Raw genomic sequence first — 72,089 nt, 5'->3', positions numbered from 1 at the left:
TTTTTAGTTGGTAGGGCATTAATTATTGCCTCAATTTCAGAGCCTGCTATTGTTCTATTCAGGGATTCAGCTTCTTCCTGGTTTAGTCTTGGGAGAGCATAAGTGTCCAGGAAATTATCCATTTCTTCTAGGTTTCCTAGTTTATTTGCATAGAGGTGTTTAGAGTATTCTCTGATGGTAGTTTGTGTTTCTGTGGGGTCAGTGGTGATATCCCCTTTATCATTTTTTATTGCATCTATTTGATTCTTCTCTCTTTTCTTCTTTATTAGTCTTGCTAGCGGTCTATCAATTTTGTTGATCTTTTCAAAAAACCAGCTCCTGGATTCATTGATTTTTTGGAGGGTTTTTTGTGGCTGTATCTCCCTCAGTTCTGCTCTGATCTTAGTTATTTCTTGCCTTCTGCTAGCTTTTGAATGTGTTTGCTCTTGCTTCTCTAGTTCTTTTAATTGTGATGTTAGGGTGTCAATTTTAGATCTTTCCAGCTTTCTCTTGTGGGCATTTAGTGCTATAAATTTCCCTCTATAGACTGCTTTAAATGTGTCCCAGAGATTCTGTTAAACATTATCCCATTATTATTGTATGGGAATCTAAGTCTCTTTGTAAGTCTCTAAGGACTTGCTTTATGAATCTGGGTGCTCCTGTATTCAGTGCATATATATTTAGGATAGTTAGCTCTTCCTGTTGAATTGATCCCTTTACCATTATGTAATGGCCTTCTTTGTCTCTTTTGATCTTTGATGGTTTAAAGTCTGTTTTATCAGAGACTAGGATTGCAACCCCTGCTTTTCTTCGTTCTCCATTTGCTTGGTAGATCTTCCTCCACCCTTTATTTTGAGCCTATGTGTGTCTCTGCACATGAGATGGGTTTCCTGAATACAGCAAACTGATGGGTCTTGACTCTTTATCCAATTTGCCAGTCTGTGCCTTTTAATTGGACCATTTAGTCCATTTACATTTAAGGTTAATATTGTTATGTGTGAACTTGATCCTGTCATTGTGATATTAGCTGGTTATTTTGCTTGTTAGTTGATGCAGTTTTTTCCTAGCATCGATGGTCTTTACATTTTGGCATGTTTTTGCAATGGCTGGTACCGGTTGTTCCTTTCTATGTTTAGTGCTTCCTTCATGGTCTCTTGTAGGGCAGGCCTGGTGGTGACAAAATCTCTCAGCATTTGCTTGTCTGTAAAGGATTTTATTTCTCCTTCACTTGTGAAACTTAGTTTGGCTGGATATGAAATTCTGGGTTGAAAATTCTTTAGGAATGTTGAATATTGGCCCCCACTCTCTTCTGGCTTGGAGAGTTTCTGCCAAGAGACCTGCTGTTAGTCTGATGGGCTTCCCTTTGTGGGTAACCCAACCTTTCTCTCTGGCTCCCCTTAACATTTTTTCCTTCATTTCAACTTTGGTGAATCTGACAATTATGTGTCTTGGAGTCGCTCTTCTCAAGGAGTATCTTTGTGGTGTTCTCTGTATTTCCTGAATTTGAATGTTGGCCTGCCTTACTAGGTTGGGGAAGTTCTCCTGGATGATATCCTGAAGAGTGTTTTCCAACTTGGTTCCATTTTCCCCCTCACTTTCAGGCACACTAGTCAGAAGTAGAATTGGTCTTTTCACATAATCCCATATTTCTTGGAGGCTTTGTTCATTTCTTTTTCCTCTTTTTTCTCTAGACTTCTCTTCTCACTTCATTTCAGTCATTTGATCTTCAATCATTGATACTCTTTCTTCCAGTTGATCGAGTTGGTTACTGAAGCTTGTGCATTTGTCACATATTTCTTGTGTCATGGTTTTTATTTCTGTCAGTTCGTTTATGGCCTTCTCTGCATTAATTATTCTAGTTATCCATTCTTCCATTATTTTTTCAAGATTTTTAGTTTCTTTGCACTGGTTACTTAGTTCCTCCTTTAGCTCTGAGAATTTTGATCGACTGAAGCCTTCTTCTCTCAACTCGTCAAAGTCATTCTCTGTCCAGCTTTGATCCGTTGCTGGCCATGAGCTGTGTTCCTTTGGAGGGGGAGATGTGCTCTGATTTTTTGAATTTCCAGCTTTTCTGCCCTGCTTTTTCCCCATCTTTGTGGTTTTATATGCCTTTGGTCTTTGATGATGGTGACGAACTGATGGGGTTTTGGTGTGGGTGTCCTTTCTGTTTGTTAGTTTTCCTTCTAACAGTCAGGATCCTCAGCTGTAGGTCTGTTGGAGATTGCTTGAGGTCCACTCCAGACCCTGTTTGCCTGGGTATCAGCAGCGGAGGCTGCAGAAGATAGAATGTTGCTGAACAGTGAGTGTTGCTGTCTGATTCTTGCTCTGGAAGCTTCGTCTCAGGGGTGTACCCTGCCACATTAGGTGTGAGCTGTCGGTCTGCACCTCGTGGGGGATGTCTCCCAGTTAGGCTACTCAGGGGTCAGGGACCCACTTGAGCAGGCAGTCTGTCCATTCTCAGATCTCAATCTCCATGTTGGGAGATCCACTGCTCTCTTCAAAGCTGTCAGACAGGGTCATTTACCTCTGCTGAGGTTTCTGCTGCTTTTTGTTTAGCTATGCCCTATCCCCAGAGATGGAGTCTACAGAGATAGGCAGGCCCCCTTGAGCTGCATTGGGCTCCACCTAGTTCAAGCTTCCAGGTGGCTTTGTTTACCTACTTAAGCCTCAGCAATGGCAAGCGCCCCTCCCCCAGCCTTGCTGCTGCCTTGCAGTTAGATCTCAGACTGCTGTGCTAGCAATGAGGGAGGCTCCGTGGGCATGGGACCCTCCCGTCCAGGTGTGGGATAAAATCTCCTGGTGTGCTGTTTGCTAAGACCCTTGGTAAAGCGCAGTATTAGGGTGGGAGTTACCTGATTTTCCAGGTGTTGTGTGTCTCAGTTTCCCTTGGCTAGGAAAAGGGATTCCCTTCTCCCTTGTGCTTCCCAAGTGAGGTGATAGCTTGCCCTGCTTCAGCTCTCGCTGGTTGGGCTGCACCAGCTGACCGGCACCGATTGTCTGGCACTCCTCAGTGAGATGAACCCGGTACCTCAGTTGAAAATGCAGAAATCACCCGTTCTCTGTGTTGCTCATGCTGGGAGCTGGAGGTTGGAGCTGCTCCTATTCGGCCATCTTGCTCCAGGATCACTCAATTTCATCTCTATTAAATATAGAGAAAGGAAAGAACATAAAATACATATCAAATCAACAGCATTTGATTCAAGCAGAACATTGATATGTTAATCCATTTTACTTGAAACACCATAGTAAGTATTTATACTAGTGGGAATAGTAATGAACATAATCACAGGACTTTGTTCCATGGTGTACGATGCATTAAAGAAATCCATAGCCTGGCCAACATGGCAAAACTCCATCTCTACTAAAAATACAAAAATAAGGCAGGCATAGTGGTACACACTTGTATTCCCAGGTACTCAAGAGGCTTAGGCAGGAGGATCACTTAAAAACCCAGGATGCAGAGGTTGCAGTAAGCTGAGATCATGCCACTGCACACAAGCATGGGTGACAGAGTGAGACTCCATCTCAAAAAATAATAATAATAATAATTCAAAAATTTTAAAGAAAGTCCTACTTCTGCCAGAGTCTTCGTTAAAGGAATATTAAGGCCCCAAAGCTCTATCTTCAGCATTTTGTGTTCCTCTTAATACAAAAAGCATAAGGCCCAAAGCAATTGATATTAGATCTCCTTATCTCATCAAATGTTTCCTTTGTTCTGCCTTCTCATTAAACTATTTGTAATTCTTCTATGGCTCTTATTACTTTCTGTTTTGTATTAGCTGTGTAACTAATACAAAAGAGCAAAAAGTGGACACTGGTAGACAGCTATAATTTTACTTCTCCTACTGAAGAGTAAGTAGTATAAGGACAAGTACAGTTCATATACCTGTACTATATTTTGTACAACACCAGGCACAGTTCTTTACACATGGTAGGTGCTCAGGAAATGTTTGCTAGTTTTTTTGGAAACATTTTATATTAGTACCTCATATTGTGTCAAGAATTAAGTTCCTGGAACCTGAAGTGAGATAAAATATAAATTCTTAGGCAACGATGTAAATTCTTATGCAGACAGAGTAACTGAATATAAATTTGAGGGTGTGGTAAGACTGATTTATTTTTTTCTCTCAAGATTGCAAGCTGATATAATTATATTGGAAAGCAATATAAAAATTTGTATCAAAAGGCTTGGCTGTAATAATTTTGTATTTGAGACTCCATTCTAATTAAGTTGTTTTTAGACTATTATATTGAGGTATGAATTGACATACAAAAAGTTGTATATATTTAACATACACAACTTGATGAGTTTGGAGAGAAGTATACACATGTGGAGTCATCACCACAATCAATGTCATAAACATATCATCTGCAACAGTTTCCTTCTACCCTCTTTATCATTATTACTTGTATGTGTGATAAGATCACTTAACATAAGATCTACCCTATTAGCAAGTTTTTAAGTATGCAATACAGTATTATTAACTATAGGCACTATGCTGTACCACAAATCTCTAGGGCTTATCTTGTATATTTATCCTGTACTTACATTTCCACCAACCAGTGTACCTGAAACTTTGTACCCTTGACTAATATACTTCCCCATGACCCCTAGCCCTTGGCAATTACCATTCTACCATATGCTTCTATGAGTTTGACTATTTTAGATTTCTCATATGAATGGTACCATGCAGTATTTGTCCTTCTGCATCTGGCTTATTTCAGTTAGCATAATGTCCTCCAGGTTCATCTATGTTGATGAAAATGACAGCATTTCTTTCTTTTTAAAGGCAGAATAATATGACATTGTTTGTATATGCCACATTTTATTTATCCATTGATCAGTCGAGGGACATTTTGGTTGCTTTCATGTCTTGGCTCTTGTGAATAATGCTGAAATGAATGTGGCAGTGCAGATATCCTTTCAAGATCTTGATTTTAATTCCTTTGGATATATATTCAGATGTGAGCTTGTTCGTTCATCGATAGTTCTACTTTGAATTTTTAAAGAAACCTCCATACTGTTTTCCACAGTGGCCATTTCAATTTACATTCCCACCAACAGTGTACAAGGGATCCCTTTTCTCCACATCATTGCCAACACTTGTTATCTTTTGGTTTTGTTTTAAAAATAGCCACCCTAGTAGGAATAAAGTGATATCTCATTGTGGTTTTGATTTTTGGTTCCCTGATGATCAGTAACGGAGAGCATCTTTTCATGTACCTGTTAGCTACTTGTGTGTCTTCTTTGGAAAAATGTCTATTCAGTTCCTTTGTCCATTTTAAATTGGGTTGTGTTTTTGCTATTAAGCTATAGGAGTTCCTTATGTATTGTGGATATTAACCATTTATCAGATATATAGTTTGCAAATATTTTCTTCCAATCCATCCATAGGCTGTATTTTCATTTTGTTGTTTCCTTTGCTGTGCACAAGCTTTTTCATTTGGTGTAGTCCTACTTGTTTATTTTTGCTTTTATTACCTGTTCCTTTGGTATCAAGTCCAAGTAATCATTGCTAAGACAAATTTCATGAAGGTTTTAGCCCAGTGTTTTCTTTTTCTTTTTCCCCAGTGTTTTTAAAGTTTCGGGTCTTGTATTTAAGTCTTCAATTCATTTTGAGTTGATTTTTGTGTATGATGTAAGGTAAGTATCCACCGATGAAATAATTTAAATACTAGGAAATATGTATACAGGATGTTCATCTCTGCCTTGTTTATAGCAGTGAAAAACTGGAAACAACTTAAACATTCAACAAGAATGGTTAATAAATCACTGACCAACTAGAAATAGACTATTATACAACTATTTTAGAAGAGGTTTTATTTAAGAATATTCACAATATAATATTAAGTTAAAAAAAATGAGAGAAAAACGTTGGGAGGAAATACAGCAGGAAATACTGAGTGGTTACTTTTGATGGTACAATTAGGATTGATTTTCTCCCTCAGCTTTTCCCTTTTTATTTTTCAAATTTGCTTAATGTCAATAATATGAAGCCCACATTAGTATGTAATATGTGATTTTGACACTAATTGATTCCTCTATTTAGATGTAATTCTAACTAGCAGAGACTCAGGGCAAAAATCAAACTTTTAGACAGCTAAGCACACCCAGATTAAAACATGTTTTGTTTTTCTTTTCTTTTTTTTCTTTTTTTTTTTTTTTTTTGAAACGGAGTCTCACTCTGTCACCCAGGCTGGAGTGCAGTGGCGCAATCTCGGCTCACTGCAAGCTCCGCCTCCCGAGTTCCCGCCATTTTCCTGCCTCAACCTCCCAAGTAGCTGGGACTACAGGCGCCCGCCACCACGCCCGGCTAATTTTTTGTATTTTTAGTAGAGACAGGGTTTCACCGTGTTAGCCAGAATGGTCTCGATCTGTTGACCTCGTGATCCGGCTGCCTCGGTCTCCCAAAGTGCTGGGATTACAGGCGTGAGCCACCGCACCCGACTGTTTTTCTTTTTGGTAGTGGGCATGGGAGGTAGCTGGCTTGCCACATGCCGATCCAACATCCTGATTTTCATCAAGAAGCTGAATAGTCAAGATTTTTGTGGCTGGATAAATGAGAATTGGTCAGGGATGAGTTCCAAACAAAATTATTAAAAATATTCACACAAAAATGTATCTTAATGTTTATACCATTAATTTTTAAGTTGATTTTGTAAAAGCATAAATATTAGCTCTCTTAGGAAAACTATAGTCAATGCAATAGGATTTATTTATAGCCTATAAATATGGCTATATTTTTATCATTATGTGAAAAATACTCCAGCATAAGTCATATATCTTCAGACCTCTCTATGACAAAACTTTGATTGCTTTTCTGTCCAATGGATTTAAAAAGTGGTCAGTATTTGTGTAGGACATAGGTGAAAAGAAAAAGAAAGTAGTGAGTGGAGAAAGGGAAGTTTGGGAAAGTCCAGATGTAGGTGATGTTGTAGCTCTCTGACAGTCTATTTGGGAATCAGAATTGGTGTGAATGCCAAGTTCACTACGCATAGCTTTGCACATAGTAGACAACTGATAAGCATTAAATGAATCAAAAGCATAGGGGGTTCATAGTTCACCTATTCAGAATATATTCTTTAGAGTTTTTGTTCAGATGGATTCTACTTTTTCTAAAAAGGGGCAATTGAAAAAGTAACCACCAAAAAGGAGCTAAATATAGTAGAAAAAGCTGAGAAAAGTATAAACACAGTCTTTTCCTGGAGGATTTGCCATTTAAAACCACAACTGTTTTTAATGCCAAGTATCCTTGGTGGCCAGTGCCTAGTGAAAGTGTAGAAACTAGAGAGAGCGGGATTCGAGTGCTCCCTGAGGGCATGGCTTGTAGCTTTCCACTCATTATGGAACCAAGCCTGGAGAGCCAGTCTCCTGTTTGAGCTCGTTGGTACTCCTCACCAGAGAGGGACAGAAGAGGTAAGAGGATCTGAAGAATATAAAATGGAAGATACATGAATGGTGATAAAATTTAAGGGATTTAGTAATTTACAAATCCATGCCTTATTTGGATATGAAGAAAAAAGCTAGAGAACATAATTTAGGCCAGTAACTAGGCTAAAGAAAGGAGTAGAAGATAAGGTTGAATGAAATTTCCTGCGCAGTACCCTGGGACTATGAGATATAGAGTAGTTTTCCAGTTCTCTCACAGTTGGTTTTAATAATCGCAAAAGGTTCTCTCTTTCTTTGCTTTCTCCTGATTTTTCCTGCACTCATCTCCTAGGTCCCTCAGGGAAATGCAATAGTTACTATAGTTATGTCTAACATTTCAAAATCATTTTAACTTAATCAAGCATGTTTGCACGGAAAAGTAAAGGCTTCGGTGCCAGAGAAATATGAGTCTGGTCCCTACTCCACTACTTCCCAATTGTGTGTTCTTGGGCAGCTCCTCAACCTCTCTGGCCCTCAGCTTCCTTAGGTGGATCAATGCTACCAACTTCTAAGGATTGTTATACACAGTAGCCTAGTACTTGGTGTGTAGTAACCACATAGTCAAGTTCAGTTGTTACCAAATGCTCTACAGATGTATGTTTTGTGCTCTTTATTTTCAACTTAGTATAGGTCCTTGCCTTCAAAATCAAGATGAGACCAAAAGGTATGCAAATGCAGTGTAACAAACAAGCCTAGACAATTAAAAAACAAACAAAAAACCTGAAACAATACGACTAACATTAATAGCAAAGCAATTTAGTGAAGAAAGAGGTTATGAGAGTGAGACACTCTCAAACCTCCTCTTTCTTTTTATGTTAAGTTCCGGGATACATGTGCAGGATGTGCAGGTTTGTTACACAGGTAAACGTGTGCCATGGTGGTTTGCTGCACCTATCAACCCATCCCCTAGGTATTACGCCAGCATGCATTAGCTCTTTTTCCTGATGCTCTCTCCCCATTGCCGCTCCTGCCCCCAAGCACCAGTGTGTGTTATTCCCCTCCCTGTGTCCAGGTATTCTCATTGTTCAGCTCCCACTTAAAAGTGAGAACATGCGGTCAAACTTTCTGTTTCATTTGGACCTCACTACAATTCTGTAATAGAGGCAGGGGAAGTGATCAAGGCATTCAATGAACTGGAAAAAGCAAAGCACAGATGGGTTTCAGCTCCATTACAGCTGCTATAAAATGAAATGATAGGATTAAGAAACTGTTAAAGTTTCTTTTAAGGCTGCAATTCTATTATTCTTTGGCTTTCCTAAAGTAAGCCTACTAGTTAATGTGAGATCTGATACCAGAACTCACGTTTCTTGATTCTCAGCTCAGGACTTTGTGCTAGACTGGGAAGTGTTGGGACATAAGAGAACCTCAAAATGAAAATCCCAGCTGGGCAGAAATGCCCTCCTTCCTTTTCTACTGGCAGTGTTTTAATACAAGCTTCAAATGTTAATAGAACAGCTTTGGCAATGTTTGCTCAAACATTCTCAGGCCTGAATAATGATTTCCATCTTCACAAATAAGTACTTTCATTGTTGAAACTGCACCCAGTTCCTGCATAATTACTGCTGCTTGATCAGTTGAAACTCTTCCATACTTAAGCCTTTCCTCGTGCCAGAAAAACCACAGCTTTCCACCTCTTAGACTTACTTCATTTCTTTTGAGTTGTTTCCTCCATTATTACAAAAAGCCAAACATGCTTTCCAAGATAAATATTTGCTCTCAGAGTTCCACTCTTCTTTCAAAAGACAAAATAGACACCTTAGCAGAAGAGCAAATGACACATGTAGAATACTAACCATGGAAGCCACATATTTCTATTTGTGGGCACATAAGTGCATATATGCCTCTGGTGTGCTTTATGGTTGACTTCTTCAGACTCTAATTTGATCTGAAGTCCAAAGTGGCCTCAGCTCCCTGAAGACACTGGGGCCTTATTTTGTTCCACGAGACAATGCCATGGCAATGTGGTGTTTGCCTGGTTACAAGGACTTCCACAGAGGCCACATATTCCTGGCAAGATGTTAGCAGGTGCTGAATTTGAAATAACTATAGCATCTCTACAATTTGATTCTGCATGCTTTTATTCTATGAATCTGGTTATATATAGTAAATCCCTATTATGTGAATAAGAGGGAACTATACTTGACTGTTTAGAATGTTAGATAAATTACATTCGCAATAACAGGTTGCTTTTATATGTGCCCAGTCATCTTTTTAACTCTTTTCCTGTTTAGAAAAAAAAACACTGCATCTTGCTGCTATGCTCATTTAATTTCACATAAACATGCTGTTTGAGGCTGAAGCAAATCTGACTGATTTTCAGTATGAAAATAAAATATAAAAACTGTTCTTGAAGTTATTTCTTTCTTTCTTTTTTTTTTTTTTTTTTTTTTGAGACAGAGTCTCGCTCTGTCACCTAGGCTGGAGTGCAGTGGCCGGATCTCAGCTCACTGCAAGCTCCGCCTCCTGGGTTTATGCCATTCTCCTGCCTCAGCCTCCCAAGTAGCTGGGACTACAGGCGCCCGCCACCTCACCCGGCTAGTTTTTTGTATTTTTTTAGTAGAGACGGGGTTTGACCATGTTAGCCAGGATGGTCTCGATCTCGTGATCCTCCCGTTTTGGCCTCCCAAAGTGCTGAAGTTATTTCTAAATAGAACTTGTCTCTAATCCTAATGCAACAGAAATGTAGATGTTATAAGGATTAGAGACAAGAGTATTCTCAGGGCAAATGGGAAATGGGTTAAAAATCTACAACTTCATCATATTTATTAGATTATAAGAACCTTGATGTGTGGAACTTGATCTTATTGCTCTCATCTGGCACCTAGACTAGAAATTGGTACAGAAGAGCTACTACATTGATATGTGATTCACATAGGTGTCGAGAGTACTATGACATACAACAGCAGATTCTGTGCCATGGAAATACTAGAGGCCTCCTAGGTAGTGTTCGGGATTCAGGTTCCTTTACTTACAAATTTTGCAACCTGACCAATTCATTAATTTCTTCCTCTCTAAAGTTGTGATATAATAACATCCTCAAAGTGTTACCGTGAAGAATTATTGTGAGGTTAAATGAAATTATGCGTAGATGTGTCTAGCATAGTACTTGACGCATAATAGGGGCTCAATTTGTTAAATCTGAACTTGTTGAATTAAAAAGAACATACTGAAGAATGGGCATGAGAAGTTTCATGAGGATGAAAGTGCAATTGAAAGAAGTAAAGGAGAATGTGATTTTGTAGTCTGCATGAAGGAGACTGGCAATATCTCGGAGGAAAATGAAGACTGAAAGAAAAAGAAAAGAAGAGGGCAACCTTGAGTTCCAATGAGGGGTTGCAGGAATTTTAAGAAGTCTAGGAATTTTCATGCTCGGTTAAACCATTTTCTGTAGGACAAATTAATAGACTAATACTTATGAAAGTATATGAATGCTATTTTGATTAATAAGCAGAATACATTTAGAAGTACTGTATTTCTGAATCTGTGTTAGCTTTTTGTCATTATATATTTTTTAATCAAAGGGCGCCAAAAAGTAAAACTACTATTTTACAAGGATTCAGGTTTTGATGTTCAAAATGAGTTGTAATACTGGGTTGGAAACCACTAGTTTAGACTGATAACAATTGAGGGACTGACCATAAAACCCAGTATAAGACCTGTCATGCTGGCCCAGGAAAATCCTTGGATCAAGTTATGAGAGTCAGTGTGCTTCCCAATAAATCCAATAATAATTTTATAATAACATGCACAAATTCTACGTTAACTTTACATATTTATATAGGAAATTTAAAAATTCTTCCATACCAGCAATGTGAAAACGGTGTCATATCAATTATTGTAACACATAGCAAACACACACAGAGCCACATGTGGAACTGAGACCAAAAATAGTTTTTAAGACAGAGAAAAAATGGAAACTTCAGGCAAACTGTGGTCTAAGAGCCAAATAATTAGAAAATAGAGATGTTGAAAAGTGCAGAATTCTGGGAAAAAAAAAATCTCTCTTCAAAGCGGATGATTCTCTGTGTCTCTGTCTTATACAGACATAGCTCAGCTAGTTCCTCTGAGCTAAAACATTGTTTATTTTGCACAGGTTCTAGTAAGTCACAGTGGGAGTTTCTGGTCTTATAGTTAGAGCAGACATTTGGGAGTCAAAAGCTATGGGCTCTATTATCATGTATAATGCTGTTACTGACACTCTTTTCTCCATTCCCTTAGTTTAATCCATTAGTTAGATATGGAAAAGAATTGCTGCCTCTCAAAATGTTAAGCTTCTTTAATGATGTATTTGTATGCTACCAGGGAGGGAGTAGTGCTCATAAATTATAGGGGAATGTTAACATTAATTTGTTTCCTGTTGTTCAGCTATATATTAATTTACTATTAAGTGTAGGGTTGGGAGTAAATGTCAGGAATATAGCGCTCTGCAAGGATGATTGATAGATAGCAGAGTCCACAATTATTCTGCTAGTCATAGGTGGTCCAAGAACTTCAGGGCCAAGAATAAATGGACATTTGTAGGAGGGTCACTTGAACTCCAAAGGAACTAGATGGGAGGCTAAGGAAAAGGAGATGAAGTCAAGGAGATGAAGTCAAAGACTGGCTGCATTTGCCATAAGAAAATACAAAACATACCCAATACGTAACTTAGGCAAAGTCAGCATTGAGACTGTCTTCATTACGTCTTCTTTCTTCGTTGCCTCAAATGCTTATTGAAATCTTACTATCTCTCAAGCTTTGTGCTGGGTTTTAGATTACAAGACTGAATAAGATAGACATGACCTCCTTCCTCCTGGACCTGACAATTGTTCCTTCAAATCACTCCCACACATTCATTGCCCGGGCACTGGAGACTAGATCCCATGGCCAGACCAAACCCCAAAGGTGGGTACTGGAGCGTCCTTAACTTGGGACAGATATTCACACTGCAAAGGTTTGAAGAAGCAGGAGCTCTCGAAAGGTAGGACTGATCTGTAGCTCTGTAAGACAAGGGACCAATGCTTTTAAATGGGATTTGCTCATGAGGGTACCTCTTGAGAATAAGTTGACTTTTTTCTTATTTTCTCTTGGACTATGGTTACCAGTATATTTAGCCAAGTGTTTTTGTTATTGTTTCTATTTTGTTTTCATTTTTAATTTCCCTCATACAATAGAGTATCTACCACCAACTCTTCAGAAAAATCTAATGCATCAGGATAGCTTTACCTGTTACCATTGCAAGTAATAAATGTATGAAATTTTTAAAAACAGTGTGGCCTGCCTCACATTCACTCCTCTGCTGAAACCCATGCAGGACTTTGAGGAGGCGGTACCCAGGTATTCTAGGAGGCAGCCAGCAGTAAGGGAGGCTTTTCCTTGATGGAGTTTGGAAAGAAGAGGAGACACAGGCAATGCATGAAAAACAACTTCCAGAAGCCTGAGAGGCAAAACCTTCCTTCTCCTAAAAGTCTAGAGAAATTAACCTTTAAGAGCATGTTTGTAGGAAGGCAGATGCTCGCCTTACATCTGCTAATTAAAAGGGGAAATCTATGGAGGCTCAGTGAAAGGTGTATTGAGAAGAAGGGTGGAAACTCGAGAAAAGCAAAAAAAGTGTGAAATAGATGAGGGGGAGGATGGGACAGAGGATTGAGGAAGAAACATATACTGTGTTCCAAGTTCAGTTAAGATGGTTTAGTGTCCATTTGGTTGTCTTATTTTCTCCAGCAGATTATCTGAAGATTTAGAAATGGGCAACAGTAAGGTTCATCTAGCTCTGGTATTTTGCCAGGCAGGTACAACAGAAAAGCAAGATAGGAAAGATAAGGGTATTGGAAAGAAGGAGGAAGGGATGGGCCATAGAATGTCAATCAGGAGAGGAAGAAATGAAGATAGTCAGGAACTGAGAGGAAGATACAAAGTAAAGAATCTTTGAATTGGAAGATCTCAATGAGGAAAAAGAGTGATAGGTTGAAAGTCATTTGATTAAAGGTTATGCTGAGAGAGTCTGACGTTTGAAAAAATGTTTTTGGAGCTGAAGCATTTCCAGAAAATGACATGTTCCAGGGTGTGTCTATGGGAATGACTGGCTGACGTGGAGGAGGTCCATGGAAGTTAGTAAGTCAAGGCAGTAAGTGACCAGAGTATCAAATAAGGATATGATGTCATCCTGAAAATGGGTGGATGTTGGACAGACAGGAAGACTCTGAGGGTGTCAAAAGCAGGGTTGAAGAGAGGTCAGTACCCAACAGCAAGCAGAAGGTGTTGAACGGCAGTATTGCTCAGTGGAACGATTTCCACAGAAGCTGGGAGACTTTATATGAGAGGGAAGATGAGAAATAATCTGAAACTGATGGAGTGGGAAAAGCATAAAGGTTTCATTTACTAATAGAAATCACAGAACTGGTAAGGCTGGATTGATATTTTTTAACCATTTCTTTTATTTTAAATGGAATTTAAATGAAATTTAAATTTTAAATGGAAAATCAACTATAATCTGGTAAATGGCATGTAGTTTGTTACCTTGCTTGCATATTTTGTCTTATTTTCTGTGCCTTGAGTTTGTGTTAGTCTTAGGCTCTACGTCATTCTTCTCTGTGCCCGGTAGAATGGTTTCTTTGTACCGCCCTGCAATATATTTAATATTATGATGGCACATATTATGTACCACGCCCAGATCCTATGACTCACGACAGGAAAGATTAAGAGACATGAATCATTCATTTATAGTTAAGTGACATGTTGTTTTATTTATTTTATTATAAGCCCATAAGATGATAGCTGTTATGTACACAATCCCTAGACCAAGACTGCTAATCAAAGGAAAGGGAACTAAACTAAATCTCTGTTCTTGGCAGTGTCACTCATTGTCCATTCATTCACAGGTATATTGACTCTATCTTATATGTCATGCACTGTATTAGTTGGTAGAGAGGTAATATGACCGTTCCTAATCTTTGTCCTTGAGAAGCCATGGTCTAGTGGCAAAAACAAATAATTATAGATCTTTGTTAAATGTTGTAATAGAATATTATTCAAGGTGTGTGGGAAGGTTACGGAAGACTTGCTGAAGCTGATAATAGTTAATCTGCATCCTGAAGTAAAATGAGTTAGGCGGGTATGTAAAGAAATCACATCTTAGGTAAAGGGCAAAGCAGCTGAGGTGGAAGGGCTGGAGCCTAGACAAGCAATGCACGTCACATTCTGGAAGCAGCAGGCAGACTGCCAGTTTGCACCCTCCACACATCATATCTGCTTATCTGGAAATTACACTGGACTTTGTGGATCCTTCCCATCAGAAAAGCCTTCACTAAGAAACACTGAAACATATTCAGATTTCAGCTGCTGAATTAAAACTACTGACATTTCTCAAAGAATCTGATTTGTCCATTAAGTACAAGCTGATATCATCACAGAAATTTTTTATCTTGGGAGCACCTTTTGGAAACTGAGACTCCAGTTACATATTTGAAATGGTGAAAACCTTCTTTGTCAAACAGCACTTCAATTAGAAGCAAAACCATTAGTGTTTTGTGCGCACATTGGGCACCTGTGATCCTTCAGGATTGGCTGCTCTTGAGAAAGAAAACTCCCAACGGGCTACCGCACCCTACTACTTTATCCATGGGGAAGCAGCAGTATCAAATGGCCAATGGTCCTAGTTCCTGGCACAAAGTAGAAGCATGATAAACATTAGTGATTAAACATATTAAACATAGAAAACATATAAAATTAGTGATTAAAAATTAGTCTAAATCTATGTCCTACCAGGTGGATTGTTATCTCCAGCAAACCCTGGGCCTTTAATTCACTTTTCATCAAGGAATTTTGTTAAGAAACATGAGTCAAATCTGAATATTTTTAAAAATATAAATTACAAGTTAATTGGCTTTGCAAAAGACAAATGTTGATGTACTTTGTTGCATTTTAGGTAGCATTTTGGTTAAGAAGAGCCCCTTCTTTAAGCCTTTTAAGAGGAAAAAGAAGACTCATAGTTTGCCTTATTTGCTAGGTATTTCTATCCCGGGGCAAAGAAGATTTTTCAACATGTACCTCTGTTCTCTGTTTTGACATATCCAGTTTTTTCAAAGTGCCTAACCAGATGCTAAATTCATATTGGCTGATAAAGGAGTCTCTGTTCTTAAGATGATAACAGAGAGCATTTCATGAAATGGTTAAGCAGTAACACATATACATAGTATATGTGTGTATATATATATAGTGACTTCTATTGAAAAAATGATGTGACTATTCATATTTATTTCCACTCTTTCTCAAAATGCCACTAAAATGACAATGTCATTTTAACTAAAATTAAAAATAATTTTTTAAAGGCATAAACACACAAAAAAACAAATGGCAGAGGAGATGCAGAAAGGTGTTTGAATTGTTACTGATTTAGTAGAACATAGAAAGCTAAAACCTTCCTGCCTATAGCCAGTCTGTTTATGCTACAGAACCCCAGAAAGGCTCAGAAATTAGAGGCACAAAGAACCTCTGGAGATGAGGAATTAAACTGAAAATAGGAGAATCAGCTGAAAGTCTATATAAAGTTGACAGACCTGAAGGACCCTTCTCATATGCAGAGCATTTAGGAGACTATTATCATGCTTTTACTTTGATCCAGGAACTAGGACCATTGGCCATTTGATACCACTGCTTCCCTTATGGATAAAGTAGTGGCGTGGGGTGTGGTGACCCACAGGGAGTTTTCTTTCTTGAGAGCAGCCAATCCTGAAGGATCACAGCTGCTCAATGTGTGTGCACAAAGCACTAATGGTTTTGCTTCTAATTGAAGTGCTGTCTGACAAAGAAGGTTTTCGCCACCATTTCTCCTACCCAGAGAGGAGGCAGGGGGCATTAAATGGAAAAATCAAAACCAGAGTAGTTCTCAACTCTAGGAAAACTGACAGTGAAAGAAGAAGGGTAGGAAAGGCAAACATTGAATGGTGAGACCTGTAACTCCCTGGTGAGACTAAGATCCCAGAATATTGGTAGCCAGGCTTAGACCTCTCTGTTCCACTCCAGGTGAGACTTCAGAGGATTTCTTTTTAGGGAAATGAATGAGTCTAAGAGAAAATATTTTCAGATGCTAACATATGGGGTTGTTTCCCACACTGTCAAGTTCCCAACCCAATAACCCTACACTGAACCCAACCAGGAAACACACAGTTTACAAGTAGCTTTTTGGAGTCTCATTGGTAAATATTGAAAGAAATGTCATTGGTCATAAGACGCTTGAGAGGCCTCCAACATGAAATACAGAGAACAAAACTAACGAACACAGACGAGAAGAAACTCGGAAGACAGACAATGCAAACAGAAGAAGAAAACAAACCACCATCAAAACAAAGTAAAATCCTGTATATTTAATATCATCACATATAAAAGAAGATACTGTATATGTTAAATGAGTAAATAATTCTGGTTAAAAATATTCAGAGAATAAGTAAGAACTCATGGAAATTACAAATATTATAGCAATAATAAAAGTTCAACAGAAGCACTGGATAAAAGTTGAGAAATTTTAAGAAAAATATAACAAGATGAGAAACAAAAATAGAAAAGATACAAGGTTTAGAGAACTAATAGGAGCTCTGGGATTAACAGTCTGACTAATAAGAGTTCTAAAAAGAGAATACTGAAAAAAAATTATCAAAAGAATAATATAAGAATAGTTTCCAAAATTGGATGACACAAATTTCTAGACTGAATGGACCAGCACAGTGAATGAAAACAGACTAACACAAGGCACATTGTGATTAAAATTTCGGAGTTCAAAGTTTACACAGACAAAACCATAACTTTCAATAGAATAAAAGTGGATCAATCATAAAGAATTAAGAATCAGAATGACATTAATATTCTGAGAGTAATTCTGAAATTAGATGTCAATGGAGAAATGCCTTCAAAATCCTAAGGAAAATGGTTTCAACTTAGATTTTAAGACTTAGACAAACTATCAATCAAGTTTATGGGCAGAATAAAGCCTTTTCAACATTTAAAAACTCTAAAAAAGAAAATTACCTCCCATGCCCCCTTTTTTTTGCAGGAAGCTATTGGAGAATACACATCTTCAAAATGAGGAGAAATACAAGAAAAGGAAGACAAGAATTCAAGAAGCCGGGCATCCAACAATAATAACTAAAGAGGCAGGGTAGTTCTCAGGATGATGTAACAGAAAGTCCAGATTGGTGAAAGACAATGAAGAACTACAAGAGGTTTGTACTCCGAAAAGAAGAAGGAAAAAAGTGGAATTCACAGTTTGTCTAAAGTTTTTGATCATGTTTCAAGGAAGTATATGGTTCTGTGCAAAGTTAGCAAAAGGTACATTTAAAAAAATGAGAAAAAAAACAAAATCAGGCAACTACCAACTAAAAGAAGTATAAGGAATTTGGTACAAAAAAGGAAATTAATTATGCACTACATGCTAACTTGTTAACAATTTTTACATAGTACCAATACGATAAATACAATGTTAATTTCAAACTGCAATTAATTATGCTGGAAGGATGTGGGAAGTGGGAGTGTTAAGAGAGTTAAATTATAATCTTCATAACAGGAAGTCAACAGATAATACTTACTGAATATTTCTACTTTTTGGAGGGATGTTGGGTTGGGGAGCTACTGTTTCATTTCCTTAAAATACTATTTGGCTTTTTAAATTGCCTGTGCACATGCATACACATACATAATCTAAAGTTAAATTTTTAAAACCACATATAAAAAGCCATGTGGGAAAAGAATTATTGTGAATGCTTAGTAGAAGAATGTATGCACAGCACATAATACAATGTTGATACGCAACAGAGTATTAATAAAGTCCCCAAGATTTGCCCGCTTGGGATAGTCTTAGTAACAAAAGTTAATCTTGTTAATAAAACAGTCAACAAATATATAAATCCTTACTCATCAGTCCCTAGTAAAGTTTTCCAAGTGTTGTGGAAGATATAAAGAAATATGAAACATAATCCTTACATTAAAATACCGTTAATAACAGTTATGGCAGTTAATATTTAATTGGTGTTAAATGTACAGTAGGTACTGTCCCAAGTTCTTTACATATTATCTCTTTTAATTCTATGAGATAGACACTATTATCTCCATTTTATCATATAAATGAGGAAACTGAGGCACACTAAAATGAAGTAACTTGTCCAGGTCATAGAGCTCATATAAAGAGGGAGGTAGGATTCCAATCCAAGCAGAAGGCTTGGGAGTCTCAAATTGCTTTATAATCTAATTGAGGGGGAGAAGAAACAGAGCTAAACAACCTCATATGATTTAAGGAGCAGTTCAACATAATCCTGGAAGAGATGTCACAAACAAACGCAAGCATATTTTAGGGGAAATTGCTGTATTACACTAGGAGCTCAGAAGAGAGCGCAAACGCTTCAGATTGATAGCCAAGGAAACATTTAATTGGATCAGCTGGGTGGTGAGGGCATTCCTTGTAAGTGAATCAACATGCAGAGGTGGTAACCATAGCATGCCAGGGATCGGCGAGGATAGCACATTTTGTTCATCCAGAAATAAAACCTGTGAGAGCAAAGCAGGAAAGGCCTAATATCAAATTATACATGGCCTTGAAAGTAGACTAAGCAGCTTGGACTTTATTTTGTGAAAACGGGAAGTGATTGCTGAGCACGTGAAGTTAATCTGGACATTGAACATATAATCAACTGACAGGAAGAGAATAAGTAATGGCTTATTGCGGCAGTCTGGATAAGATTTATCAAAATCTCAAACTAGCCTGGGGTGAGAGTAGAATTGGCTGGATCCTGGATGAGAAGTCCCACAAGGACTTACAGAAACAATTTGCATTTTATCTTTCTACCAAGGAGAAAAGTTTTTCAAACTACAAAGGCTAGATATAATTAAAAGGAAATCAAATTTCAAAAAGTTCAAGTAAGAGTATCTGCTTTGAAAAAATGAGTTTCTAAGTTTCAACAAGTTACAAAACAGCATAATCAAATACTTAACTATTATGATTATGAATCGGCTGGCAGGACTTCTTTTAAAATGAAAGTAAAGCTTTCTAGATGTAACAATAAAGCATGCTCAATGTGGAGAAATATATAAAGAAAAAAATCAGTAAACTTATTCCAATACCCTTAGTTTGGTTATTTTTTTTTTTTAATCTTTTCTATGAATAACTTTGTTTCCATGTTAATACAGTTACAACTGATCATCATAATATATATAGAATATATAATTTTCTTCTTGCTTAAACATTTTAATAAAACATTTTTCAGTTTTTTCTTTGAATAACTTTGTTTCCGTGTTAATACAAAGTTACAATTGAATTTTCTTCAGGCTTACACTTTTTTTTTTTTTTGAGATGGGTTCTCGCTCTATCACCCAGGCTAGACTGCAGTGGCGTGATCTTGGCTCACTGCAAACTCCGCCTCCCAGGTTCACACCATTCTCCTGCCTCAGCCTCCCCAGTAGCTGGGACTACAGGCGCCCACCACAACGCCCGGCTAATTTTTCTGTATTTTTAGTAGAGACAGGGTTTCACCGTGTTAGCCAGGATGGTCTCGATCTCCTGACCTCGTGATCCGCCCACCTCAGCCTTCCAAAGTGCTGGGATTACAGGCGTGAGCCACCGTGCCCGGCCTTGCTTAAACATTTTAATAAAGCATTTCATATTCCATTACAAATTTATATGTATACATAACTAATAATTGCATAATATTTAATAATGTATGTATATGTACTAAAAGGTTTTTAACCATTCCCGTGTAGTTGGATATTTAAGCACATTCTAAATTCTCTGTTTACATAAGCCTAGTATCTCTTTGCTCAAAATCAATTTTCTGTATTGTGGATTACCTCCTCAGGCCAGTTTTCTAGCTAGAAATCCTTAGAAAAACAATGGAGAATGAAAGAAGTAAACAGTTTAAACACAACTTCTATTTAAGAGGGCATAAAATGGTTAAATTGCAAAACCTTAGTGAGTCACCAGAGTGATTATTTTTAACCACACTGTCCCTGAAGGACAGCTGATAATAATATATGGGAAGTAACTATAGTGTAGAAAATATCTAAGCAGGCATAACTAGTGTTTAGTAATTAACATCAGAATGACATTATAGTTTTTTTTTTTTTTTTTTTTTTGAGACAGAGTCTCACTCTGTCACCCAGACTAAAGTGCACTGGCGCAATCTTGACTCACTGAAACCTCTGCCTCCCAGGTTAAAGCAATTCTCCTGCCTCAGCCACCTGAGTAGCTGGGACTACAGGCGCCCACCACCATGCCCAGCTAATTTTTGTATTTTTAGTAGAGACGGGGTTTCACCATATCGGCCAGGCTGGTCTCAAACTCCTGACCTTGTAATCTGCCCACCTTGGCCTCCCAAAGTGCTGGGATTACAGGCATGAGCCACTGCACCCGGCCATAGAATGACATTATAGTTACATCTACACTTGAATGCATTTTATATTGCATTTAAATTTATTTACATGTATTTTAACTTAACTAGTAAAATAGACTTAACTGGTAAAATTCTGAAGCATGGATATAATTATTCTCTTAATGCATCTTATTCTTTTAAATTTCTGAATTAATGGAATCTGTAGAATTATTACAAAGATATATCTGAGCCAGTTATATTACTGAAATCACCTTTGCAAAAATTGTAACAGTGAGAAAAATGTGACATAGGAAAATTATGACAGTGAAGGAAATCTGACCTAACCAACTCCATCTTGGTTCTAACCTCCAAGCTGTCCTTGTTCATTCCTGGGTGCAGGCTGAACTAACTTGGAGAGGAATTTAGCTTACGGTTTAACTTCGAAACAAAGATGATAACAGCCTTCCCCAAAACAAACCCCCTTGTTTGGGGGCCAGATTGCCTTTGTAAAACTAACAAAATTAGCCACAAGATTAGGAATTATGGAGTCATGTAACCAGAGATCACAAGATTCCTAACCTCCTCAATTGCTCTGATAGATAACATTACTATTGTAAAACCTAAGATTGGTGTTCGAAGCATTTTTCAGACCCTGCATTCTGATAGACCAGCTGGTGCCACCCAGACTGGTAAATTGGCTCATCTGGTTTTGTGGCCCCCACCCAGGAACTGACTTAATGCAAGAGGACAGCTTGGACTCCCTGTGATTCCATCCCTGACCCAACTTATCACCATTCCCCATTCCCTAGCCCCCTGCCCGCCAAACTGTCTTTTAAAAACCCTAGCCTCTGAACTTTTGGGGAGGCTGATTTGACTAACAATAAAACTCCAGTCTCCCATTTAGCCAACTCTGCATGTATTAAACTTTGTCTACTGTAATTCCCATCTGGATAAATCAGCTCCATCTGGACAGTGGGCAAGAAGAATCTGTTGGGCAGTTACATTACCCACTGACAAAGTAAAAATCAGTGGGTGAGCAGACCAAATACACAACACCCTTAAAAATATGGTGCTTGCAGGGATCTGCTTTTTATCTTGTAGTTTATTGTGAAGTGTGGGTGGTGTGATGGGCCAAGCACAAAACTTGCAGACAGCTGATGATGTGGGTTCATGCTTTACCCTGATTATTATTAAGTGTTTGACTTTGGACTTGTTAGAGAATCGCTGAAATTCATTTAGAAATTAATAATAACACCTATCTCACAGAGTGGATCTGAGGATTAAGTGAGATATTAGTGAAAAACACTCCAGAGATGATAAGTGCTACCTTCATCTAAATTGTTGCTGTCATTATTTCTGTCTGCCATGTTATCCTGGCACAAGATTTAGTGGGGATTCATTGACCAGGTGAGAGGTGATGTGGAAAAGATCCATAAAATTACCTCATTAGCTCTGAGAACCTATCACTAGCTCTTCAGATGGAGCAGTGAGAACAGGCTGGGATCAAACAGTATGGAGAACAGAATCTCCTTGATTCTCCTTTCATGGGAAATTGTATCAGAAGTTCCTGTGGATGGCTTGGTAATTGGTGAGCATTCTGATTCAACACTGTGCTTCTCAGAATATAGTAAACAACCAAGGTTATACTATCCACATCAAATGGTTAATGCAATATGCTTATAATTGTTTTGTGATTTTGCCAATTTTCTCATATATATAACAACTCAGTGTTTTGCAAGTCAGCAAAGCCCATCAATGTTGTTCTTTATGGGCTCAAATTATTTCACATCCATAGTTAACACTATTTCAAACTGACTGACAAAATTAGGGGGCAAAATGAGAAAAGGTGTATTTAGTTGTGCTATTCTTGACACATAACCCAGTTGATTCACTGTTGCCAAAGCCCACCAACTCCACATCTGAAACCTTTGATTCTACTTTATGATTTTTAATCAACTTCATTGAGGTATAATTTACATAAAACAAATGGAAACATTCAAATTATCCAGTTTCATGAGTCTTCACAAATGTATACAGCATGTAACCACTACACCAATAAATATATAGAACATTTTCCCCCAAATGTTCCCTTTTGCCATTTTGCAGTAAATTCTCCTACCCTCTTGCACTCCCCACTCCAGACAGTCATTACTTTGATTTCTATCATCATAAGTTGATTTCACTTGTTCTGGAACTTCATATAAATGATATCATATAATATCCACTCTATGTGCCTAGTTTCCTCTGCTCAGCAAGTTTTTTAAATTCGTCCCTATTGTGTGTATCATTAATTTGTTCCTTTTTAATGTGAAGTAGTTTTCATTGTATGGAAGTGCCACAATTTATTTAACCATTCAGCGATTTATGAATTGTTTCCAGCTTGTAGCTGTTGAAATAAAGCTGCTATAAACATTTATGTACAAATCTTTGTAGACATTTTTATTTTCCCTAGGTCCATACTTGGAAATATAAGGTCATATGGTAAGTGTCTGTTATGTAAGAAGTTACTGAAGTATTTTCCAAATTGGTTTTTTTCCATGCAAACCCTGACACACACACAAACAAACCTTGACATAATTATTATAGACCTTTGGGCTGAATGGACTAAGTGACATCAAAATGAGGCCACGTGCTTTGGAAACATAAGGGGGAAAGTATGTCACAGAAGTAGTAGAGGAGGTGATATCAGATGGGGGCATTGAGAAAACAGAAGTGTTTTCAATAAAACCTGCAATTATTGTTTTTCTGAAGTAAATTACCTTCTTCATAGCAGAACATTTGGCTATATGAAAAAGTAAAATTTATCCGAGAGAAATGATCGTCATTTAGGTAAATGGAGTTTTGACATCTGAAAAACATCTGAAAGAACAGTGCTAGGAAAATACTCACCAATGAACACTTTAAGATCAATGAACCCTTTAGTCTTCATTATGCACCAACAAATGAAAGGTAACATGTAGAGTGGATGGAACATAATTTTAAATCTCCCCAGACCTGGTTCAATTTTGCTTGGCTTTGCCATCTGTATTGTTTTATCCAATCATTTTCCCCTCTGAACCTGTCCCAACATGTGCAACTGGAAGTAATAATAGTTTACTCATGGCATTGCTGGATGGTTAACCAAGGTTAAGTCTCAAAGTGAGAGTATCAGTGGAAGGTGATCCCTTCAATGTGAATTTCTTCTTTCTTCCTTCCTTACCCTTGTGCAATTCTAATACGCTTAAATTGTAAATCTGCTTCTTAACTTGCAAGCTGATAAATCAAGGGAAACAAACTGCAGATGGGACTACAGTGGAGGTAAAGAATCCAATGTTTAAACAATTCTGAATCTTGGTAAATGACCTAATCTTTGCTAAAGGAAAAATACTACTGGGTGGGGAAAGAATAAGGAAAACAACTCAATGATCTCCACATTGCTAATATATGAGAATTTTCTATTGTTTTTACAGAATTTTAAAACTGTATGTCATGACATGACTATTTTTATGGATTTCATGAAAAGTGTCCAAGTCTTGTTACAGGAAACATTCATTCATGTCACCCATGATCATTCATTATTGCTAATATTTATTGAGTACTGTGTGCCAAGCAATGGACCAAATGCTTTACATACACTATTTCCTTTATTCCTCACAAAACCCCATGAGGTAATATCATTACACCTGTTTTATAAGTGAGAAATTTGTGTTTCAGAGCGGTTGGGTGCTGGACCACACTCTCACATGTACACACACTCTCACATGCACACACACTCTCACATGCTCACACACATTCATACATGCACACACACTCTCACATGCTCACACATTCATAAACACACATGCTCACACACATTCATACATGCACACACATGCTTACACACTCATATATGTACACTCACATGCAAACACACTCTCACATTCTTGCACACACACACTAAAATGAACAAACTAGCCACAAGATTAAAAATTGTGGCTCAGGAGTCATGCAGCTAAAGGCCACAAGATTCCTAACCTTCCCAATTGCTCCTATAAATAATGTTACTATTGCAAAACCTAAGATTTGTGTTTGAAGTTCACACACTAACACATAGTCTCACATGTGTGTGCACACACACATTTCCTTGTTCCTACCACTACCTCCAAAGTGGAGGTAGCAAAAATTCACTGTTGTCTCAGAAAGTTAGGTCTTGGCAAATAAATATTTGCTCACATAAGTCAAGCATTGCATTTCCCCCTGGCTGCTGAGCCTGTTCTCACACACACAGGGAAGTCAGCTGCAGGGCAGGATGCCACTACATAGGTGAACATGTCACATGGAATTAGACCACATTTTCCTAGGTCCTGCTGAACCTGCACCTAGTGAAAAGGAAAACTACTATGTCTGCTGCAATACACTGATACCTTGATTAGTGAATTCCTGGAGAAAAGAACTCATGTATAAGAAACAGGAGAGTCCACTCATTTGTTTTCATTTGTTAAAAAATACCCTTATTCTGTGAAGCAGAATTACCTGTATTTGCAGCTGCATGACAAAATGCCTCAATATAAAGTTCCCTCCAACCCCACCCTGCCCCGGCCCATTGGATATTTTAAGATAAGTTGGGAATATATTTAGGCTGAGTTAGAATGTAAATATGAAATAGACTGGTTCATTAGACGTGAGGCACAGATAGGCACATTACATACTTTGGTAGCATAGAGGAAGGTACCAGGCATGATGTCATGGCAAGGGAGATTTCCTGGAAGAATGATGCCTGGCCAGTCTAACAGAGGCGTTAAGATCCTAAGCACTAGTTCTACTGCCAACAAGCCATGTGGTTTGGGGCTAGTTTCTTAACTTCCCTAAACACCAGCTGGTTCACTTGCAATGAGGGTGACAGTATTTGCTCACAGTTTTGTATCCCTTGGCTTTCAGGAAATTGCACGATTCTCTTTCCTTTCTACTACCTTCTCCTTTCCCTTTCTCTGTCATTCGTACCTTCTAACGTGGGGCTCCTCAAGTCTCACACCTTGGGCTTCTCTGTGTATTTCCACATCTTCCCTTGGTTCAAACCTTGCCTGCAGTCACGTCTCCACCCACTCCACCTCCATCTTGCCTCCATTTCAATCGCATGCTGGACGTTTCCATTAGACACTCTGCCAAGGCATTTAAAATTCAACAAGTGTAAAGCTGAATTTGTTGTTCTTTCTCTAAATTACCTCCTGGCTCTGGAATGGATAGTTCTTTTAAATAGGGCTGCTAATCTCACAAACTCCAAACTTCCGAGTCATCTGTAACATCTTTTTCCCCACTGCTCCTTATCGAGTCAGTTGCCAAATTCTGTGGGTTATTACTTTGAAACTTGTTTGGTCAGAGCAGGAATGGAAATTCAAAAGTCTATAATAATTGTGTCAGGAGTTTTATAGAGCAACAGGACTGGGACTCCTTAATATAGATGTATTATTTTAAAACTAAAAGACATTTTTGTTCTCTAAGCCTAAACACCTGAACTGTTGTAGTTAGTTAAACTGGATCTTAGCTTACACAGTCATTCTCATTCCAGCATCTTAGATGCAAATTCCAAATTACCCAGGTGCTTCCTCCTTACAACTGTCAACAGTTCTTTAATGCTTCTGAATGGTGTAAAAGGCACAGGCCTTACCTTTAAGGCTCCCTCAAATCTCTTTCCAGCCTCTCTCACCCTCTTCTTCCATTGCCTCAATTCAGTTCTCCATACTCTCTGTAAACTAAACTCCTTACTACTCTTGGAATCAACAGGCCTTTTCCTGACCCCAAACATTTGTTCATATCTCTTTTCCTATTTTTGCCCTATTGCATTGACACTTGTCATATTTAGTTGAATCACTGGGCCTTTAGCCTCCCCACCCCAATTACCACACTCCCTTCTCTCCTTTCTGAAGCCCCATACCACTTTAGTTGCGATATTTGTAAAGCATTTATCATGAAAAACCTCCCTACTAGATTATAGATTCTCAAACACAAGTATTGACACTTAGTGGGCTTCTGTGTGCTAAGGAAGTTTATTAAACCGTCTTTGATTTAGTCATTGTATGGTTCCTGGGACAAGAGTAAGAGCCGTGGTCCCTTGCTCTGTCAAAATCATAAACCTATTTTCTTTGTATTTTGGCCTAATTACATAAGCTTGTTTTGGATTGGAAGCTCTATAGAGACTATTTTAGTGCCAAATGCTTTTTAATCAATGCGGAAATAAGCCCTTGAGACGTGCAGTGATTCAGCCGAGGACACACAGCTAGTTTCTGGTAGATAAGTATGAAGCCTCGGAACTACTGCTCATATCATGAGCCCCTGGGTTCCCAAATCACCTCCCCAAGAACCTCAGTCATTGTCCTCTGCACACAAGAAACTTTTGCTGATTCCAGTAAAAAGAATGCAGTATGGTAGGACAGACGTATAGGTTTTGAAATCAAACTAGGTTTAGATTCTGACCTAGTCGCTAGTTAGTGCATGGACTTTGGTAAACTTTGGTAAACAGCCTCTCAGCCTGTTTCCTTGTCTGCAAAATATGGAGAGTTATCTTCACTTCATGAAGTTGTGCTGATGAAATGGTATAATGTGTATAAAGCAACTGGAACACAACAAATGAGTCCATTTATTTAAAATAATCTTTAGTAAGTTATAAATTCACATATTTGCTTTTTCTGAGGAATGCTTAGATTTTATCATAGATATCTTTTCTAAGTTGAGTAAATACATAGTGGATTTCTTTGTTTCCTTCCCCTCAGAATGTTGACATTTGGGTGGCTGTAACTATTACTTAAGATTCCATCCAGTAATTGTTCATAAAATTTCTTTTTTTTTTTTTTTTTTTGAGATGGAGTTTTGCTCTCGTTCCCCAGGCTGGAGTGCAATGGCGCAATCTTGACTCATTGCAACCTCCGCCCCCCAGGTTCAAGTAATTCTCCCGCCTCAGCCTCCTGAGCAGCTGGTATTACAGGCGCATGCCACCACGCCCAGCCAATTTTTGTATTTTTAGTAGAGACGGGGTTTCACCATGTTGACCAGGCTAGTCTCGAACTCCTGACCTCAGGTGATCCTCCGCCTCGGCCTTCCAAAGTGCTGAGATTACAGGCATGAGCCACCACGCCCAGCCAAAATTTCCTTTTAAAAATAGTTATTGCCAATAACTAAGTATTCTGGAAGGTGAATGCTTAGGACATTTAGTGTCACTAAGTTGTGTGATAGATAATATTTTTGACACTTTGCAGAGCTCATTGTTTTCTCTGCATATAAAGCTATGACATTCACATAATAAACACGTAGAGAGCTTTAATAGACTTCAATGTTAAGTCTTCTGGCAGCTGCATAACTGGTCTTGCTTGACCTGTCTTTTTCACAATGCTACCTTGCCTTTCACACCAATTCTGTGAGCCCAAGCAGAAATGAAGATTACCTATGTATAATGGCACAACAGAAGGGAGTGGTGGTTAAGGTTATTAGAGGTTATTAGGGGGAATAAATGAAGACCTGGTGCCACTTCTAAACACTGCCAGGCCCTGACCTTGTGTTTTTATATCCAATATGGGAGTAAAAGTAAGGTATTTTAACATCAAATATGAGGATGACACTAGATGGTTTTAAAAGCCCCCCACCCTAACTTCTAAACTCCACAATGTTTGAGTATTGTTAGGTTTCAATGAAATCCTACAGTAGTCCCTTGCTTGGAATCACTGTAGGATTGGTTCCAGCAATGGGCAACACAGGGTTTGGTTCTATACAGTAAGTATGGGTCAAAGAAAATGCTATGATTGAAAATTGTTTTCCTCCTTATAAAGTTCATACCAACCAGTAAAGAGCTATCAGAAAACCTTCAGGAAAGAATATCATGATAGGATATAACAAATACCCCCACAGCTGGTGCATGGACCAAAGTATAATTCCAAGTAGGGAATTTCACTTAACCAGGCAAGGCATTTAAGGGAAAAGGAATCTAGGCTAGGACTCTGCTAGCCAGACCCAGACAAATTATTAAAGGGAAGCACGTTCTTGAGGCTATTCTCTATGAAGAAGGGCAACCCACCTTGCCATCTATATCCTTTCTATTTTTGACAGGGGTGGTCCTAGGGTGGATAGATCTTTACTCTGACCAGTACCATATAGGTCTGTGGTTCTCAAACCTGGCTGCACAGTGTGGCAATTTTAAGTAATCCTGATACCCAGTGCCATCCCCAAAGATGCTGATTTAATTTGTCTAAGGTGTAGTTTGGGCCTCTGGATTGGAACCAACCCATATGCCCATCAATGATAAGCTGGACAAAAAATATGTGGCACATATACACCATAGAATACTATGCAGCCATAAAAAAGGATGAGTTTATGTCCTATGCAGGGACATGGATGAAGCTGGAAACCATCAATCTCAGCAAACTAACACAGGAACAGAAAACCAAACACTGCATGTTCTCACTCATAAGTGGGAGTTGAACAATGAGAATACATGGACACAGGGAGGGGAACATAACATACAGGGTTCTGTTGGGGGGTGGGGATTAGGGGAGGGATAGCATTAGGAGAAGTATCTAATGTAGATGACAGGTTAATGGGTGCAGCAAACCACCATGGCACGTGTATACCTATGTAACGAACCTGCATGTTCTGCACATGTATCCCAGAACTTAAAGTACATATATTTATAAATGTATAAATATATATGAATATATATAAATATATAAAAATATATATATATGTAAGCTCCCCACATGATTCTAATGTGTGGCCACTCTTGCAAACCTCAGGCTATTTATTCTTAAAGGTTTGTAACAAGCCTTCCTCTTAAAATCCACCCCATCACCATTCAGTTTTTTGGGGTTTGTTTTTGTTGTTATCCCACCCCTTTCCCCCACCCCACACCCCCTTCCCCCCCGAGGCAGACACACACACACTGATGAATTTCTCTCTACAGTCAGGCTGGAGTAATCCCAAAGTGGTGTCTTTGGTAAATAAGGAGAACCCGGGTGAAGCAAGTGACTCCCACCAGAACAAGGCATGAACAACGTTCACTCCCTACTGTGTTCCTCAACCTGTTTCCCTAGCTCTCTGTTGTCACATTAGAGAGTGTTCTAGGAGATAACGCCCTCGCTCCCTAGTTACTTCCCCACCCTCGTGCTGGCGTTTGACAGACCTCGCAGTAGAGGCCCACAACACGGGAAGGGCACCGCGTCTTAGTCCCCGAGTCTCAGTCCCCGAACTCCACCGCACGTGCAGCTCTGCTTGACAGCACTCAAGCGCGCGGATGCTCCGCTTAGACGAACTCACGTTCGGGCAGCAAGGCCTGCGATACTTGAGCACCCCTCCCCCTCTCCCGTTTCCACCCCGTTTATGTTTACGTAGCGAGGAGACATTTAGGTTTCCAGAAGGCAGGTCATCGCAGGCCCCACCCAGCGGTGGAGAGAGTGAATCCCAGAGAGGGTTGCCAGCGAGTTCCTCCTCCTTCCCCTTCCCGTTATCCCTGAGTGTAGGGCTCCCAGGGGCGTATGACGCCAGCGCCCTCTGACCGCACCTCTGACTACAACAAATCCCTACTCCACCCGTCTTCTTTGTCCCACCCTTGGTGACATAGAACCCCAGCCCAGGCCCCGCCCAAAGCACTCATTTAACTGTTATTGCGGAGCTGGGAGGCGCTGCTTCTGCTCGCTGCAACTCGCTCAGGCAGCTGGGCGTAGCTGCGGGTCGACCCGGCGGAGTCCCGGCGGCGCGTACTTATTCTGACCTCCCGCGCCATGACTGTCGCGCGGCCGAGCGTGCCCGCGGCGCTGCCCCTCCTTGGGGAGCTGCCCCGGCTGCTGCTGCTGCTGCTGCTGCTGTGCCTGCCGGCCGTGTGGGGTGAGTGGGGGCCCGGGGGCCTGGGGGCCTGGCGGCCAGGGACGCCCCTGGGCTGGGTGGGAGGTCCAAGTCGGTCTCCGAGACACGCACAGGGACCGGGGACTTGGCAGGTGGGGAGCGTGGCCTTCGGTCTTGGTTCACCCGTCCTGTACCTTTAAGGCTGTCGCCGCTCACCAGCATTTGGGGCTCCTGCTGTGTCGGCCCCCAGCTGACTTGGCTTTAGGAGTTGGCGTGGAGTAAGGTTAAAGAGGCCCCAGCTGGGTTTGCGGAGCGGCCAAGCCTGGGAAAATCGAAAGGGAGGGCTCAAAGAGAGACTTAACCCCCAAAAATCTGGTCTAAAAGGATGGGAGGCCAGACCGCTGACCGCTGCCCACTCTCGACAGAGTCCAGCCGTGTAGAGCACACCATGCTGCAAACTTGCATGTCATCTCTTTAAGGTGTGGCATTTCAAGGGGGCGTGTGTCTTAAAAACAGCAACTGTGAGGACCCTTGATAGTCATTTCCTTCAGTTCTGCTTTTGTCTCCCTAGCTGACTGTGGCCCTCCCCCAGCTGTACCTAATGCCCAGCCAGCTTTGAAAGGCCTTACAAGTTTTCCCGAGAACACCATAATAACGTACAGATGTGATGAAAACTTTATGAAAATTCCTGGTAAGCAGGACTCAGTGATGTGCCTTCCGGACAGTCAATGGTCAGATATTGAAGAGTTCTGCAATCGTAAGTTCCTAATTTTTTTTAAGAAAAGTTATGGGAATGAAATGTATCTAAAATTTATTTTTATGTATCTTTGGAGTGACTAGTAATTGATAGTTTTCTAGTGTTACTAAACCCCAGGGTATACCTTGTTGGCACTTCACACTCCAGCTAATTGAAGACATTTACCTCCCTGAGTAGGTCCTGCTGCTTCGTTAAGAGTTTTTCTTCCTAACACTGTACCCCTTGAATGAACTAGTAGAGAAATTAAACAATATGTATTGTTTAGGGAGTAAATACATAAAATATATTTGGCAATTGCCTTGAGACACATAGCGTAAGTGATCTGTTTTCTTAAATATTTTGTAAAGTAGGGCTTATCAAATACAACTCTGTGGTGGCATTTTTAAAAGCTCTCAATATTTACTTCAAAATCTGTTATACTTGTACGTATTTATAGGTATTTATAGATCATACAATGTGTCATGATCAATCAGTGTAATTGGGATAGCCAGTACCTCAAACACTTGGCGTTTGTGTGGAGAATATTCCAAATCTTCTCTTCTTGCGACTTTGAAAAAAAAAAAAAAATATATATATATATATATAAAAATTGGGATATATATAGGGACATATATGTATGTATATATGGAGAGAGATATATATATAGGGAGAGAGATATATGTAAATTGGGATATAGATAGACAGGTAGATAGATTGATTGTTAAAAATGAATAAGAGGCCCAGTGAAGAGTTGTTTTGGGGCTAACACAGTAACCGTGTTTGGTATTGATATCTAGTAGAATTAAAAGAAATGAAGATTTCTTGTTTTAGGTGAATATACATACAGTCATCCACACCTCGTGTGCCCTTTGGTTTCATAAAATATATATCGGCATTATCTTGGAGGAAAAAAATCTGTTATTTACATAGCCCTGTATTAGCTTTGAGATACATGAGTAAAGTTAAAGAGACCCAATAACCTGACTTTGAACAACTTAAATCAATAGAAGCTACAGTAAATACAGAAATTGGCACAAATACTTTTAGAAGCCATGCGTGAAATAGGCTTTAACTTTTTATTTTTATCCACGATAGAGGCAGTAGGATGAAGTACATAGTCTTTGCACACGTATCATGTTTTAACTCTTCCCCATGTTGTTACTTTATCCAATGGTGGAGGAGACAGGCCCCAGTAGTTAAATAACTTCATTAAGAGCACAGCAGCTTTTATGCCAAAACCAAGGTGTAAACTTGGGTCTTCTGACTACAAATCCAGTGACCCTTCCACTTGACCATGCCTCTCTAGATTCACATTTGCCCAGCTGTTTACAGATGTAAATACTTTATGTATACAATTAACTCATCCTTGCCTCCAGGGCTTGTGGGAATTAAATGAGTTTATATGTAAATAAATGTTAGCTGCTATTATTGTTGTGCAGGACATTAGTCCAGGGGTCTGGAAATACCCTATTCCTGTACTGTATGGTGCTGTGTAGTTCTTTAGGGTAGGGTAAGGAAACCAACATTTATTGAATGCCAGAACTGTGCCAGGCAACCTAAATGGTTTTTTTTGTTTCTTTGTTTTTTTTTTTCAAGTGGGGATAGTGATATCTGTGTACCAACTCTACTTCCTAAGCCTCTAGTAACTGGGAAATAAAGTATACATGTGAATGCATTTGCTACATTGCAAGTGCCATGGTGATATTAATATAGTTAAGTACCAAATATGTGCAAAGCAGTAAAGAAAGGGGGTTATTAGGGTCCAGATAATTAAATATAGATTATAAAACAAACATTGATACTACTTTTTTTGTTGCTGCTTTTGTTAATACATTTAGGTAGCTGCGGTGCACCAACCAGGCTAAAGTTTGCATCCCTCAAACAGCTTTATATCCCTCAGAGTTATTTTCCAGTCGGTACTGTTGTGGAATATGAGTGTCGTCCAGGTTACAGAAGAGACCCTTCTCTATTAGCAAAACTAACTTGCCTTCAGAATTTAAAATGGTCCACAGCAGCTGAATTTTGTAAAAGTGAGTAAAATTTTTTAAAGTATTTTCAACCATCTGGTGTTTGGGGGAAATAGTATCCCTTCCTTCATTCATGCTAGAACTCTGTGTGTATATATTATTATTTAGGATGTTTCTTGATAGGACCATGAGTGTCAATTTATTTTGAATTAGACAAACTAAATATTTATGTGGTAGGAATACTTATTCACTCAAAAATTTCACATTTAATTAGTTTGAGGTTACCTAAAATGAAACAAGTATATATTCTAAATACGTTGCTTTTTCAAAACTTATTATAAAGAGAAATTAGAATTAAAGAAGTCTAAGGGTCAGGCATGGTGGATCATGCCTGTAATCCCAGCACTTTGGGAGACAGAGGCAGGTGGACCACTTGAGGTAAGGAGATTGAGACTAGCCTGGCCAACATGATGAAACCCCGACTCTACTAAAAATACAAAAACTAGCTGGGCGTGGTGGTGCATGCCTGTAATCCCAGCTTCTTGGAAGGCTGAGGCAGGAGAATCCCTTGAACCTGGGAGGCAGAGGTTGCAGTGAGCTAAGATTATGTCAACACACTCCAGCCTGGGTAACAGAGCGAAACTCCATCTCAAAAAAAAAAAAAAAAAAAAAAAAAAAAAATCTAAGGATAAGAACTATCAATGGTTCAGATGATGAATTTACATATATGTGCTTGATAATTTTTTCAAAATTTTTTCCCACGCTTCATTGAGGTATAATCAACAAATATTATTTAAGGTGTACAACATGATATTTTAATATATGTGCACCTTGTGAAATGATAAACACAGTCAAGCTAATTAACATATCCACCACCTCACATAGTTACCTTCTTTGTGTGTATGCCTGATAATTTAATTAAAAAAAAATCAATTTGTATTCTATTCTAGAGAAATCATGCCCTAATCCTGGAGAAATACCAAATGGTCAGATCGATACATCAAATGGCATATTATTTGGTGCAGCCATCTCCTTCTCATGTAACACAGGGTAAGTTTGGGCATACTAAAACCCTGTATTTAGGAAATGAGGAAACAAATTAGGACTTAAGATGAGATTGTTAGTTTCATGACTGGTATTCACAGCTACTAGCAACTAAAACAATCCTTCTCCTCAAAGACCCTTCATCATGAGCTCATCACAGTTAAATTTACTAAAATGGGGCAAGAAAGGAAGATTTCTTATACCACCAAAATTCTCTAAATTCTGATTTCAGTAAATATGTGATTCAATATAGAATTTTAAATGTGATTAATAAAAAAATTTGAGATGATGTTACTTGCAGAAATAATTCTTCAAATGTTAAATACTAAACCAATCTTTAGTTGACCTAAATAATGAATTTGCATGAGTTTTTCTCTATGCAAACAAGCTGTTACAAAACAGCATGAGTTAAAGACATTCCTAGTGTGAAAATATTCTAACCTAAGTTCTTTGATAAGTTCTCTATATAGGAAAAAGCAACTCATTCATTGAGTACCATCAATGTCTCAGACACTGTTGAAAACTTTACATTTATTTTCTCATTTCATATCTGTAAATTAAATAATTCTATTTTACTGTGTGTGTGTCCCTCTTCTTTATAAAGTAAAAATATCAGTTTCACTTGTCTCCTTTACGGAACAGATGTTAATTAGGTCACGAACACAAAATCTGGGAAGTACGTTGAACCCTTGAAATACAAGTACATTCTATTATTCTATGAAGCCTGTATTTAGAACTCGGAAGTATAAAATGTTCAATCATCTCTGTCATTTAAAAATGTTTTAAACACTTTTATGCTTTCTAACATATTCCCCATGCAAATAAAAAATGTACATGTCTTACCCGTTTTTACTCTTTGGATGTCACCTTTTTAAACTTAATTTTTCTTTTCCTTTAAACTACTGTGTGGACTTTTGTCAACTACTGTTTTATTTTCACCTGCTGCTGCAGTAAATATTTCAAGATAATAACCTGAAGAATTTGAGGAAAGTCAAATACGTGTGAATGTAACAAACTCTTTTTTCTTCCCCTATTGCTTTAGGTACAAATTATTTGGCCCGACTTCTAGTTTATGTCTTGTTTCAGGCAGTGGAGTCCAGTGGAGTGACACGTTGCCAGAGTGCAGAGGTAAGAGTTAAAAATCTAAGCACTCAGGTTGTGAGGCTGAGTACTCAATGATAAATTAATTTCTGCCCCTTAAGAATTAGCACAGTGTGTATTTGTAGCAAACCCAGCTTTCAAGATATGAGTGCTTTGCTAATTTTAATACCTTTTCTAGTGATGCTTCTTAATTTATTAGCTGTGGAGATAAACCATCAAGTTTTCTGAGTCCCAATTCCCAAACAATAGAATAAGGATTAAAAACAAACAGATTTGTATTGCACTTGGTCATTTATTGTCTAACCATTACTTCTAAAGTCAAGTATGATAGGTAAAAGATTTCCACCCCACAATTTTAATGTAAGAAAATACCGTCTATCAGAGGGTCTATAAGACTTGACCCCATATCCTAAAACAAGTGGCAATGGAAGGCCTTTAACCCAGGTCTCTTATTTCAGACCCAGCATTTTTCTAAAACCCAGTGTTGCCTACATGCTGCTTCTTAGGATTAAAATAATTGAGATAATTATCTAGAAGGGTTTTAAGGTGTGATATATTCTTATCATGAGAGAGATAAGCTTATACCATAAAGGAGAAATACTGTTTCTGTATTTGAGAATCTTCTCAAAGAAAGATATGGTGCAGCAATAATGCTATAAATGGGTATATATCCTGTCAAATTTATGTCAATTAGAGAAACGTGTCTCTTGGAAATTGAGAGGAATAAAATACAGCAATATTTTAAAATGTAGGCTTGCTTTCTTTCCATCCTTCTCTTTCTCTACACACAATGTGCCCTCCTGCAAATGACTTCTGAAGGCCCTATTGTCAAAATTATTGATAAGTTAGTTTTTGTGTGTTACTAGGGGAAGAAAACTAGAGTAGATTTAGTGTAATTTATCAAACATTTATCGACTGACACTCTGGTAGGCAACGTGTAGGGTCAACTGATACGAAGACAAATAAAACGAAGCTGTGCCATCAAGGAGCCTGCCCCTGCCACACCCACCATGTGCCCTTCTTTCGAGATGTCATACTACTACCACCAGTTTTTTCTCATTGTAGTTGTTTTTAAATTTTTCATCATTGCTACCCAGTAGCACCTTTCCCACTTTCCTTGTCCAGTAAGAGACACTGTAAATGATAGTAAATTAAAGATAGAAAACAAGGAAAAACTGGGCCGTATCTTTCGTTTGACCCAGGCAGCATGTCACAAAGTTCAGACAAACAGTCTCCCATCTGAAGCCAGTATTTGCACAAGCACCTGCTGTGTCATGAATTTGACAGCAATGCAAACCCACTTTATTTTCCTGCTTGCGCCATCTAGGTCTCAGCCTTGCTTCCCTATTTGGTGTCTTGAACTCCATGCTGAATATTCTGATGTTCATGTTTTCCTCCTTGACTCTTCTATCCTCTCTGACTCAGCAACCACTGACATCTGCATCCTGTAGGAAAGAGCCCCTGTTCTTAAGCAATCCCAGTGCCTTCAAATATCCCCATAAGGCCTTACTTCTTTTAGGATCATTTTGAATTTCTACATAACTTGTTTTGACCATACCAAAAAGATTGAATGGAAAGTAAATTCTTAAACAATGTAATGCTTCACCTCAAGTATGTAGCCCTAGCCTATAAACACATGAGGTTGCTTCAATGTCCATGCGTGAATATGGATATGAAGAAGGAAAGAACAATGGATACATCCACTAATTGTCTGTAGTTATACAGAAAACAGAGGTGATGCTAGTTTACCTGTGAATGGAGCCTCACTGTCAGAGAACCTGTTTGCTTATCTCTCTGCCAATGTTTTCTTTTTCAAAATTTTAGTTGACTGATGGTATCTGCTAACCTAGAATCAATCCCTGCTATATAATGACTATCATCCCAGACCCTTCTCTTTTATCTTAACTCCTCACATCTCATCCCTAAATCATTGTGCTTTACTTCCTCAATCTGTTTTTCAAACTTGTGTTTTGCCCTCCATCTGTATACTTATGGCATAGTTTATTATTCCTTCTGTGGACTATTGCAATCAGGGCCACCTCTAACATTTTCAGGGCCCAGGCAAGAATATAAATGGAGGTCACTGGCCTAAGACCCACCTTCTTTCAAATAGGCCTTCCTCTTTCCACACTGTGTGGGTTTTCTGGTACAAATAAGTGGACAACTCAGCCTAAATACCCAAGTCGTGTCCACCACATCCACCATAACTTGTATCCACCCTCCATTGTCTATTGGGTTAGAGGTGAAGTATATCAGCGGGATAGACCACCCCTAAGAATGTGGACCAGTGGGAGGGACCCTCTCAGGCCCTGGAAAGGGTGTTGGCACAGGGAATTCTGGGTGCTAGTTCCTGGAGCATGTTCTGGAATGGAGGAGAAGTCGTAGGACAGGTTGTCATTGAGTGTATGCTCTCAGCCTACAGATATCCCACCAACAGGGGAGAGACGCATCCAGAGGAGGGCCAGAGCACAGCCTTTTAAAATATGGGGTCTGAGGCAGCAGTCTTAGTTGCCTGAGTTCAAGAGTGACACTGATAGCAATGGCCTCCTGCCTCCATTCTTTCACTCTATTAATGTTTCATCCATATTTTACCCAGAGCGATCTGAAACACAGATGTGACTTAGATGTCTGTTTCCTCCTTAGAGCTTATTCATATCTCCTATCACTTACAAAGCCCAAATCCCTTAGTATAGTGTACAAGACAGTCATGGTCTACCTACTGCTTGACACTCAGGTCTTGCCCTCATGTTTTATGCCTTATACATGCAAACTGCTGTGGTTTCCATGTACCTCTTTTTTTTCTTTTCTTTTCTTTTTAAATTGAGACAGGGTCTCATTCTGTTACCCAGGCTGAAGTGCAGTGGTGTGATCACAGCTTACTGCAGCCTCAATCTCCTTGGCCCAAGTGATCCTCCCACCTCAGCCCCCCTTGTATCTGGGACTATAGGTGCACACCACCATGCCCAGCTAATTTGTGTATTTGTTGCATAGACAGGGCTTCCTCATGTTGCCTAGGCTGGTCTCGAACTCCTGGGCTCCAGCAGTCTGCCCACCTCAGCCTCCCAAAATGCTGGGATTACAGGTGTGAACCACCATGCCCTGCTGCCCCTTCTTTACTTAGCTATATTTTCCTAAGAGTTAGTTCTCTAGCCCATCAGGGAGATTCCCAGGCTGGCTACTTCTATGATGACCCTTGCAATTTTTATTGAAATCATCTCTGAATCTTTTTTCCCCACTAGCTTTTAAGACATACGAACTATATCTTGTTCAGCTTTACACTTCCAGTTATAGAAAAATGCCTGGCATGTGTTAGGCAGTTAGAAAATGTTTGAACTGAACCAATGGTATGTGTGTCTCTGCATACTCTAAGTTGGTGTAAATCAGAACAGCTTGTTCTTGCTGCTTGTTTTGATCTAAGACTGAAGAGTGATTGATAAATGTGCTAAGTATTTTCTGTGTTCTTAAGTATGCTTCGTGTAACATAATTTGACATACACACATATTAAATTGCCTTCCATTCTTAGGAAAAAAAAAAGGACAACAACATCATGCCTTTGGAGTATGTGGAACCATTGAATTTTTTCTCAGGGCAATTGCCAGAGAGTAGTCCCTTTTTACATTATAACGAAAAAAACCTCTGCTTGTATTTATTTTATAAGTTCAACTGCTCAGTAAGATTGTTTTGAATGAAGTCTCTGTGAGTCAATATGTGCTAAAAATGTTTACTCTAGAAGTCACAATGTAATCCTGACATTTAAGATCTCTGCTCTATCTAAAACGATCTGTACTTAGTTCTTAAACATGCTGCTTGAATTTTCAACTCCTTGCATTTGCTATCGTTTCCTTCTTAGAGTGAAGAGTAATGCTCTCTCCTCTGTTCTCTCTCAAAAGCATGGTACATATTAGGTTTAAACTGAAGTTCTATTTCCCTGCCCAAGTCTTCTCTGACTATACTGCTTTCATCCCTAAACTCCTGCAGCATTCACTTTTCCTAGCACCATTTTGATATGCCCAAATCTTATTATAATTTTTCCTTTACATACATGTTCTGAATCTTATTATTTTTATGAATTAGTTTCAAGGTTAGCATTTGTCTTCTACACCATTTGCATTCAAAGCTCTAGTATACTACCAATTACTTAATAGGCATTTATAAGCATCTCTTGTTGATAATGCTGAATTTAGAAAAATGATATTTTGATTTCTTTAAAATATAATCTTTAACATGTTTTGGTCTTATTTGTAAAAATATTTTACTAGTTTTATTTATTTAAAAGATGTTGGAATTGTTTTTTAAGAAATTTATTGTCCAGCACCACCACAAATTGACAATGGAATAATTCAAGGGGAACGTGAACATTATGGATATAGACAGTCTATAACGTATTTATGTAATAGAGGATTCACCATGATTGGAGAGCACTCTATTTATTGTACTGTGAATGACGATGAAGGAGAGTGGAGTGGCCCACCACCTGCATGTAGAGGTAATCACTTTGGATAGTTATATTTTTGCTTTATTCTTACCCTTAAGTCTATATGTGAGTTGCAGACATTCTATGAACCCCCTAAGAAAAAAATGTAAAATGTTTACGTAAACATATTTGTATTTTTCTGTGGGACACAATATTTCTAAAGCTGCTCAGAAGGGTCTATGGCTTGTATACACACACACACACACACACACACACACACATTACGATGTGTATATATAAAATAGGCCTCATATTTTTGGTGAATTTGCTTAAATTTGCTGTTTTATACCATGTTGCTTTCAGTAAGTTAATACAGGTACTTTGTTTATACAAAGAGGATATAAAGTGGTTTATTGGCGGGAGAATCTTAGATTGAAGTCTCTAGATAGTGACCATGCATGTTACAACAACTGAGAAACTCTTGCCATCTGTTGACTTCCCTGAATTAACATTCAATTCTTTTCTGCCTCCAGAATTTCTGTTATTATCCATTCTCCTTCATCCTTCTAGACTTTTTTCTTTCAATGTCTTTTTATACCCAGAAGGTACTCTCAGAATCCTTAGAACTGCTCTTTAAATATATTTTAAAAGAAATATTTAGAAGATCAGTGAAGCTGAACTAAACATTGCCTAGTATCAATAGATGGCATTTGTTTAAGTAGTGGTGAATACCAGCATGACTCAAGCATTTGAGTATTTACTTTTATAATTAAAATTGAAATTTTATTAGTGTGAATTTTAAAAATTCCTTATTAAAAATATTTTTATTATAAGTATTATATGTAGACATAATGACATAATATTAAAGCCATGGAGATGAGTACAAAAGGGGAAGTGAAAGCCTCTTCTCTATCACTAGTTCTACTCTGAGAGGTAACCATTTTTACAAATTCTTTTGTTTTATTCTAGAATATAAATAAACATACAAATATTTCTTATTTATTATACCAATGGTGTGGGTATTCATTTATCTCACCAGTCCCCTATTGATGGCAATTTAGGTTTCTTGTTCTAGTTTGTTTTTTTAATGAACTATTATTACAAATGATGCTATAATGAATATTCTTGTACATCTGTCACTGCACATGTATGCAAGTACATTTGTACAATAAATTCCATGCAGTATAATTATTTGTAACAAAGGTATGTGAATTACATTTTTCATACGCATTACTAACGTTGCTTTTTAAAAGACTGTACCAATTTAATCTCCCACTAATATTACATCATTGTAGTGTTTGCACCTTTAATGATAATGATTGTTAGGGAGATTTGACAATGTAAATGGTAAAAATTTTTATTATTTGAATTCATTTAGTAATGAAGTTTAGTGTGTGCTTTTTTAATTTGGCCATTTGATCCAGTTCATATTAATTTTTCCAAGTTTTATTAAATGATCAGTTATTTAGAGCTTAAAAACCATATGGAAGTACCCAAGTAGGTCATGGCAGGCTAATACTTCCATTAAAACAACTATAAAATCTGAATAGATTACCAAAAATTTATATTTTTTAAGGCATAAGGTATAGCTGTGGAAATAACAAGGTCTGAATGAACTAAAATTCCTGGGGCGGGTGGTGAAGGCAACCCATTCTGACGTAAGCCAGTTTTCCCTAGGGACATTTGCTGATTCTGAACCTGGACTAAGGATTCACCTTGACCCAGACAAAAGACCACTTCAAAGAAAGAGAAATCAGCAAAGCTTTAATGGTTATGGAGCGATAGGGTAATACACTGGAAATTGAGGCCCTCAAATGCAGAACCAGTTTTTCCTAAAGGCCATTTGCTAATTTTGGGGCTGCATGTGAGGCTGGGAAGCTTGACCCAGAGCTTCTAAAGTACAAAATGAAATCTTTCAGAACCTGATGGTATTTGGATGGCATATACCCACCAGAGGAACAGGCTTTTATGTAGCATACCACAGGTCTCCCCTTAGCACATCTGTGCTCATGTTGAAACTGTGTAGGGAAGAACATTAGATGGCTGGGAGAACTCTGAAAGACAGACCTAGATCTCCTGCCATCTTCCAAAGGTGAAACAACAAAAATCTGCCAGGCTTTCAATCAGAAGCCCAGAAGGGCCCCTCCCAAGGAACAGAGGCAAGAGCAGAAGTAGATGGAGTCTTACCGAAACTGAAACCCAGCTCAATTCCTAATAGGTTGAAGATATGATTACCTCAATGCAGTCTGCTTATCAGAAAGGCATATCGTATCATCCGGATGTTTTATATACAATGTTTGGCATACAACAAAAGACTGTTAGATATGGAAGGAAGCAAGAAAATATGACCAAATCAAGAGAAAACAAAACCAAATAAAGAATATCCAGATAATTGAGTTAGCAAATGAAGACCTTAAAATAACTGATGAACAAGTTTAAGATGATAAAAGAGAACTTCAACTGGAATCTGTAAAAATGGAGTAAAATGAATATTCTACAACTGGAAAATATCTGAAATCAAGAACACAATAAATAGGTTTAGCTATTCAGATAGAGCAGGAAACAGTATCAGGAACTGAAATACCAGTTAAAAATACCCAAACTGATGCACAAAGAGAAAAAGCAAAAACAAACAAAAACTTCGAAGAACCAGCAGTAAAACTGATCACTGCTCAGCAAAAAAATGATGCAGGCCAAAGGACAATAAGAAGAAATCTTTAAAATTACTTTAAAAACTTTAAAGCTTCTTTAAAAAACAGTAAGAAAATTAATGTTCACCTAGAATTCTATACCCAACTAATACAACATTCAAAACCGAATGCAAAATAGAGATGTATTCAGACAAAAACCAAGAAAACTTTGCACTAGCAGACCAAACATGCACAGAATGAGAAACTAAAGGAAATTCTTCAAGTAGAATGAAAATAATCCCAGGTAAAACATGAAAATACAAGAGGAAATGAACACTAACAAGGATAATAAATGAATACTGAGTTTACAAACAGTGAATGTAATGTCCTGTGGGGTCTGAATTATACATAGAATACAAATGCACAATAACAATGCAAAAGGCAGAAAGAGGTAAATTCATGTGAAGGTTACACAGTTCTAGCAGTACTGAAAAGGTGGTAAAAGTGATAGTTTGCATGACTGACTTATAGTCTAATAAATATTGTGATCTCTAGGGTTGCTACAAATGAATGACAGAAGAATACATAAATCACAAGCTAATAAAAGAATAATAATGGATATTTAATCCAAAAGAGAACAAGAGAGAGAGAAGCAGAAAGGAACACAGAATAGATGGGAGAAATAGAAAACTAATACGGTCGTTGATATAGACCCAAGTATGTCAATAATTACATTAAGTGCAATTTGACCAAGATTGTCAGACTTAAAAAAGATTTTTAAAAAACCTAGTTCTTTACTATTTACAAGAGACACAGTTTAATCAAAAGAACACAGAATAGTTGGAAGGATGGAAAAATATACCATGCAAACATTAACCCTTCAAAATAAGCTGACACAGTTATATTAATATCAATGTATATTTTAAGATGAAACAGTTCATAATGATAAGGAGGCCAACTCAACAGTAATATATCACAATCTGGAATCTATATGTACTTGATAAAATAGCTTCAATATCTATGTAGCAAAAATGGACAGAAAAAATAGACAAATACACACTCATAGATGGAAAATTCCACACCTATCTCAATAGCTAATAGGACAAACAACCAAAAATCAGTGAGACTAAAGAGCTGAGCAACAATTAAACATATATACATATGAGATATTAAACATATATATATATGAGATACATAGGACCGATGACAAGTATTTTTTTCCAACTGCACATGGGATATTTACCAAAATTGACCCTATGCTGGGCTCTAAACTACAATACATTGCAAAAGATTGAAGTTATTCAGAGCATACCTTCTAGCCACAGTGGAATTAAACTAGATGTCAGTAACAAAAAGATAATAACTAAAAAATTAACTTCTAGGAAATTTAAACTCTAAGGTAGTGTATACATTCTCTGGATCAAAACAGAACTAACTTGATAGAACAAAGAATAATTTAGAATAATTTTTATATAGGAGGGTCTTAGAATGAAAAGTTCATTAAAAAAAACTTTACTTAATAATGATTATCATTGAGTGCCTACTAAATGCTGTGTTACTTGCTAGGCGTTTTACTCAATTTATCCCTTATAGCAGCCTGTGAGATAGGTTAGGAGGCAGAAAAAAAGACCGATACCGTCTGAGTTCCTAGGGCATCCCGTGTGTGATGGGGCTGGCAACAGTCATCCTGGATGATGTAATCTCTTGCTTCGGGGACAGACACTGTGAAATAGCTTACTCAGTTATTTCCCTTAATCCTTACTCAATAATAATTACTTAATCTGTTCTGCTTTTATCCTCATTTTACAGATGAGGAAACTATAGCTTAGAAGGGTTAGGGACTTGCTAGAGGTCACACGTGGTGAAATCAGGCTTCGGCACTACCCAATGCTGCCTCAACAGGAACTTTGTATAAGTGACCCAGTGGCAGATGGGCTCTGAAGACCCAAAAAGTTGCTCTGCTGTTAGCTTTATGCCTCTCAGAATATGTTCTTACGAAAGTTTCACGTGACTTGTTATCTAGTCTGAAATCTAAAGAGGAACTAGTATATGGAAAGTTGGTAACCAGCACAAGAGAATTAAAAGGAGCTATTTTTACTCAGACTTAAGTATCACTTTAAACAAGAAGTGAAACAAAACAAGTTCTCAAGCTCATTAAGGTTAAGTGATAGAAAAGACTGTGATTGTCTCTGTTGGCTTAGTTGTTCTAGAACAACATCCTGTTGTTCTTTAGTATTAGCACAGAAGATAATTTGGGAGAGAAAATAGAGATGTGCCACAGAATAAGATCACTAGTGACTCTAACTTTGATTTATTTCACAAAAAGCAGCTTAAGCACCTCAGTATACTTTGGTATATGTCTTCTTTAGTCACCCGTAGGTATGATTTATATCAAAGCAAGAGTGACTTAGAACTTCAGCTCCTTGAGAAATACACAATAAGACTTGGTTTCCTGAAAGTCATACCTAGTTGTTTGTGGGAGAGAGAGAGGATAGCCACAGAGCAAGCAATGACTAAGAATCTTAACATGGCCAGCAATATTCAGTTAACTTGTTTCTTAACCTTTCCTTTCACAGCAAACTCTCTAGTTTCCAAGGCCCCACCAACAGTTCAGAAACCTACCACAGTAAATGTTCGAACTACAGAAGTCTCACCAACTTCTCAGAAAACCACCACACCAAATGCTCAAGGTACAGAAACTCCATCAAAGCTTCAAAAACACACCACAGAAAATGTTTCAGCTACAAGAACCCCACCAACTCCTCAGAAACCCACCACAGTAAATGTCCCAGCTACAATAGTCACACCAACACCTCAGAAACCCACCACAATAAATGTTCCAGCTACAGGAGTTTCATCAATACCTCAAAAATACACCACAGTAAATGTTGCAGCTGCAGGAGTCTCATCAACACCTCAAAGTCATACCACAATAAATGTTTCAGCTACAGGAGTCCCATCAACACCTCAAAAAAACACCACTGTAAATATTTCAGGTATAGAAGTTTCACCAACTCCTCAGAAACCCACCACAGTAAATGTTTCAGCCACCAAAGCCCCAGCAGCAGCTCACACATCTTTCATATCAAAAACCCTATCTACAAAGACCCCTCCTGCAGCTCAGAATCCCACAATGACAAATTCTGCTACACAGGCCACACTAACAGCCCAAAGATTCACCACAGTAAAAGTTGCATTTACGCAGAGTCTTCTAGCAACACGAAAGTCCACCAATGTACATTCCCCAATGACTAATGGTCTCAAGAGTACACAAAGATTCCCTTCTGATCATATTACAGCAACACGGAGTACACCTGCTTCCAGGACAACCAAGCATTTTCATAAAACAACCCCAGATAAAGGAAGTGGAACCAGTTCAGGTCAGTTGACACTGTTCAGGTTTACTGAGTATGGATCTAATGTGCTATGGTGGAAATAGGAACTTGACCAAGATTGCAGGATTAAATGGTCTCTAATTTATTGTAGCCAGGGTTTTTTCATACTAATACTTTTTACTTTATTTGGAAGCAGACTTGGATTATACTGGGGCAAATCTTTAAAAAAAGAAACATTTACAATAATAGAGAAAAAGACTGTGGCCCCATAAAAAACTGCTAAATTAAAATTGGTAAAAAAAGAAATTCTGTTTTCTGTAGTAGTTTTAGGGAGTCAACGAATTCTTCAAGACCCCTTCAAAGAACCAAATATATACTGTCTTTAAGGTTGAGTCCTGGGTCTGGTTCATTGATAGAGACCCATCCCTCAAAGCTTGCTAAGGAATCTTTCCAGATTCCCTAGAGTTGCAGATTTGGTAAAGCATCTCAATAGTGTCGTCTAAGTAATTGAAAATACAGAGATCCTTTCAACTAATTTGTATTACTACAAGCTCTATAAACGATAGGTTCTCAGTAGCACCAAGTAATTGTGTTTTATCTGTATAGTTTTACCCATTATGACCCTATTTTCAAAATGATTTTATGTATTTCATAATTGTTACCTTGAAGCCTATTTTGCCAGCACCTGGATATTTTTAAGAATTTAAACATTATGGATGTTATTGTTAAAGTTCCTTAATACATTTCGCCAGCCCATTTTTCTCCCTCTAAGGCAATTACTGCCCTGAAACTGATGTGCTGACTTCCTGTCTGTTTTCATTCTTATATTCCATGTATGTTTCCATAAGTAGTACATAATAATGTTTCATATTTTTAAAATAATTTACAGAAACTGTATATGTTTCATTGCCTTTTAGCACTCAGCATTGGTTTTGTGGCTTACATTGATTAATTTAGATTTACTTCACTAATTTTAATTCTTTATGAGGTTTTTTACTTCTTTACAATTTTATGATATCTCTTGGTCTAAAATTTCTAGGTTGAATACGTCCAGTTTTTAATAGGGCAAGGCAAAGAGAAATAAGCGTCACTTATAAATTTGTTATAGAACTAACTTTATTGACATATTTTCTTCTGTAAAAGGTATAAGATAATTTAACAAATTTAAACTGAACCTAATGAGTCAATAATAATATCAATATTTGGGATCAAATTTTACTCTTAGGTACAATTAATTTACTCTTTCAGGACGCAATATAAAATGCCATATTTAACTCTTTTTAATTGAAAAAAAAAATTGTAGTCACCACTTACTGAGTATATACTGTAGGGATATGTTCCATTCACCTTCTATTTGATGCCACTCGTCTGTACCACAACCTTGCAAAGTATCTTTAGATTGATTTTATCGATGAGGAATTAGAGGCTTAGAGATTAATTTATACAGTTCATATACAGTGCACAGTTGAATCCTGCACTTTTTCTGCTGAGTAATATTGCTTGTTCTAAATGACACTCTGAGTCAATGTGTTCACCTCACTTAGGAGAGCAGCTTATTTATTGTTTTATTTTTGCTTATCTGAAAGTAAATTTATTTTTGCAATGTCTCATCCATAATCATTGAAAAATATAAACAATAAGGTGATGTGGTAGTTTTGAGTTTTGATATAGTCTGTTGAAAGGGACTTAGTCTTCTTATAGTTTCTTGATAGTATGATTGGATCAGCAATTATTTGCTGTTTACGTTTTCAAACATGTTTCTAGCCCTCAAGTCTTATAATCCAATTTAAATGGCGTTTGTTTTGGTGGTCAATAATTCTTTATCATAATTTGTATTTATAGTGTTGATTCTGTTGAACAGATATAAACAGTAATGTTTACATTCTACTTGATTAAGTTAATAATGTGTAATTGTTTTTATAAATTTTTAATTATGGAAATTTGAGTTGCTTTTGAGTTTTGTAGTGTAGTTTATTGATAGTATATGAAATTGCTAGCAAATCAATGACTTTAACAAATTTTTGTTTTTAATCCTTTTTTTTCCCTTCGTCTGTAGGTGCTACCCATCTTCTATCTGGTAAGTTTGGCTCTCAGGCAGTTAAAAGAAATTGTTTTCACTGTGGGATATACAATCCATATTCCTGGGAGATAATATTGTCTTCTTGTTTTTTAAAAAAATTATCCTACAATTTATTTTAAAACTTTTTAGTATGGAAAACTTTAAACATCACTCAAATAGGGAAAATAGTACAGTGAATCCTCATATACTCTATTGGATTCAGCAATTTTCCACTCATGGATACCCACGTTCCCCACAACCCTTAGATTATTTGGAAAATAATACCAGACATCATATCATTTCCTTCATAAACATTTCACTAAGTAACCTTTATAAAAACATAACCACATAGCATACTAAAAAATCCAGTAATTCCTTAATATCAGCAAATATTTAGTCAGTATCCAAATTTCCCTGATTATCTTACAATTTTTTAATTGAAACATAGTGTTTTATATATTTTTGAGGTAAATGTGATATTTTGTTACATGCATGGACTGTGTGATCCTCAATTTGGTATTTGGGGTATTCATCACTTTGAGTATTATTTTTGTGTGTTGGAAACATTTTAAGTCCTTTCTTCTAGTGACTATTAAAAATATATCACACATTATTGCTAACTATGCTTACCCTACTCTGCTATTGAATATTAGAACATAAACCTTCTATCTAATTGTATGTTTATACCCATTGGCCAAAGTCTCTTCATCCTCCCTCCTACTCACACACTTTTCCCAGCCTCTGGTATCTAACATTCTATTCTCTGCCTCCATGAGAACTTTTTTAGGTCTCACATGTGAGTAAGAGCATGTGATATTTGTCTTTTTTGCTTGGCTCATTTCATTTAATATAATGGCCTCTAGTTCCATTCATGTTGCTGCAAATGACATGATTTTATTCTTTTTATGGCTGAATGTATTTCATTCTATATATGCTAGATTTGTTTTTATTTATTTATTTATTTATTTTGAGACAGGGTCTCATCCTGTCACCCAGGCTGGTATGCGGTGGTGTATTCATAGCTCACTGCAGTCTCGAACTCCTGGGCTCAAGCGATCCTTCCACTTCAGCCTCCCAAGTAGCTGGTACTACAGGTGTGTGCCACGGCACCTGGCTAAGTTTTTTAAATTTATTTTTTGTAGAGACAGGATTTCCCTATGTTGCCCAGGCTGGTTTCGAACTCCTGGCCGTAAGCGATTCTTCCGGCCTCCCAAAACATTGCGATTATAAGTGTGAGCCACTGCACCTGGCCCCACGTTTTCTTTATCCATTTGTACATTGATGGACACTTAAGATGATTCCATATCTTTACTATTGTGAATAGTGCTTCAATAAATATGTGAATGCACATATCTTTTTGATACGTTGGTTTATTTTTCTTTGGATAAATACCCAGTAGTATAATTGCTAGATCATAAGATAGTTCTATTTTTTGTGTTTTCAGGAACCTCCATATTGTATTCCACAGTGGCTGTACAAATTTACATTCTCACCAACAGTATATAAGATTTCCTTTTCTTCACATCCTCACCAGCATCTGTTATTTTTTGTCTAAAAATGGTCATTCTAACTGAGGGTAAGAACTGACATCTCATTGTGGTCTTGATTTGCATTTCCATGATGATTAGTGATGAGCAGTTTTTCATATACCTGCTGGCCATTTGTATGTTGTCTTTTGAGAAATGTCTGTTCATGTCTTTTGCCTACTTTTTAGTGTGATTATTTGTTTTTTGCTAGTAAGTTGAGTTCCTTGTATATTCTGGATATTAGTACCTTTACAGATGAATAGTTTATAGATATTTTCTTCCATTCAACAAGTTGTCTCTTCACTCTGTTGATTGTTTCCTTTGCTGTACACAAGCTTTTTAGTTTAATATAGTCGTATTTATCTATTTTTGTTTTTATTGTCTATGCTTTTGAGGTCTTAGCCATTAAACCTTTGCCTAATGTCCTTTAGAGTCTTCCTGATGTTTTTTTCTAGTAATTTTATAGTTGTGGATCTTATGTTTAAGTTTTTAATACATTTTGATTTGATTTTTGAACATGGTAAAGAGCAGAGGTCCAGTTTCATTCTTCTGCATTTGGATATCCAATTTTCCCAGCACTATTTATTGAAGAAGGTATCCTTTTCCCAACGTATGTTCTTGGCACCTTTGTAAAAAATCAGTTAGCTATAAATATGTGGATTTATTTCTGGGTTCTCTGTTCTGTTCCATTATTCTGTGTGCCTGTTTTTATACCAATACCATGCTGTTTTTGTTACTATAACCTTATATTTTGAAGTCAGCTGCCAGCTTTGTTTTTGCTTGGGTTTTGTTAGCTCTTTGGACTCTTTTTTGGTTCCACAATCATTTTAGGACTTTTTTTTTTTTTCTATTTCTGTGAAAAATGGCATTGGTATCTTGATAGGGTTGTATTAAATCTTTAGATTGCTTTGGGTGGTATAGTCATTTTAACATTTCCTCTAGGTTTTCCAGTTTGTCAATGTATACTTGTTTATAATAGTCTCTGATATTTTGTATTTCTGTGGTATCAGTTGTAATGTCTCTTTTTTCATTTCTGATTTTATTTGGGGCTTCTCTCTTTTTTTTCTTGGTTAGTCCAGCAAGTAGTTTATCAGTGTTGTTTATCTCCTCAAAAAAACGGGTTTTCACTGTATTGTTTTTTAGTCTCTATTTTGTTTAGCTCTGGTCTGATTTTTCTTATTTCTTTCCTTCTGCTAATTTTGAGGTTGGTTGGTTCTTCCTTCTCTAGTTCCTTAAGATGCATTGTTAGATTGTTTATTTGAAATCTTTCTACTTTTTTGATGTAATCATTTGTTGCTGTAAACTTCCCTGTTAGCACTGCTTTTGCTGTGTCTGATAGGTTTTGCTACACTGTTTCCATTACTATTTTTTCAAGAAATTTTTTTTAATTTCATCCTTACTTTCTCCCTTGACCTAATGGTCATTCAGAAGCCTGTTGTTTAATTTCCGTTTATTTGTACGGTTTCCAAAGTTCCTGTTGTCATTTTCTAGTTTAATTCCATTATGATTTGAGAAGATACTTGATACGATTTTGACTTTTTCAAATTTATTGAGACTTGTTTGGTATCCTAACATATGTTCTATTCTGGAGATTGTTTCATGTGCCATTGAGAAAATTCTGTGGCTATTGGGTGAACTCTTCTGTTAGTGTCTGTTAGGTCCATTTGGTCTAATGTGCAATTTAAATCCAATGTTTCTTTGTTAATTATTTGTCCAGATAAGCTAATGCCGACAGTGGGATGTTGAAGTTCTTCACAATTATTTTATTGGAGTCTATCCCTTTAGATCGGTCGATATTTGCTTTATATGTTTGGGTGCTCCAGGATTGGGTGCATACATGTTTAGAACTGTTATATCCTCTTGTTGAATTGATCTCTTTGTCAATTATGTAATGACCTTCTTTGTCTGTTTTTACTGTTTTTTTTCCTAAAGTCTGTTTTATCTGATACAAGTACAACTACTCCTGTTTGTTTTTGGTTTGTGTTAGCATGGAGTATCTTTTTCCATCTCTTTACTTTCAGTCACAATGTGTTTTCACAGATGAGATGAATTTCTTGAAAGAAACATGTAGTTGGGTTGTGTTTTGCATCCATTCAACCAGTATACATCTTTTAAGAGGAAAATTTAATCTGTTTACATTCAGGGTTATTGATATGTGAGGGATTATTCCCATCATCTTATTAATTGATTTGTGGTTGTTTTGTTCCTTTTGTTCTCTCTTATTATTGTGATATAGAGTTTTTCTTTCATAACATTTTAGTCTTTTCTTTGTGTTTTTGCTCTATCAGTGATTTTTAAAATTTCTGTGTGTTTTCATGATTGTAGATATCATTCTTTCTCTTCTGTGTATAGCACTCCCTTAAGCGTTTCTTTTAAGCCATCTCATGGTGATGGATTCCATCAGCTTTCTTTTGTCTGGGAAAGACATTGTTGCTCCTTTATTTATGAAGGATAACTTTCCTAATCCTTGGCTGGTAGTCTTTTTCTTTCAGCTCTTTGAGTATATCATCCCGTTCTCTCCTGGCCTGTAAGGTTTCTGCTGAGAAATCCATTGTTAGTCTGATGGGGTTCCTTTATAGGTGACTAGATGCTTTTCCCTTGCTGTTTTTAGAACTCTTTGTCTTTGACTTTTGACAGTTTGACTATAATTTGCCATGGAGAAAACCTTTTTTTTTTTTTTTCTTTTTTTTTTTTCTTTTGAGACAGAGTCTCATTCTGTCACTCAGCCTGGAGTACAGTGGCACAATCTCAGCTCACTGCAACCTCTGCCTCCCAAGTTCAAGCGATTCTCCCACCTCAGCCTCCCGAGTAGTAGCTGGGATTAGAGGTGTGTGTTACCATGCCTGGCTAATTTTTGTATTTTTAATAGAAACAGGGTTTCACCGTGTTAGCCAGTCTGGTCTCGAATCCTGACCTCAGGTGATCCGCCTGCCTCAGCCTCCAAAGTGCTGGGATTACAGGCATGAGCCACCGTGCTGGGCCAGAGAAGACCTTTTTAAATTGTATCTACTTGGTGATCTCTGAGCCTCCTGTGTCAGGATGTCTAAATTTCTTGTTAGGCTTGAGAAATTTTCCTCTGTCGTTTTAGTGATAGATTTTCTAATCCTTTCATTTTCTCTTCCCCTTTGAGACTCCTAAAATTTGAATAGTTGGGCACTTTAGGGTATCCCATATGTCATGTAAACTTTGCACATTTTTAAAGTATTTTTTCCTTATTCTTATCTGACTGTGTTATTTCAAAAGACCTGTCTTCAAGTTCTGAGATTCTTTCTTCTGCTTGATCTAGCCTATTATTGATGCTTTCAAGTATATTATGTATTTAATATTTCATCAAGTATATTATGTATTTCATCAGTCAGTTCTTTATTTCCAGAAGTTGTTTGGTTCTTTTATATGTATATTTTTTGGTAAACGTCTCATTAATATCCTGAATTGTTTTTCTGATTTCTTTGTATTTTTTTTAAAACAAATTTTAAAATTTGTATCTCACCTCCCTGAGCTTTTTTAATATCACAACTTTGAATTCTTTTCCCAGAATTTTGTAAATTTACTTTTGATTGGGATCTGTTGCTGGAGAATTATTGTGTTCCTTTGGTGGTATCGTATTTTCTTGGTTTTTCATGTTTCCTGCCTCCTGAAGTTGATATATGTGTATCTGATGTGATATATGTGGTTTCTAAGTTTTTGAATTTGCTTTTGTAGGGGAGGACTTTTCCTGAAGATCTATTTATGGTGTCAGTTAGGTGGGGCACTTTGGCTTTGATTCTGGGTGCATGCAGTAGTGTAGTTTCTGTATGACCTTCAGCTGTAAATAGTATCAGTGGTATCTGTCATTTCCTCAGTGCCTTAGGATGCAGTTACTAGTGGAGATTTGCTAGGGAATAGGATGCCATGTGGGCCAGTCTTCAGACCCAAGTGTTGGCAGTGGTGGGCTGAGTTTGCCTGTCCTTGGGCCCAGGATGATATTGCTGGCACCAGTGTTAGCAAGCCCAATCGGGCCAGTTATTGGTGGGTCTCCAGGTGGGTTTCCAGGTGGCTCGCTTGGGTGCCAGAAATGATAGGTGACCTGGTTCTCAGGCTACTTGGCAGCAAGTGGGGGCATGGGTGATGGCAGTAGTAGTGGTGGGACAACCCTGTGGGACACAAGCAGTCTGTGCCGGTGTTGGCTGTGGCTGCGGTGATTGGGCGGGTCAGTTTCCAGGTCTGCAGGTGGCTTGCCAGCTGTGATGTTAGTGGCAGGTTGAGTGGGCCTGACTTCAGACCCCAGGATGAGTGCTCAGCTGCCAATGGTGGTGTACTGGCTGAGCATCCAGGCACCTAGATGGCAGGCTTGGGTACTGAGAGGGTGAGACTGGGCCAGGGGGACTTGTCCTCAGGCCTCCCTGTGGTGCCTGTGAGTGCTGGCTGTGGTAGGACGGGGTAGAGTATTCCTCGGCCACTGGTGGAATGCCTAGGTGAGGACAGTGTGGCTGTGCTGTGGACCAGCTACTTGGGAGAGCAGAATTGTTTTCAGTTGGGAGCAGCCACAGAGAGGTGGCTGGGGCACATGCAGTTTGCTCATGCCTCAGCCCAAAGCAGCCAGCAGCAGCCATAGCTTCATGCATTAGAATTTGTCCTCAAGGAACCAAAAAATGCCTGGCTGCTCCTCTATTGGGGGTGCCAGGTTGCTGCCAGTGGCTTCTGCTTTGGCTCAGGCAACAGTGGCCCCAAAGCAAGATGCAATCTGGGAGGGACTGGACTCTCAAAATAGTGTTGTGCTGTGGCTGCTTAGGACTCAGGGATTTGTAGTACTCAGTGTGAACTTACTCTCTGGAGTAATGCCATCACACTGTCTCCAGGCAGCTTCCTATGTTATATCTAGGGTCTATGAGAATCAAGGGACTCCTGTAGGGAGTCCCATTTTACCCATTTTACCCATTGTGAGAGTCTTCAGAGGGAATGTGGACTGCTGGGGTTCTCTCACTTACTCTTTTCCTGCATTAGGGAGTCTCTCCAGGCTCCCAGGCAATCTCAGCCAAACAGGCTGCCTTGCTTCTGTCTCCTTCCTTGCTTTGGTGCATCCTGTCACATGTTTGTTAAATTCTAGTGTTCTGTCTTTGATGATCTCTTCAAAATGTGATTATGTAATCACTACTTAGGTTTCTCTCCATGGAAGAGGGGAGGACCAGAGGCATCTAGTCAGACATCTTGAAGCCACTCCCCATGATATTGTCTTAGGAAAACAATCAACATGTAGTGTTCATGGATACCAAAGGGAAAATGGGTAAACACATTTTTTTTCTTCCACCTTTTATTTTAGGTTTGGGAGGTACAGGTGAAGGTTTGTTACATGGGTAAATTGCGTGTCATTGGGGTTGAGTGTACATATAATTTCATCACCCAGGTAGTGAGCTTAGTGCCCAACAGGTAGTTTGGTGATTCTCACCCTCCTCCCACCTTCCATTCTCAAATAAGCCCCGGTGGCCGTTGTTCCCTTCTTTGCATCCATGTGTACTCAATGTTTAGTTCCCACTTATAGGTGAGAAGATGCAGTATTTGGTTTTCTGTTCCTGCATTAATTCTCTTAGGATAATGGTTTCCAGCTGCATCCATATTACTGCAAAGGATATGATTTCATTCTTTTCTGTGGTTGTGTAATATTCCATGGTGTATATATACCACATTTTCTTTATCCAGTCCACCACTGATTTGCATCTAGGTTGATTCTATGTTATTGTGAAAAGTGCTGATGAACGTACCGCATGAATGTGTCTTTATGGTAGAATGATTTATGTTGATTTGGGTATATATCCAATAATGAGATTGCTAGGTCACATGGTAATTCTGAGTTCTTTGAGAAATCTCCAAACTGCTTTCCACAGAGGCTGAAACTAATTTACATTCCCACCAGCAATATATGTGTTCTCTTTTTTCCACAACCTTACCAACATTTGTTATTTTTTCAGTTTTTAATAATAGGCATTCTGTCTGCTATGAGATGGTATCTCATTGTGGTTTTGATTGCATTTCTCTAATGATTAGTGATGTTGAGCATTTTTTTCATTTGCTTGTTGGCCTTACATATGTCTTCTTTTGAGAAGTATCTGTTTATGTCCTTTGCCCATTTTTTAATGGGTTGGTTTGATTTTTGTTTATTTGTTTAAGTTCCTTAGAGATTTTGAATATTAGAACTTTGTTAGATGCATAGTTTGCAAATATTTTCTCCTTTTCTGTAGGTTTTCTGTTTTCTCTGTTGATGTATTTTTTTTTTTTTTTTTTTTTTGCCATGCAGAAGCACTTTAGTTTAATTATGTCCCACTTGTCAATTTTTGTTTTTGTTGCAATTACTTTTGGAGACCTCATCATGAAATATTTACTAACACCTATATCAGAATAGTATTTCCTAGGTTTTCTCCTAGAGTTTTTATACTTTCACATTTTAGGTTTAAGTCTTTAATCCATATTGAGTTGATTTTTGTATATGGTGAAAGGTAGGGGTCCATTTTCAATCTTCTGCACGTGGCCAGCCAGTTATAGCATTTATTGAATAGGGAATCCATTCCCCATTGCTTGTTATTGTCAACTTTGTCAAAGATCAGATGGTTGTAGGGGTGTGGCTTTATATCTGGGTTTTCTAACCTCTTCCTTTGGTCTATGTGTCTATTTTTATACCAGTACCATGCTCTTTTGGTTACTGTAGCCTTATAATATAGTTTGAAATCAGGTAGTGTGATGCTTCCAGCTTTGTTCTGTTTACTTAGGATTGCTTTGGCTATTTGGGTTCTTTTTTGATTCCATATGAATTTTAAAATATATATTTTTTAATTCTCTGAAAGATATCATTGGTAGTTTGACAGGAATAGCATTGGATCTATAAATTGCTTTGGGCAGTATGGCCCTTTTTAAAAATTTTTTATTATTTATTATTATTTTTTTGAGACAGAGTCTCATTCTGTCACTCAGGCTAGAGTGCAGTGGCGTGATCTTGGCTCACTGCAACCTCCGTCTCCTGGGTTCAAGTGATTCTCTTGTGTCAGCCTCCCAAGTAGCTACGATTACAGGTGCACACCACCACACCCAGCTAATTTTTGTATTTTTAGTAGAAATGAGGTTTCACCATGTTGGCCAAGCTGATCTCAAACTCCTGACCTCAAGTGATCCACTTGCCTCAGCCTTGCAAAGTGCTGGGATTACGGGCATGAACCGCCCTGCCCAGCAGTATGGCCCTTTTAAAAATATTGTTTCTTCCTATGCATGAGCATGGAGTATTTTTCCATTTGTTTTTATTGTCTCTGTCTTCTTTGTTTTCTATTTCTTATAGAGATCGTTCACCTCCCTGGTTAGCTGTATTCATAGGTATTTTATCCTTTTGTGGTTGTTGTGAATAGGATTGCATTCTTGATTGGCTGTCAGCTTGACATTATTGGTGTATAGAAATGCTTCTGATTTTTGTACCCCGAAGCTTTACTGATGTTGTTTAACAGTTCTAAAAGCTTTTGGGTAGAAACTCTGGGGTATTCTAGGTTTAGAATCATATCATCTGTGAAGAGAGATAGTTTACTTCCTATCTTCCTATATGGATGCCTTTTCTTTCCCTTGCCTGATTGCTATGGCTAGGATTTCCAGTACCATGTTGAATAGGAATGATAATAATGGACATCCTTGTCTTGTTCTGCTTTTCAAGGTGAATGCTTCCAGCTTTTGCTCATTCAGTATGATGTTGGCTGTGGGATTTTCATAGATGGCTCTTATTATTTTGTGGTATGTTCCTTTGATGCATAGTTTGTTGATGACTTTTAACATGAAGGGATGTTGAATTTTGTCAAAAGCGTTTTTGGCAACAGTTGAGATGATCACGTGGTTTTTTTGTTTGTAGTTCTGTTTATGTGATGAATCACATTTATTGATTTGCATGTGTTGAGCCAACCTTGCATCCCAGGAATAAAGCCTACTTGATTGTGGTACGTTAGGTATTTGATGTGCTGCTGGATTCTTTTTCCTAGTATTTTGTTGAGAATTTTTGTATTTACTTTCATCAGGGATGTTGGCCTGAAGTTTTCTTTTTTTGTCATGTCTCTTTGCCAGATTTTAGTATCAGAGTGATGCTGGCCTTATAAAATGAGGAGTCCCTCTTCCTTGATTTTTGGCATAGTTTCAGTATGATTGGTACTGGCTCTTGTTTGTATGTCTGGTGGAATTTGGCTGTGAATCCATCTGGTACAGGGGTCTTTCTGGTTGGTAGGTTTTTTAAATTACTGATTCAATTTAAGAACTTGTTATTGGTCTGTTCAGGTATTTAATTTCTTCCTGGTTCAATCTTAAAAGGTTGTATTTTTCCAAGAATTTATGATTTCTTTTACATTTTCTAGTTTGTGTGCATAGAGGTGTTCAAAATAGTCTCTGAGGGTGTTTTGTATTTCTGTAGGATTGGCGGTAATATCCCCTTTGTCATTTGAGATTGTGTTTATTTGGATTTTCTCTCTCTTTATTAGTCTAGCTAGTTGTCTATCAATCTTATTTATTCTTTCAGAAAACCAGCTTTTGGTTTTGTTGATCTCTTGTATTCATTTTTGCATCTCAGTTTTATTCAGTTCAGCTCTGATTTTGGTTATTTTTTTTTCTTCTGCTAGCTTTTGGGTTGGTTTCCTCTTGTTGTTTCTAGATCCTCTAGAGGTGATGTTACTTTGTTAATTTGAGATTTTTCTAACATTTTGATGTAGGTGTTTAACGCTACAAACTTTCCTCTTAACATTGTTCTGGCTGTGTCCCAGAGACTCTGGGATGTTGTATCTTTGTTTTCAATAGTTTCAAAGAATTTCTTGATTTCTGCCTTAATTTTCAGAATACCAAAAGTCATTCAGGAGTAGGTTGTTTAATTTCCATGTAATTGTATAGTTTTAAGAGATCTTCTTGGTATTGATTTATAGTTTTATCATGCTGTGGCCTAAGAGTATGGTTAGTATGATTTTGGTTTTTTTAATTTGTTTAAAATTGCTTTATGGCTGAGCATGTGGTCAATCTTAGAGTATGTGCTATATGCAGATGAGAAGAATGTATATCCTGTTGTTGTTGAGTGCAATGTTTTGTAGATGTCTGTTAAGTCCATTTGGTCAAATGTCAAGTTTAGGTCATGAATATCTTTGTTAGTTTTTTGCCTTGATTATGTGTCTAACATTGTCAGCGGGGTGTTGAAGTCTCCCACTATATTGTGTGGTTATTTCCATCTCTTTATCGGTCTTTAAGAACTTATTTATGAATCTGGATGATCCAGTGTTGGATCTGAAAAGAGTAATAAAAACATTGTCATTACTACCATTATTATTTATTGTGGTTATTTTATATTTTGAATGAACTTCTAAGCTAAAAGATTTATCTTGAAAGAGTCCAACTGTTGGAATTCACTTTGTTTTAAATAGAAATAAAAGTGTTTCAAATGAAAGTCTGATGATTTAATGATCCCAGAAGTGATGAGTTTAACACATGAGTTTTTCTCACCTGCTTAATGGCACTCAATGAAGGTTTGAAATCCTTTTTTTTTTTCTTGAAATTCTTTAAGTATTATACCCTTTGATTTTCTAGAAAACTTTCCTTAGTGTTAGTTGGAATTCCAGCTTCTGTTAAAAAATAAAGAGGAAGTCCTTCCTTCTTAAATTGGACATATGGCAACATTTGTGTGTGTGTGATTTCATATTTGTAGGACATAAACCTGAAAATTATATTCATTAAATGTATTCCGTGAATGAGGTTACTCTTCTTTAAAGATAAATTAACTCTACTGCAAGAAAATTGTTTCATCGATTACACTGCAGTGTAAGTAAAATGATACAGATGATCTTTGAATTTTGAAGTATTTGATTTTTTTTTCCTGTTCTGCTAAGGAAGAAAGACTGACTAATGTTACAGAACTTTCCAATTTGCCTTGTAAATGAAGCGTGTGTTGTGAATTTTAAATCTATTCTTCCATTGGCTCTGTATAAGTGTTTCCCAATTTTTTAGTGTGTTGGAGGGGCATTAATTCTTGCTCTCTTCTCACCAAAGACCTTTTTAGACATTTTTTTCTTGATCATCGTCCACTCACATATACTGTAAATCAGTTTATGTATCACATTTATATCTGCACTCTATACTTAAAAAAGGAATTTTTTTTTGACTTTCATCAGGTATCACCCCCATTGAGAATGCTTGTTTTCTGTTGGTTTTGTTTTTATTTTTTTAAAAGACAAAATCATATAGAAGAAATAACTTAACCTCTGGAGTCAAACCAGTTGGATGTTGGCTTGAATCCTATTTTTTTCACTTAGTAATTATTCAACCCAAGTGATTAACTTAATCTCTCTGAGGCTCAATTTTCTCATTTAAGAGATAGAGATTGTGATTCCTATGTGAAGTATTTGAAGCTTAATGTGATTAGTGGATATGAAAACTCCAAGCACAATCCTAAAAGTTGAATAAATACTAGCTTAAGGAAGTCACTGCATGCAATCACTATTATTTTCCTAAGCTGGATTTCTGATAATTTTATCACTCCCTCTGGCCACACCAAAGAGTAAAACAGTCTTTTATTCAGGTAATATGTACATGTTTTCTCTGTGGCAAGTACTGTACTGATATTTTTTAAATGAATTATTTCATATTCTTCTCACAACAATCTTGTAGTGTAGCATTTATACCCCATTTTCAGCTAAGAGAACTGTGGTTTTGCAAGATTTGTAACTTGCCCTTCACAGAGCTAGTAGGCAGTAAATAGAGGCAGATGACTAGTTTCTCTATTACCAGGTTTGTTTGTTTGTTTGTTTATTTTGAGGGGAGACAGGGTCTCACTCTGTCACCCAGGCTGGCGTGCAGTGGTGCAATCTCAGCTCACTGTAACCTCTGTTTCTTAGGCTCAGATGATCTTCCCAGGTACTTTAAAAGATGGAAAGATGCTCATCCTAGTGACAGACCAAGAGACTATACAACCCAAATTGGACAGTTAAGGCGCCCTGATTCCCTACAGTATTGCTTTATTCCCCTCTGTTGCCAAAGTCCTATACTGAGACATTCATAAGTCCTTCATGGAGACTAACAGATCAATTTAAAAAATAATAAATAAGAAGTCAGGAAATACTCAATGAAATATAGAAAATATTTTTTCTGTATCCCCTAACAATTGTGTACTTATTTATCCTTTAAACTTGAATATGGCATGTATTACAGACTAGCCCAAATCTAAATGTACTTTCAAGAGTCTTGACGCTTAAGTAGGTATTTGAAATGAATAAGATGTGGTTACAGGGGTCTTTATGTCTTATTACATGCCCCTATACATGACAAACTCAAGTCCCATTATAAAGTAACATCAGTTATCTGTCTGTTATTCAGGTTTAAGTCAGATAATATAATCATATAATCTTTCTGTGATATGTTTAGCCTGGAAAAGGAAGTATGTGAATTTCCCTTATTAAAAAAATTGAAGAAATACAGAGGTACAGAAAATCCAGCGATGATGGCAAAACATTTAAAGGTTCCTGTGGATGTCTCTCTGAGGAAGCAGAATTTAAACTGCATTTACAAAATGGAAAATTTAAGGGTTACTCAAGCATACTGTTTTTCAGATCATCTACGAAAATCTCTTCCCAGGGTGACTTCACTTGTCCATAGACCCTGTATTCTGTTACGTTACATATGATATAAGCAAGAACAAAACCTTTCCACAACTTTGCTTTTTCATAGCACATGGATTGCATTTCCACTTTGTTAGCTCTGCAAGTTAGACCTTTTGAAGTGTCCCACATTTCTTCAAAAAAGATGATGTGCATCCTCTAGGTAACTGCAGTTCTTGTAGGTAGGTAGGTGGAATTCTAACTTGAGTTCTTTGGCAGTGAAGATGATACCCTATATATTAATGTAGTATCTGTAGTATATCTAATGTAGTATCTGTCTAATGTAAATTTTGTTTGATGAATATCAAGTATTTTATGGAAAATGTTTCAAACAGTTAAAATTAGGGCCTGAATCTGGGGCTAGAAGTAAGTTTTTCTCCGGCAATAAACTGTTTGATTTATTCTTTCTTGGCCTGTTTTCTTATCTGGAAACAAGATATTCAGTGCAATTTAATACATATTTGTTAAACACTTTCTACTGTTCTACTGTTTGCCATGCACTGTGTTAATAAGGAGAGGTGATCAAATGAGATAATAGGTGGCAAACTGCTTTGCAATGTTTTCAACACTACAGAGATACAGTTCTACATGATGGAGAACCTTACTAAGATACTCCTTTTGTGGGGGAGAAAACCTTTTTCTAACATCATGTTATTTTCCTACCTAAGAGCTCTTCAGTTTAATCTTAGGAACATTGGAATCATAATAATTATTTCATTCATTATTTCATACTTTCATTTATCCGAAGTTGCATAAATCTTAATGTTGATTCACCTTTGGTTTTCTGTAGATACCAAGTGAATTTTGAGATCATAAACAGTTGCCTTTGAGCCTGAAAGTTTGTTTCTAATTTGGGAGATCATATGCTCTTATTAATTTACTGAGAAGATACGTAGAATTTTGTTTTTCATACTTATGTGTTTTGGCCTGGTTTTCTGTTAAACTATCAGCTTCTATACTTTCTTCTAGAACTATGTATATGTGTTGATCATTGTTCTGGGAATAGCCTTTTCCTTCTGTCATCTGGATGTTCTAGATCACTCTGAATCTTCTATCTTGATTTAGCATTCAAATAAAAAATAAGATATTGAAAATGATGGAATTAGTGGGAACTGGTGACAGGAAGGGGGAAACCCAAAATTTTTTAGAAGCTGCGATTTATTTCATGGATAGTCTTTCTAAGTTAATGATACAATCCTAGGGGGTCAGTTAAATAAACTTATAAAGTGAAATACTGTAAAAACTTACCTGTGGTAGAAATAGCTGTTTTTTAAATCACAATTTCCATCTGGCAGTGCAATTGTACAGTGTCTCTATTTTGCTGATTTGGAGCCAAACACACTCATTAGCCACGTTAGATTCAGTTACTATTCTAGTGTCATCTATCATTTCCTTTGTAGTACAGACCAACAGAGTTGAGTCCAAGGACACTGGACAGGGTTGATGGTGGTGGGGGTAGGGGGGTGTTGGTGAGGAAAGGGAGAACAAGGATGGTGAGAGAAAAGGGCAAATGGGTACATTTGAGAAGAAAGATTGTGTAAGCTATGAAAATGATTTGATATTGACCAACTTATTTGACCAATTATTTGCTGCTGTTCAGCTCAAAATAGTGCTTTGAATCTTAAAAGTGAATATAAATTTTTGAAATGAAATTTAATCTACAATAGGCTGAACACTAAAAAGCATATTCTGTAGGCAAAGTAAATATAGTTTGCCCTCCAATCTCAGATGATAATAGTACAAGCATATTTCCTGTGATGGAAAAATGTCTATATATCTGTTATATCTACTATAAACTAGGTAAATGTCCTTCCCGTTAACCACATATGTTAATGTTCCTTCTTTCTGAGACTCAGTTTACTCGTCTAAAAAATGAAAGTGAGCTCTAAGATACTTTCCAGCTCTAAAATAACATAATTCTGTCACCATATTTGAATGCTCAACGATCAAAACATTTAAAATCGAGCATGATTGGGTTGAAACACTGTAGAAGCTTCTCAAACCTGTCAAAAAATTTTATTTGAGCATTGTGATACTCTAAATACATTTCTTCCTTTTTCTTTCAAAGAAAACAGGACAAATAAAACACGCATTTGTCAAAACCTTATGACATAAGGAAGCCATATACAAAATGCAATTAATATCTCCTGTTTTTTAACTCACTTCATAACCAGTATGTTTGTCATTGTGAAACTATAATGTAATTTTACTTGCTCATGTTTCTATTAACTGTGTTACCATATCTTTTCCCCTTCAAGGATTTCTTGCTGGTACTATATTAACTGGTACCCTAATTCTAGTCATTGGAATATGGAAAATCAGGGTGAGCAGAAATTCTGATGATTTTTTAAAATTTATTCCTAGTTTATTTCCAGTAAAATTTGGTACTGTATCAGTAGATGACTCTCTTAGCTTTATTTAAATTTTGGCATGTCTCCGTATTCATTTTTGTCTGTAATTACTATCCTGGATTAACAGACTTCATGTCTGTTTTTCCTCAATATATTCAAAGGCACGTTTCAAAGCAAAGTGACTTGAAGTCTCATTTTGTGATCTATCGATCCACTGATTTTTTTTTCCACTCAGTATAATTTATGGTAATATCTAAGTGTTGCACAGAAACAAAGAAGTCTAGGAAAAATCAACCTCTAACATACTGTGAAATTGCCTGTGATTAGGGCTTTTTCTCAGTTATATTAATAGATGCCAGTCCAGCTCAAAACAGCGCAGTGGTTAAGAGAGCAGACTCGGCTGGGTGCGGTGGCTCAAGCCTGTAATCCCAGCACTTTGGGAGGCCGAGGCGGGTGGATCACGAGGTCAGGAGATCGAGACTATCCTGGCTAACATGGTGAAACCCCGTCTCTACTAAAAATACAAAAAACTAGCCGGGCGTGGTGGCGGGCGCCTGTAGTCTCAGCTACTTGGGAGGCTGAGGCGGGAGAATGGCGTGAACCCGGGAGGCGGAGCTTGCAGTGAGCCGAGATCACGCCACTGCACTCCAGCCTGGGAGACACAGCGAGACTCCGTCTCAAAAAAAAAAAAAAAAAAAAAAAAGAGCAGACTCTGGAGCCTGACGGCTCAGTTTGAATCCTGGATCTGCCATCTGGGAATTATTTGACTGTGAGCAATTTAACCTCTCTATACCTCAGTTTACTTATTTGTAAAATGGGGGAAATATAGTACCTACCTCATGTGATTATAGTAAGGATCAAATGAGTTGCCACCTGTCAAGTGCTTAGAACATTGCTTGGCACATAGTAAGCACTCAGATCAATATTATTTAAAATATCTAATCTGCATTGAATATACATAATGTTAAGTATAAATGTCACCATTGGCTCTGATGTGTCCTGTAGCAAAGGATGATTTAAATTGACCTTCTTCTGTTTTGTAGTTTTAACTGTTCAGAAAACTAGTGGAATTTATACAAACGAGTTATTTCTAAGCTGCCCTAATGCCTGTCCATTTTTCGCATTAATAAGAAAACTATAATTTAATGCTGTTATTAAATTGTCTGTTTTAATTCTTTGGATGATGTGCGCTATCTCCTTTTTACCCTCTACAATTTTTCTACTTAAATTAACAATATTACTTAAGCCTATTATAAGTTAAAGTATGTAAATATTCTTTGACTCACTAAATGAGTCAGTCTTTTGGAAAAATATTTGACCATTAGGTCCAGGGGAGTGATTAATAATTTTTACAGGCATTTGTTTAATATCAACAAAATATTCTAGCTGTCATGATAGCAAATATAGTAAGACATAACTTTTTCTCCAGATATATCAGAAATGTTTTAGGAATGTGATTTAGAACCTAACAAAAACTCAGTTAGTTCTAAGTCATCTAAAGTGAATTGGTATGGAAGCATCAGCAAAGCTACTCTGAAAAAAAATTAAACCACCAATCTTATGTACTTTCTTGTATTTGTTCCAACTCTCCTTTTGAAATACTGTTATCAATTTATCAAGTTATCAAGTATCAATGTATAGAGTATTATCAGTTTACCAAAGCTACTGCTTTGAGGCTCCTCTGGATCGGTGGGAGTGGAGACTGGGTGGGGCAGGACAGCAGGATGTGGTAGGTTTACCAGGTGCTGTCTCTTGGCTTTCATCAGTTTCTTTACATACTTTGGTAAGGTGATTGGCTGTGATACTTGTATGTCCTATTAAGGAACTTAGAAGGAAGGAATATAGTAACTTCTGCTTATCCTTGGTTGGGGGCAGGGTGTTTCAAGACCCCCCAGTGAACGCCTGAAACCACAGATAGTGCCTAACTCTATATGTGCTGTGTTTTTTTCCCATATGTACATACCTGTGAGATAAAGTTTAATTTATAAATGAGGCACAGTAAGAGATTAACACTAACTAATAATCAATTAGAACAACTTATTGTAGCAAAAGTTACGTGAATGGGGTCTCTTTCTCTCTGTCTCTCTCAGAATATCTTATTGTATTGTACTCACCTATTTTCAGATTGCAGTTGACTGTGGGTAACTGAAACCACAGATAAGGAGACTAGTGTATTTGTTTTGAATTGTATTTTGGGGTTTTGCAGTGAACTTAATTGCTTATTTTCTGAATTAGAGGGAAACTCTTGCAAACTCCTAAGAAAAATTTGTCTTTTTTATGTGCACATAAAAAATATTCCACTTGCCTTATTTTGGAAGCATAAGCTGTTGAGGGTAAGAGCTAGCTTTACATATGTTTGGCTAGCCTCCTGATTTCATACTGATTTAATTAAATATTTGATCTTAATCAAGACAGGATATAGTTAATGTGCAAGTGATAATGTGGTTTCATTTAATGATTCTTCATGTTTGCCTATCAGAGGGTTGACTTATTTCTTTTAGAAGAGTTAGGTCTATATGATAAATTTTAGTTTAGGGATGGAAGTGTAAGCAGATGCCTGACTTTGTTTTTTGATGGAAATGACAGTTATATAATTCAATTCAATAGTTTTTTTCTTCTCTACTATTCAGCTCTTACAATGCACATGAGAGCAACAAAGTACTCAATGTTGTGTTTGACCATTTAAGTGTGACTGATGGTCCCTCAGAAATAAGACTTTCTGGTAAATTATAAAAGGTATATATGGTTTAATAACATCACATTTCTGTATCTTGTAAAATATCCATTAATACCCTTGGCTAGGGGGTTCCTCATGACTTTTAAAGGATAATAGAGGCTTAAGTCAATACTGGCGTTAGAGTTGTTTTTTCCTTTGTTGAATGAATGACTAGCGCATCGAATCATTACTGTGACACGTTGTCAGTTCTGGACTTGGTAGCAGTATGCTTATTATCTCATCCTATGTTTTGAAGTCAGTTTATTGTAATGATTAGATGTATAATGCCACAAATATTTGGGGGGAAAGGGATGATATATTAGGACTTAAAGAGAATGCCTTCATTATGATAATTTGCATCATGAGATGGTTGACTTACCTTGTATTTCTCCTTTTGCTTGGTGGCTTTTAGAGTTTTCAATGTTTAAGAAAAATTATAATATGTGCTAAGATATCCTTTTATAGGTCATGTTTATAGATCTTAAAAGACATCTCATATCTTTATACAAAATTATCACACAAAAATAACTTTGTGTAAATGTGTCTGTAAAACTGAGTGTCTTCATCTCTTAATCTTCTCTTCCACATGTAGTAGTATTCAGGGGTTTTTATTTTTTTTTATTTTTTTTAACATCTCCCACACTTAGGAATTCATTGACTTTTAATCTGAGGGTACCCTAATTCATTCTAGCTTAGCCACTCTTCATCTCGAGAACTAAAAACTCCATGTCATATTTTAGTTGTTGCTGTAGCTGATAAACCCTACCTGTAGAATCTTGTCCATATTCTATTACCATTATTTTTTTTGTTTTGCACCCCAAATTAACTGATTCTTTTTGGCGATTTATCACATAGTAACCAAAAATTAATGTTTATCACTAGTAAATAAAATCATTTTGATTTTAACTTTTTTTTTTTTTTTTTTTTTTTGAATTTTCAGGGTACACGTGTTTCACGTTGACAGGTTTGCTTGGGACGCTAGTAACCATGGGCTGGCTGACTTAGCCAAAGAAGAGTTAAGAAGAAAATACACACAACTATACAGACTGTTTCTAGTCTCTTAGACTTATCTGCATATTGGATACAATAAATGCAATTGTGCTTTTCATTTAGGATGCTTTCATTGTCTTTAGGGTGTGTTAGGAATGTCAACAAAGGAGAAAAAAGGCAGTCCCAGAATCACATTCTCAGCACACCTCTACCTCTTGAAAATAGAACAACTTGCAGAATTGAGAGTGATTCCTTTCCTAAAAGTGTAAGAAGGCATAGAGATTTGTTAATATTTAGAATGGGAACACGAGGAAAAGAGAGGAAAAGTGATTTTTTTTCCCACAAGATCTGTAATGTTATTTCTACTTATGAAGGAAATAAAAAATGAAAAACATTTGGATATCAAAAGCAAATGAAAACCCAATTCAGTCTCTTTTAAGCAAAATTGCTAAAGAGAGATGAACCACATTATAAAGTAATGTTTGACTGTAAGACATTTTCATTTTTCCTTCAGGTTGGCAAAATATTTTAAAGGTAAAACATGCTAGTGAGCCAGGGGTGTTGATGGTGACAAGGGAGGAATATAGAATGAAAGACTGAGGCTTCCTTTGTTGCACAAATACAGTTTGGAAAAAGCCTGTGAAAGATGTCTTCTTTGACTTAATGTCTTTAAAAGTATCCAGAGATACTACAGTATTCACATAAGAAAAGATTATATGTTATTTCTGAAGTGAGATGTCCATAGTCAAATTTGTAAATCTTATTCTTTTGTAATATTTATTTATATTTATTTATGACAGTGAACATACTGATTTTACATGTAAAACAAGAAAAGCTGAAGATATGTGAAGAAAAATTTATTTTCCCTAAATAGAAATAAATGAGTGATCCCATTTTTTGGTCTCATGTAGTATTTGAAATTTATTCTTAAACATGACTACTTTATTTCTGAATAAGAAATTCCCTACCTGCCTCCTACAAGCAGTTCAGAATGCTGTCTCTTGGTTGTCCTAGTGCGAATAATTTTCAGTTACTTTAAAATTATATTGTACTTTCTCAAGCATGTCATATCCTTTCCTGTTAGAGTACCTATATTACTTGTTCCTGATTTACCTGAAGACAATCTGATTAATTTCTAGGTTTTTACCATATTCTTGTCATCTTGCCAATTACATTATAGGTGTTAGACTAGACTAAGATGTACTAGTTATATAGAATATAACTAGATTTATTATGGCAATGTTTATTTTGTCATTTTGCTTCATCTGTTTTGTTGTTGAAGTACTTTAAATTTCCTACGTTCATGGAATTTCACTGTGAAGACTTTAATGTGTATTTCTCAAAATAAAACTTTTTTTTCCTCCTTAACCACAGTTATCACAACTAGCAGTACTATCAATAATTTCCTAATAGTTTCTAATATTAGGAAATTCTTTGAACTTTCCTAGAAGTTCTAAGAGTAGGCACATATCCACCTATCCGTTCATTCATTTGTTAAATATGAGGGCCTGCTCTGCCTATTCTGTAATAACCCAGTGCTTCCAGGGATAGCAGTAACACTGGCTCAGAAAAAAAGCTGAGTGCTTTTTTTATTCAGAAAAAAAGCTGAGTGCCTACTATGTGCAAGTTGCCATATGCTAAATGTGAGCTTACCAAGATAAATACAAGTGTCTGCCCTCAAGTGGCTTATAGTTTGCTACAGGAAGACCAAAATATATATTTATTGAGAGAAAGAAGATAAAGTTATAAGTGTTAGAGCCCCAAATATGATGGGTGCTTAAGCTGTTTGTTAAGTAACTGAGTGGCAGGGAGGGAGACATTCAAGGCAGGAAGCTGATTGAGAAAGCAGTAATAGATGAGATTATAATGGCAGGATGGTTGAAGTAGGAAAGGCTTAGAGCAAGGGCTAGACTATGTCATGTGTTCTGTGTAGACGTGAAAATTATAAGCTCTAGACTTTTTATTCTGCTCAATCAAATTAGAATCAATGAGCATAAAATAGGTTTATAATAGCAAGAACTTACTATCTTTGGATAAGGGTAAAAGCGGAAATGCTATTTAACAGTCATTTATCTTGAAGAAAATATAAACAATAGGCTGGCTAAGGGTAAAGCTATTTTCTTGTAGGATTTCTGTTTACTGTGTATCCTGTAGTTATGAGGTTGAGCGGTTTTATTTTTGCTCAGGATAACGTCTCCTATGAGATTTTACTTTGCAAAGGTTGTATTGCTTTTCCTCTTGAGACTGATGTATTTGTTACAGCAAGTTATACCTGCTCACCGTAGAAATTTGAGTTTTATAATATTTAGCCCAATATCACTGTCACTTTTCTGGGAACGCTTGAACATGAATAGTTTTTGTCTTGTCACACCCTAACCCTGTTTGCTTTGGTTAATGTCCAATGTGCAAATGCCTCATTTTCCTCCCACCCGTCCTGAGTGTTTTCTTCCTCCTTCCTGAAACTAAAAACAGCCCATGCCCTGAAGGTACTGCTTCCTTTGCAGCCTATTCCAGTGGCGGCTGGTTTATTTTCATGCATATGACTCATTGTTAAGAGGTGGTGGAGGTGTTTTCCTTGTTCCTCACTGTCATGTCTTCCATCTGTACTCCCACACACAACTCTTTAAAAAGAGTAGCTGTCCATTCACTCTGTAGGGTGATTTACTAAAATGTCAAATGTTTTCCCTATAATTCTCCTTGGTGAAAAGCATGGATTCTGGAGACAAATCGGAGCCCTGGCGTTTATCAGCTGCAGGACTCAAGGGATGTTCCTTGTCAGTGTACCTTAGTTATCTATGTGTAAAGTGGGCCTAAAATCAGTACCAGCCTCATAGGATTTGCAATGAGAATAAAGTTAATACACATAGAGCTTAAAATGGTGCCAGTCATGTAGGAAGTGCTCAGTAAGTTTTAGCTCTTTTTGGTGCACAGGTGGAGAGATTGCCTTCGGTGGAAGCATGCAGGGCTTCTGTAGATACCAGGAAGGAACTGTTTGCAGGTGGGTTGGAGATGCCCATGGTGGCAGCTTTTGGAAATTGATTTCACATTTCTTCTGTTTTCTCAGGGACATATACATCAAGGTCATCATGAAGATGATGACACATGAGGAGGTGTTATGTTTGAAGACAGGCAGAGAAGGAAAGGACTAGAGACATTTAGTCAATTAACAGGCAGTGCTAAAGACCCAGTTGAGGTGAGTGCTCATGAATTTAGAGAGCAATCATCAAGCTTCGTTCTGAGTTTTTCTGCAGTCATATTTAGCTTTCTAGAGACGGTCTCAGAAAAAACCAGTTGCTTGGATTTAATCATGATTGGGTGTTCCCAGGTGAATTTGATGACGTGAGTTGAGCATGTGCACAAGGGAGTGATTAAAATGATGGACCATAGAATTTAAGCTGTGTGAGAAGGGAAGTGAAGACATATGGGTGGTAAGAAACAAAGAGTAACAGGATCAATATTTTGTAGGCCTTAATGGGGTCGTGTCATTGTTAGACTTGGGGTACTATTTAGGGTGAACTAGAATGGTAATATGTAGTAGTGAGAAATAAGAATGCCTCAATTGAGGGTAAAACAGAATTGGCAACCAGAGGACAAAGCTGTCTACAAATACACTTCCCCTTCATTTTGGGCACAAAGTTAGACACATTTCCTGGCACCCTTGCAGTTAAGTGTAGAAGGACTGAGTTCTGGCCAAAGCAACATGATCACAGATGTGTAGCATTTCTAGGTCTGGCCCTAAAACATTCCATATGCGATCCTCCTTGCCTCTTTCCCTACACTGAGTTGATGAAAGTGACTCTAGTAACCTAGTAAGTCACATGCTAAAGATGACAGAACCACAGAAAGGAAGGAGCTTGAGTCATTGCTTTGAGTAGAGCTGTCTGCTGATCAGCAACACCCACTTTAGATTTCACGTGAAGAAGAAATAAACTTCTGTCATGTTTGAGTTCTAACATTTTGGGGATTGGTGTGTTACGTTATTGTGGTCGACATTATCTAAACTAACACTGAAGCCTTCTAGATTTTGGTGATGCAAGAGTTTAGACAGAACTGTGGTTGTGAGAAGTTGAAATAAAATGGTGGACAAAAGTATTGGTGCAGAGGAGGCCATGGAACATCTTAATTGATACTGAAATCACCAAAAAGCATGAGGATTCATGTTAGAAAGTCATATTGAGTCAGGGGCTAAAATCTTCAAGAAATGAGGAGTGGCTTGTACATCTGAAGATGATTGCAAACAACAAGATAGCAGGTGCTATATTCTGATGATATGCAACTCAAAGGAAAGGGTTTTGTGGAAAGGAAAGAGGATTGGTCTGCAAATAGCAATGATGAATAAAATAGTGCACCAACTTCACCTCTATGCCTGGTACTATGTGGAACAAAAGTGCAATGAGATATTTTTGCCTACTAGAGATTTGTCTGCACATTCAAACCCACTGTTTGATCCTCTTCCACTCCTTGTTATTGCAATCCCTTTACTTTCTGGTCACCCACCCCTGTCTGTTGAGGGATTTGGAACCTGGCTCACTGTCTCCCAACCATCCTACAATCTGGTATTACCCATAATTATTTCACATTGACAAAGATGACTCCTTATAACATCCGTGCCTCTGGTTTTATTGACCTTTTGATTTCTAATGACCTCTTTCACTGTACCTGAGTCACTCATCTCCATGGAACCTTCTTAAATCACTAATTCAGGCATATTTTCTTGCTTATTATAATCTATTCAGCGTTCTAGTTTAGTTACCCCAGTATGTTAATCAACTCTCCACTTTCTTCCTATTTATAAGTCTCCTACTGTGATGGATGTTTTCTGTTTGTTCATCCAGAACCACTCTGTAGCACACTCCAACTTGCTGTGACCTCAGAGGCTGACCTATAATGGAAGCTGTGGAGAGGAGAGAGAGCTGCATTCTTTCTAATTTTTGTTTTGTATCAAAACACTCCACAACTTCTTATTTTATTTCATTTTTTTCTACCATTCTATCACCAAAGGATGGCTCCCCTTCCTTTTTGCCCTTTTCCTCTTTTAGAAACTACGTCTTTCAAAAGCTGTCAACTCAGATCACATTA

The 72,089-nt window shown here is 37.4% G+C and overlaps 1 protein-coding gene across 6 annotated transcripts; it reads left to right on the top strand.

Annotated features, from left to right (window-relative positions):
• The first annotated feature begins 30,044 nt into the window (after positions 1 to 30,044).
• Positions 30,045 to 67,912, top strand: CD55 (CD55 molecule (Cromer blood group)). 6 transcript variants are annotated; one of them, XM_050781692.1, is made up of 11 exons: positions 30,045 to 30,561; positions 31,091 to 31,276; positions 33,094 to 33,285; positions 34,173 to 34,272; positions 35,309 to 35,394; positions 39,666 to 39,854; positions 44,989 to 45,102; positions 45,712 to 45,792; positions 47,804 to 47,824; positions 48,783 to 48,900; positions 66,961 to 67,084. In XM_050781692.1, exons 1-11 carry the CDS (start codon positions 30,459 to 30,461, stop codon positions 67,082 to 67,084), a joined length of 1,314 nt encoding a protein of 437 aa, XP_050637649.1. In that variant the 5' UTR covers positions 30,045 to 30,458. The 6 variants fall into 6 exon arrangements, 5 of the variants coding, with proteins under 5 accessions (XP_050637649.1, XP_050637605.1, XP_050637615.1 ...); XR_007723591.1 differs by lacking the exon at positions 48,783 to 48,900 and adding an exon at positions 49,251 to 49,382 and having other exon boundaries at positions 30,049 to 30,561; positions 66,961 to 67,128; XM_050781658.1 differs by lacking the exon at positions 48,783 to 48,900 and adding an exon at positions 63,212 to 63,276 and having other exon boundaries at positions 30,049 to 30,561; positions 66,961 to 67,912.
• The last annotated feature ends 4,177 nt before the right edge of the window (positions 67,913 to 72,089 follow it).

Source organism: Macaca thibetana, chromosome 1, assembly GCF_024542745.1.
Source record: "Macaca thibetana thibetana isolate TM-01 chromosome 1, ASM2454274v1, whole genome shotgun sequence".
Lineage (NCBI taxonomy): Eukaryota > Metazoa > Chordata > Mammalia > Primates > Cercopithecidae > Macaca > Macaca thibetana.
This window is presented reverse-complemented; position numbering and strand designations above follow the sequence as displayed.

Coding starts and splice junctions, on each gene's coding strand:
- CD55 (XM_050781648.1), top strand. CDS start 30,459: ATGACTGTCGCGCGGCCGAGCGTGCCCGCGGCGCTGCCCCTCCTTGGG. Junction 39,855..44,988: donor CCCACCACCTGCATGTAGAG/GTAATCACTTTG, acceptor TTCCTTTCACAG/CAAACTCTCTAGTTTCCAAG. Junction 47,825..48,782: donor TGCTACCCATCTTCTATCTG/GTAAGTTTGGCT, acceptor ATTTTGAGACAG/GGTCTCATCCTGTCACCCAG.